Raw genomic sequence first — 72,089 nt, forward strand, 5'->3', positions numbered from 1 at the left:
AGCAAATAATTGGCGCTGGGATGATACAGTCACACTTTGCTTTAACAAAAGACGATGGAGCATGATTTCATCTTGGCCCCATTTCTCCGCGACGTGGATATTAATGTTCTAGACATTTAGGTAAATGGTTTTCGTGAACCGCACATCAAAGGTGCACCAGCCCCAATCCTACTTTATGCAGACCATGCTGTTTCTTTTGTTATAATCCTTCTAGGACTTCAAAGACTACTAGAAACCTTCTACCAAGCATGTTCATCTTGTGAGCTTAACATAAATTATGCTAAGACAATGATCATCTTGTAGAGTGAACGGCACATACATAGGAATACTATAGGAAGGATTATATGCATGTAATTTACATTAAACTGAGCGGGGAAAAAAGAGGGACATGTTGACCCACGGAGATATACGCTGTGCAAATATTTATTATGGAGAATGAAGTGAATATTGCTCGTGGTCATCTCGACGCATGAAACAGACGTGTATTGGTTATCCTGCATATTGTGCGGTATTTAGATCTGTGATCCTATTCCTGTTTTATAGCACACAAATCTCATGTATCAAAACGTCCTAAAATACAAACTGCAGCCAATGAAGCATGAAGGTGATTGAAGAATAAAATGATACCTTGATATCTGCGATTTGATATCTCATTCCAAAAAAATACACGTTTTTCAAAATATGTAAATGATCTGTTCAGATCTATGGGCCGGGCATACAGTGGTGTGAAAAAGTGTTTGCCCCCTTCCTGATTTCCTATGCTTTTGCATGTTTGACACACTTAAAGGTTTCAGATCACCAAACAAATGTAAATATTAGGTAAAGATAACACAAGGAATCACAAAATGCAGGTCTTTATTATTAAGGAAAAAGAAATCCAAACCTACAGGGCCCTGTGTGAAAAAGTGTTTGCCCCCTCCCTGATTTCCTATTCTTTTGCATGTTTGTCATACTTAAATGTTTCAGATCAACAAACAAATGTAAATAATAGAAAAATATAACACACGTAAATACAAAATGCAGTTTTTAAATGAAGGTCTTTATAAGGGAAAAAGAAATCCAAACTGTCAGGGCCCTGTGTGAAAAAGTGTTTGCCCCCTCCCTGATTTCCTATTCTTTTGCATGTTTGTCATACTTAAATGTTTCAGATCAACAAACAAATGTAAATAATAGAAAAATATAACACAAGTAAATACAAAATGCAGTTTTTAAATGAAGGTCTTTATAAGGGAAAAAGAAATCCAAACTGTCAGGGCCCTGTGTGAAAAAGTGATTGCCCCTTAAAACCTAAAAGCTGGTTGGGTCACCCTTAGCAGCAACAACTGCAATCAAGCGTTTGCGATAACTGGTAAAACGCTCTGGAGGAATTTTGGAGAGTTTCCGAGCATGGACCATCATTTTAAGGTCATGCCATACATCTCAATCGGATGAAGTTCAGGATCATCAAGGTGTTTTCTGGCGAAACCAAGATGAGCCTTTATGCTCTTTTTGCTCCAACAGTGTTTTTCGTCTTGGAACTCCAGAATTTTTGAGAAGCTATCCTGAAAAGCAAAATATCAAGCTGGTAACACTGGATTAGTTGTAGCTTTGGAGGACGCCATTCAATTTACCACAAAATGTCCTGAAAAAAGTGAAAAAAATTCCAAGTGTGATGAAAAGGTGAAATAAATTCTGCAATTATATTTTGGATTTTGTTTTGACGGTGTTTTGGAAGTTAAAATGTCAATGCGATTTTTCAGGTCAACATGATTCAAATGATACCTAATTTGATATCAAAATATACAAATAATTAATCTGATTGGTAAGCAGAAGTTCAAAACGTCAAAAATTGTGTTTTGTTTTTATATTTTTCTTCGTTAAATAAAATTTGGATCAGGTGATCACCTAATCAGAAGCACATTAAGTAGAATGAGGTGTACTCTGATTGGAATTCAACTGACACTGGAATGGAATGGCTGTCAGATATGTAGAGAAGCTGGTTTTTATAAAACTGTGCAGTGGTCTTTTAATTTTTGCCAGAGCTGTATATTATGGGAGGAAAAAAAATGTCAACACGTTTCGAACCCACGCCGGCGTTCTTTATTTGAGCCAGAGGCAAAGGAGGTCAGAGTGTTTTCGAAACGCGTTGTCATTTTTTTCTCCCATGATACGGAATCTATTTTATAAGTCATCAAGCTGTCCCCTATTCCCAATCTGCCTTCTGTTCCCAGTATATCGCCATCTCCAATCCAGCACTTTTTTTTAATCCTAAATAAAGTAATTATTTTTCAATTTCACCAACAATTTTGCAGAAATCAAGGATATTTCTAGATTTAATGGAAGAACTTAAGCCAGAGAATAAACACTTCTCACAGCATTATTGCCACTCGTGGAGTAGAAGCGGAAATTAACATGTAGGAAATGTTAGTTGAAATAGTGAAATTAATATTTCACAGCTATGTAAAGGAATGTATTATCAAAGCATTAAGATATGATTAAACTGACATTTCTTAAGGAAAGGGAAGACGCATTAGAAAGCTATTCTAAAAGGACTGAGTGCTACATACTCTAGATTTTATCATCAGTGCTTACTCAGGGATCTTTAAAGAAGCTTATTACCAAGTACCCTAAGACGGGATGTGTACAGATCAGAGGAATGTACGTTAATTCACCTGACAGATTCTCCTATCATACCGAGCATGTCAATCAGTATTCAGACTTTGCAAACTGCTTCTTATATTGTATTTTATTCTGTGATGGCTACATGTTGTAACATTGCTCTACTGAAATATCACAGCCCTGAAGTAATTAGTGCAAATACATACATATATAGGTAAACATAGAAATACAGTATATACAATGAGAACCTTATTTTAGACGACCACCTAAAATTGCACTGAAAAGTGGTCTTCTAGGAGGTGGTCTTTTCAAAGATTGTATGCATAATAAACTATATCAGTGGAGTAGCACAGTTGACAGGCAAGTATTGCACTCCATGACCAAGTAAGAGCTCGTGCAGGCAACAAAACATCAGATGACATTCAGCCCAATGTTATTCTATGGAGCCATGCACATACAGTATATGATTTTCTTCCTTGGGCCGAGTCCGTCCAGGAAAAAAAAATCACAGTAAGCACAATTCACATCCTAAAATTGGATCGCACTCGGCCATGCAAGTCTATGTGTACATAAAATAAAAACAAAAATAACCACGTTTAGATGACATCTGAGTGTGATCCGATTTTCATGGACTGATAGAATGGATAAGATGGAAAAATGTTTTCACACTGTGATCAAACTCTGATCAGAATGTCATTAGCATAATTGGAAGAGAGAAAATATGGTCGTGTTACCTTAGGCTGATAATGCCCCCTTTTAATTAAGGTTGACCCTCTGAGAGTCTCTGCCAAAAATAATAATGCAAAATTTGTGCCACCCTAGTTAAAAAATAAAGTCTATATGTTGTGCCCTGCAAGTCAGGTGTCACAAATGTCTATGAACTCTGATGGTGTGAGTAGCCAGCTCTTCAGCCATTTTAACAAGCACATGTGTAAGGGCTGTTGTGAGGTGTGGCACACGCGTGGTAAAAATTGTTGGTACCCCTCAATTCATTACAGAAAAACACACAATGGCCACAGAAATAACTTGAATCTGACAAAAGTAATAAGAAATAAAAGATCTATGAAAATGAACAAATGAAAGTCAGACATTGCTTTTCAACCATGCTTTCACAGAAAAAATAAAACTCATGAAATAGGCCAATTAAAGTTATTTCTGTGAACATTGTGGGTTTTTCTGCCATTAAACGAGGGGTTCCAACAATTTTGACCACGTGTGTAGGTAGCAGCCTCTATGGGAGAACTACCGATCCCAGGAGAAGCAACCCTGCACCCCTGGGATTGAGTGGTGCTGGAGATCAAGGCGGCCTGCCAGTGCCTTTGCTGTGGCATGGGGTATAGTGTCCCGCACGGTTGAAGAAGTGCCCAACGGCCAGATGACGTCAGTTAGGGATCAGAGGAGAGATGTCTTGATACAATTCTTAGTTGCCAATCGGCGGGAAGAGAGCTGAGGTATTTTTCTGTAAGCCTGAGGTGCCATGAATGCCACGGTCCATGCTGAGGGGAGAAATTTTAGTGTACGTATAGTGCTATATGCAGCGGGCGTAAGGAGAGCCGCTACACATTGCCGGAAAAGAGTTGGGGTCATCACGCCATGAGGGGCCGTTGGCTCAGGTACTGAATAACTATGGAGAGCTGTAACCACCATCATCATCAACTGCTCCATTAAAAGTGAGTTTTTTTCCTGTTGCACCTCAGGGCTGGACATTGCTTATTGAGACAGGCTGATCCTGCATCCCTTTTACAACTTACCCCTTTTTATTCTGATTTAGATGGCCCACCAACTGGTAAGACCATCGTGATTGTTGGCCGCCATTACACTATGATTCAGTGGAGGCCAACCCAGACATATACTCACCTAATCCAAGAAGCAAAGTCATCTCCTCCATTGTAGATACAGCAGGCAGGCAGAGGTGCCACAATGATGTTGGTACCATCAACGTTGGGACACAATCCACAGGACCCAGCAGTGTGGCAGGGAGCATAAAAACTACCTGCTGTAACACAGGATCCTATTGTATCATTGATGCCAGTAGAGTTGAAAATGATCCAGAGATCTGGAGCACCTGACCACAAGTCCAGGGCATGTGCACTGCCTTAGATTTTCAGTACTTCAGATGCCATTGCTACTTTTTTTTTCACCATTGAAATTATACCCCTTTAAGAATTTTGTGCCCATGTGCTCCCCAAGCAAAGCCAATGTATAATAGATATGCATATCTGTCAATTTAATAACAAAATCATCTTTTCACTAACTAATTGCTAACAAATTTCATGGCTCCCTAATACTAGTGGGTTGTTAGAAATGCCTGATGCTCCAGGTGGGCTACATATTGGGCTGTTGGAGAAAAAGAAGCCCCACTGACCATAAGAGCTTACACTCTACATGACAGAGAGAGGGAGGACCACGCTGACCATAAGAGCTTACACTCTACAGGAGAGAGAGGACCCCACTGACCATAAGAGCTTCCATTCTACAGGAGAGAGAGAGGACTCCACTGACCATAAGAGCTTATACTTTACAGGAGAGAGAGGACCCCGCTGACCATAAGAGCTTACACTCTACATGACAGAGAGAGGACTCCACTGACCATAAGAGCTTACACTCTACATGACAGAGAGAGGACTCCACTGACCATAAGAGCTTACACTCTACATGACAGAGAGAGGACTCCACTGACCATAAGAGCTTACACTCTAGGAGAGAGAGAGAGAGGGCTCCTCTGACCATAAGAGCTTACACTCTACAGGGGAAAGAGAGAGAGCACCCCACTGACCATAGAAGCTTACACTCTACCATTGAGACATACAAGAACCCCCCTGCTCATAAGAGCTTACAATCTACAGAGGATTGAGAGGATCCCACTGTCCATAAGAGTTTACAATCTACAGGAGAGAAAAGAACCAGCTGATCATAGGAGCCTACACTATCAGAAGTGAGAAATAGAGGAAACCAGGACCCTGTTTTACACTCTACAGGAGAGACTTACCCAGTGACTATGGGGATGAAAAATGACTGTGCTGTACAAACTGTGCTCCGCTGGGAACCACTGATCTGTGATGGCCCAGGTACCGACCACCACTGTACAAGGTACGATAATACAGTAGATATCATAGCTGCAGGACAATATGGGGAGACCTGTGTAGCAATGGAAAATTACATTAGCCTGTTCTCTGTTGCTTCAGCAGTGTGGGAAATGGACAAGATTTTTGTTTTGAATCTCAAAATGTTTGAATTTTGTGTGAAACCATGAATGTCATGAAATTGTGTCTAAAACTTCATCCTCTGCGGTTCAATCCTCTCATCTCTACAGTGTATACATCTCCGTCTTGTGCAATTTTATCCCCTCTGGCCTCCATTTCTAAACAAAACAGTATTGAAAATTAGTAGACTGTGATTTTCATTACAGAAAAGAGGTATAAAACATACTATCCAAATATCCAACAAGAGGACATTTTTTGGAATACAATACATTCAACCTCTACATTAGGAGAGCTTACACAACTTTGGAATAGAGGAAAAAAGCCGTCATAATTTTCTAATCCTTGCCATTCCCTTTAAAAAAGTAATCATTTGACCGTTAGCATGTAAAAGGACCTTGGCACATAATTTTAACCAATCATTCTCAATTTTTTTGACTATTTTTTGCTGTCATGGGGTTAGTGACCCTCATTCAGTATATATATATATTTTATATACTGTAAAAAGAAGTGTTTTTTAAGCCTAGAGTTGTTTGTGAGCTCGTGTAATTACAAGATTTTTTCATTTGTGTGATCTCATTTGCTTCCATCCTTTTCTATATAAAAAAAAGTATGAAAAAACTGTATCTAATAAAAGGTAGAATATGAAATGATAGGAGAATCCTGCCGAGTTTTATACATTTGTTGTAATTACGTGTCTACATCAGCATATATTATCTTGATTATTTTGCGGCATTTTTTTCTTTCTCCATGGAATTACCCCATAATCACCACTGGTAAAAAGATAATAAAATGGAAGATACAAAACATTGTTTAATAAATTAAAGTTGGTCATTAATTTAAACGCAGGTGGTCATTAACAGAGAAGACTATCTAAAAAGCAATTAAGGTGAAGCTTTCATTAAGGTCAGTATGAATAGGGAAATAAAATGCACCTATCTGAATCACAGGTGTAACAATAATTAATTCCCCAGCAATGTGACAACATCGAAAACACTTTTTTTGTTTCATCTGTAATGTTTGCAAAGAGAGACACATACGCTTTTTAACAAATCGTTTCAACATTAAAAGCACTTACTTGAATTTTGAGAAGGAGCATGTGAGGAGAGCATTTTTCCCCCATTCCTTAATATCTGAGTGTCTAATGATGCTAGGAAAGCCAAAGCAGATAATGAGTCTCTAAGGCACAAGTTATAATGAGGACTGGAAAAAAAGGAGCATTTTATGACAATTTTAAAGAAAAATCATTTTTTTTTAGAAAAGTTTTCCAACCTATTGTCTTCTATTCCACCCTTTTTAACAAGTTAAAATTAAGTGAGCTCTGCTAAAACAGGATCTCTCACCAGCTCAAAAATGGTTAGCCTTACCTTTCCCAAATAATTTATTACCCCTTACTGACATATGTCCTCACCACTACTGGAGCTACCCCCTCACCAACACCGGAGCTCCTGCAACCCTCAACCTACTGTCTCCTTCCCCACCGTCCTGTAGAATGTAAGCCCGCAAGGGCAGGGTCCTCGCCCCTCTGTATCAGTCTGTAATTGTTAGTTTGTTTACTGTAAGTGATATCTGTAATTTGTATGTAATCCCTTTTAATGTACAGCACCATGGAATCAATGGCGCTATATAAATAAATAATAATAATAATATATCATACAGTTCTTATGCTGGCTCCCTAACTTTGATGAGGCTTGCAACCCGCGTATCTTTCCTGGCAGATGATTGCTGTGAAATTCAGCAATCATCTTCCTCTAACAGCTGCAGGTGGATCAGAGATCCGCCTGCAGATGCATAATCTGTCACTTTACAAACAAACAGTGTCCCAGTCTATATGTGTTGTGCTGTGAAGTTTTCTTTGTACTCACTTGTATGCCGGAAGCTTCTGCTGCATTCACGTCCTTGGTTCCAGGATCAGCCGCACACACACCAGGGGACACCCGGTTTGTTTTAACAAGATCAACTTTACTGGACAGTTCAAGTGTCACAGTTTCATAACTGACTGTGGCTTAGTGACGTTGTGAGTGACAGTTCAGCCTCCATATAGAATCTGGAGTGTGCTGGACTGTCAGTTTTTTTGTGTGACAGTGTGACACCCCAGCTTCCTGGTTGTCACAGTGGCTTTGCTTTCCTCATGGGGAGAGTGATGTCACTCTTGGAAGCGAGGAAGGATTCCTTTTATTAGGTATCACAAGCATGGAACATGTTCATACTCCAGGCCAGAAGTGGGAGCTCTGATCCAGCTTGTGAGTGTCTTCCATATATATATTCTGGTCTGGAGGGAAAGAGTGGAGTGAATGCCAGACAGCAGACTGGAGTAGTCTGAGGCAGAGAGTCTGAGTGAGGGGCCGTGCAGCCACGAGGGTGCTGCAGCTCCTGGAAGGAGAAATAACAGAAAGCTGAACAGGCTGTAGAGAGTGTGGAGGGGAAAAGAAGCACAGCAGAGTGAAGAACTAGGGGGGTTAGCTGCGACTGAGCTGCTGCCCTACTAAGCACAGATACTGGTAGCCGGAAGACCGAGGTTGTGAAGCACTCCACGGCTCACAGTAGAAATCGGCAGGACAGCTGGATTACACGTCACCTGTCCGCCATTAAAACCTGAGGACACAGTAGCGCATAGAGCCTGGGTCGCGATAGAGACCCTGTAAGGCTATGTGCATACGTTCAGTTTTCCGTGGCAAAAATGTTTAAAAAACGCATACATTAAGCATCCCATCATTTTTAATGCATTCTTCAATTTTTGTGCACATGTTGAGCTTTTTTCTGTGATAAAAACTCATCGCGGAGAAATATGCAGCATGTTCATTAATTTTGCGGATTTTTTGTGGATTTCCCGCTATTTATTGCAATTTGGTAGCTCGGAAAAAAACGTGAAATATCAGCACAAAAAATGCACAAAAACCACGAGAAAAGTGTGCAAAAAATGCATGCAGATTTCCTGCAGAAAAATTCCGGTTTTGTTCAGAAAATTTCTGCATAAAATCCTGATGTGCGCACATAGCCTAAAAAGGCTCGAGCTACCTGTCATATGGGTAGTGTCCTACCTGCAAGAAGGACAGAGAGAGAATACATGAGGACCTTGTGAGAGGCCTAAGGCAGCAAGGGACTAAACTACAGCACTTGAAGGAAGGCTTCTAACCCCACCTGGTAAGGGGGACTCCCAACTCGCTTCCAAGCCGGCCGGACCACACCTGCATCCGTGATCTGGTACCCTGGAGTGTGGCTGCCTGAATTCATCAGTAAACCAGGTAAAGAGACTGCAAACCTGTGTCCTCCGTTTCTTGCTACACCACCCACCATGTTTATCACTTCATCGGGAGCCCTGTGGGAAGCTATACCATCCCTGCTGCCACAACATCAACCCAGAGGACCCCTTCAAGCATCGACGGTCACCTCTGACCGAATACCACAGGTGGCGTCATGAACAAACTTTATTCACATAACCCCTTTAAAGACGTTTCCCTTTTACATGGGTGCCCAGGGCCACGGACCGGGTCGCCGTGACACATCCCTTTAAGTACCGGACCCGGTACCGAGTATTCCCTGGCCGGTGTTCCAACTGTCCAATCATCCAATCTGATCCTTGGACATGCTGGGCTGTCAGCATTTTGATTGACAGTCTGTCTGCTCAATCTGGTCTAGTCTGCGGACGTTTCCCCAGGTGCCTCCCGTACTTAAACTCTTATGGTCATCAGGGTCCTCTCTCTACTGTAGAGTGTAAGTTCTTATGGTCATCAGGGTCCTCTCTCTACTGTAGAGTATTATTATTATTATTATTATTTATTTATATAGCACCATTGATTCCATGGTGCTGTACATGAGAAGGGGTTACATACAAGTTACAAATATCACATACAGTAAACAAACTAACAATGACGGACTGATACAGAGGGGCGAGGACCCTGCCCTTGCGGGCTTACATTCTACAGGATTATGGGGAAGGAGACAGTAGGTTGAGGGTTGCAGGAGCTCCGGTGTTGGTGAGGCGGTAGCTCCGGTGTTGGTGAGGCGGTAGCTCCGGTGTTGGTGAGGCGGTAGCTTCGTTGGTGATGAGGCAGCAGCGGTGTCAGTGCAGGCTGTAGGCTTTCCTGAAGAGATGAGTTTTCAGGTTCCGTCTGAAGGATCCGACTGTGGTTGATAGTCGGACGTGTTGGGGCAGAGAGTTCCAGAGGATGGGGGATATTCGGGAGAAGTCTTGGAGGCGATTGGATGAGGAGCGAATAAGTGTGGAGGAGAGAAGGAGGTCTTGGGAGGACCGGAGGTCACGTGAGGGAAGATATCGAGAGATTAGTTCAGAGATATATGGAGGAGACAGGTTGTGGATGGCTTTGTAGGTCAGTATTAGCAATTTGAACTGGATACGCTGAGGGAATGGGAGCCAGTGAAGAGATTTGCAGAGGGGGGGAGCGGAGGAGTAACGAGGAGAGAGATGGATTAGTCGGGCAGCAGAGTTAAGGATGGACTGGAGAGGTGCAAGGGTGTTAGCAGGGAGGCCACAGAAAAGGATGTTGCAGTAGTCAAGGCGGGAAATGATGAGGGCGTGCACAAGCATTTTAGTAGATTGGGGGTTGAGGAAAGGACGGATCCTGGAGATATTTTTGAGCTGGAGGCGACAGGAGGTGGAAAGAGCTTGGATGTGTGGTTTGAAGGACAGGGCAGAGTCGAAGGTTACTCCGAGGCAGCGGACTTCGGGTACAGGGGAAAGCATGATGTCATTGACTGCGATAGATAGGTCAAGTAAGGAAGATTTGTGGGATGGAGGAAAGATGATGAGTTCAGATTTGTCCACATTGAGTTTGAGGAAGCGAGAGGAGAAGAAGGAGGATATGGCTGATAGGCACTCTGGGATTCTGGACAGCAGAGCGGTGACGTCTGGGCCAGAGAGGTAGATCTGAGTGTCGTCAGCATAGAGGTGGTACTGGAATCCATGGGACTTTATGAGTTGTCCCAAGCCAAGTGTATAGATTGAGAAGAGTAGGGGTCCTAGAACAGAGCCTTGGGGGACTCCAACAGAGAGAGGGTGGGATGAGGAGGTAGTATGGGAGTGGGAAAAGCTGTGCAGTTGGAAAGGTACGAGGCGATCCAGGATAGGGCGAGGTCTTCGATGCCAAAGGAGGAGAGGATCTGTAGTAGGAGGCAGTGGTCAACTGTGTCGAAAGCAGAGGACAGGTCTAGAAGGAGGAGTACAGAGTATTGTCCAGTAGCTTTGGCGGTAAGTAGGTCGTTAGTGATTTTGGTCAGGGCAGTCTCAGTTGAGTGATGGGGGCGGAAACCAGATTGTAGATTGTCGTACAACAAGTTAGATGAGAGGTGGGAGGAGAGTTCAGCATGGACGTGCTGCTCCAGGAGTTTGGAAGCAAATGGGAGCAGCGATATTGGGCGATAGCTGGACATAGCAGTTGGATCGAGGGTTGGCTTTTTAAGGATAGGCGTGATTGTGGCATGTTTGAACGCAGAGGGGAAGGTGCCAGAAGTTAGTGATAGGTTGAAGAGGTGGGTTAGGGATGGGATAAGTGTGGTGGTGAGGTTGGGGAGGAGGTGGGATGGGATGGGGTCAAGCGCACAGGTGGTGAGGTGGGATTTGGAGAGGATACAATTAAGTCCCCCTTCAGTGATGTTGGATAGGGAGGTTATGGGGTTTGGGCATTGGTCTGGTATACAAAGGGGTTGTGGTGGTTGAACAATAAAGTCTTGCCTTGTCTGGTCGATCTTATTTTTAAAGTGTGTGGCAAAGTCCTCAGCAGAGATGAGGGAGGTTGGAGGGGGCAGTGGGGGGCGGAGGAGGGAGTTAAATGTTTTGAATAACTGTTTGGGGTTGTGGGATAGGGAAGATACGAGGGTTGTGAAGTAGGCCTGTTTAGCAGAGGTGAGTGCAGATTTAAAAGCGAGTGTTGCTTGTTTGAATACAGTGAAGTCGTCTTGCGAGTGTGTTCTCTTCCAACGCCGCTCCGCAACCCTGGACACTTGCCTTAGCTTTTTGGTGGTGTTATTATGCCAAGGTTGTCTATTGATACGTCGCGCTCTGCCATGGACGAGAGGTGCAACCCTGTCAATAGCTGATGCGAGAGTGGCATTGTAGAAAGCAGCAGCACTGTCTGTGTCGTGGAGTGAGGATATGGATGCCAGTGGTAGGATGGAGTCAGAGAGTGTGTGGGTGTCTAGGTGTGCAAGGTTTCTGCGTGGGTGCGCATGTTGCTGGATATGGATGATTGGTGAGGAGGACAGGGATGAGAAGGTGAGCAGATGGTGGTCGGATAGAGGGAGAGGGGAGGTGGTGAAGTTAGATAAAGAGCAGAGACGGGTGAATACCAGGTCTAGTGTATGCCCATCCGTGTGGGTGGCTGCAGAGGACCACTGAGTAAGTCCAAAGGATGAGGTAAGGGACAGAAGTTTGGAGGCTGTTGACTGAAGGGTATCAATGGGGATGTTGAAGTCACCCATGATGATGGTGGGAGTGTCAGCAGAGAGAAAGTGAAGAAGCCAGGTGGAGAATTGGTCAATAAAGGCAGTGGCCGGGCCCGGAGGTCGGTATATGACGGCCACTTGGAGGTTGGAGGGAGAGTAGATGCGGACAGAATGGACTTCAAAAGAGGGGAGGATAAGGGAGGGAAGAGGTGGGATTGGGTTAGAGGTGCAGTTTGAAGAAAGGAGAAGACCCACTCCTCCACCATGTTTGTTGCCGGGTCGAGGGGTGTGGGTGAAGTGGAGGCCTCCGTAACACAGCGCAGCAGGGGAGGCGGTGTCAGAGGGTGTTAGCCATGTTTCTGTGAGGCCAAGGAAGGCAAGATTGCGGGAGAGAAAAAGGTCGTGAATCACATGAAGCTTATTGCAGATTGAGTATAAGCTCTTATGGTCAGCAGTATCCTCTCTCTACTGTAGAATGTAAGCTCTTATGGTCAGCGGTTTTCTCTCTCACCTGTAGAGTATAAGTTCTTATGGTCAGCGGGGTCCTCTCTCCCGCAGAGTGTAAACTTTTATGGTCAGCCGGGTTCTCTTTCTTCTGTAGAGTGTAAGCTCTTACAGTCAACATTGTCATTTATCTCCTGTAGAGTGTAAGCTCTTATGGTCAGTGGGGTCCTCTTACTCTCCGGTAGAGTGTAAGCTCTTATGGCTTTTAGGGTCAGTGGAGTCCTCTCTCTCTCTGTTCTCTTCCCCACATGTAACTTCCGTGCAATTACAAGCTTTCCAGTATTGAGATTTGCAAAATTTATGCTGCATATCAAATTTTGGGCGAAAATTCAACTAAGTTGGCAAATTTGAATTTCAAAAGATCTGATACTCATCACTACCCAGTGAAATCCATCATATAGTAATGGTATTTACCTTTTTTACGATTACACCTCAAAGTCCTCTTAGCCTAAACCCTTATGACAATTTATCAGCTATTAACCTCAAACAAAATACTCAAGCATGGTCTAGAGGAACAAAGAAGAAATAAACATCTGAGGGAATATTCACGATAAAGACAAACGTATTAGAGAACCTCCGCATTACACCTACAGCTGCTTTTATGACCCCCCCATTCTAAATTCATAGGCATAAATATAGAGTTGGTCACCCATTTGCAGCTATCATCGCTTCCACTCTTCTGTAAAGTTTTTCTACAAAATTTTGGGTTTTGTCTAGAGCAATTTTACACGTTCATCGAGAAAAGCTTTTTTGAGGTTAGACACTGATGTTGAAGGACAAGATGGGGCTCACAATCTTCTGTCTTGTTCGTGCCAAAGATGTTGGATGGAGTTGAGGTCCATGTTCAAGTTCTTCCTTGAACCAAGCCTTTATGGACCTTTCCCTACCTTTATGGGCACAATCATAGCGAGTAGAAAAGGACCTTCCACAAACTGTTCCCACAAAGTTGGAATCTACAGTTGTTCAAAATCTCTTGTGCTGAAGCATTAAGATTTTCTCTCACTTGAATTAAGGCTGTAAGCCGACCCCTGAAAAACAAGCCCATAGCTTTATGATTTACATACATACAGAACTGCTCTAGATTAGAAGCCTCATCTTACCAGACTTACTGCAAGTCGACTGATTTCAATATTTTTAAGTGAAGGGCAACATTTTATATAAGTGTAAAATTAGCTGCAAAAAGATATCAGAGGAGAACTTTCAAGGAAATGAAAGTTTTGGTCAAATAGGATTTGACTGAGGTTGGAAATGAGAAGAGGAAGCGACTGCGCGATGAATGCGGAATGGCCAAGGCAAAGATATCATAAAGCAGAGTGTGAAGAAAGTGAGAGTGAAGAGGAAAAGCTGCAATGTGCATAGTTCTCCCATAATAAATATCCTGTGAGTGACTCTTCCCAGCCAAGCGTTTTGATGTATTTAGCTGGGGATATTGCTCGTCAGGTTTACGTTATTAGTATTGCACAAATCTAATTAAAGCTGTTTGTAGTTGTAAATGATGAAATCATCAATTTCAGGTTTATTTGCTACAGGTTACATTACAGGATTTAGTTGGAAAAAATTGGAAGATTGTATATTAATGCGTACTTTTTTCTCTATGGCAACATCAAAGAAAATATATGCACTTTTCTTTATCTTTATGTGTTTTTATGGCCCCGAGACCATAGACTAGTAGTATGGGAAATGTACTAGTATGTATGGGGGGATGATCCGTCACTGCAGGATGGGGTGCAGCTTATAGGATACAGGAGCCAACGGTGTACCCTAGGAACCCTACTTACATGAAATATGATTATCATTACTAGGCATTTTGCAACATATTAGAAGAGGTGTTCAGTACCTGTCATAGAAGTGACATGTAGGGTTCACGCATATACAATTTGCAACAAATTTATATATTTTCAAAAATAAAGAATAAGGCAACTTTGCAAGTACTTCCTTCTGCTTTGTGTATGCAGCTCTTATCCAGAGTTATGTGTTTCCAGCTATAAAGGTCTCTATTGTTGCATTAGGCCCTCAAAGCCTAGAGATCTGCTTCTTCCCTGGACCATGTCTGTCTGTGGTTACAAAGGCCCAAAAATATTCCATCAGGTGAATATTACAGTACCACCATCCTTGCTACCAAATCAGGTCTTGTTTGTTATGACTCTGGACGGGCTTGTCTTGGCTCCGTCCTGGTCAGGTCAGGGTTAAGATAGTTCACCTCTCTTTGGTTCTGGGGCAGCTATTTAATGCTTGTAGTTCCTGGGTCCAGTGTCGATGATACCTCCACTTACTTGGTTAGGGATTGCTGACCCAGGTTACTCGTCTGTAATCGTTGTGCCTCTGTGCGTGTGAGCTTTTCTGTGTATGACCCGAATTTGTCCCTTGACTTCTGCTTCTGTGCTATGCTCTGTACTGCCCTGTCCTTCCTGGTTCTCTGACCCCTTGGCTCCTCTTGGTTCTCTCACTGTCTCATCCCTAGGTATCTCGCTCTTGTTTGGCTTTGACCCTTGGCTCTCCATTTGACTGCGTTACGTTTTGTGCCCCACATTCATTCAATGCTGCATCCCCGTCCTCACACGTGGTAGCTCCGCCCCTTGCGGTCACGTGACTGTTTAGTGTCAGATCCTGTGCAGATGCAGCGCCCCAGGGTCCTGGTCGTTGCAGTAATGTCATTCTCCTCTAGGGGGGAGTGATGTTACATTTGGAGGCAGTGAAGAAGAACTCTTTGTCAGGTAACACAATGCATGCAACATGTTCACACTTCAGACCAGAAAGGGGAGCTCTAAGCCTGGTTAAGGTGAACTCCGCTATAAGAACATCCTGATCTGGAGGGAAAGGGTTCAGTTCCTGTCAGGAAGACAGAGGGAGAGGAGCTCTGTGGCATGAAGTGCTGCAGCTCCCAGGAAAGAGACATAGAAAGCAGAACATGTTGCAGCAAGCGTGAATAAAAGCAGAGCAAAGGAGAAGATATAAGAGGGAGATCAGCCAGGAGCAGGCTGCCTCCTTCTGAGGCGCAGAAATCCGGTAGCCAGAATACCGAGGAAGTAAGGATCTCTATGCTTTACTTCAGAGACTGGCAGGACAGCTAATTGCAAGTTGCCTGTCCGCACCTACACCCAGGAGGTAGAGTGGCACCCTGTTGTGAATTCTGTGGTCAAGCTCCCTCCTGTGGTCATGAGTGGTACTGGTTCTGTCCTTGAGCTTCCTTTGGTGGATGTGAGTGGGGCTGCGGCTTCTGAGTTTCCTTCCTCAGGTGACGAGGTTAAGTCGTTAGGTGCTGCTCTATTTAACTCCACCTAGTTCTTTGTTCCTGGCCTCCAGTCAATGTTCCAGTATTGGTCTTGCTCTCTCCTGGATCGTTCTTGTGGCCTGTCTGCCCTGCATAAGCTAAGTTTCGCTGGTGTTACTTTTGTTTGCTATTTTTCCTGTCCAGCTTGCTATATTGGTTTTTCTTGCTTGCTGGAAGCTCTGAGACGCAGAGGGAGCACCTCCGTACCGTTAGTCGGTGCGGAGGGTCTTTTTGCGCCCTCTGCGTGGTTGTTTGTAGGTTTTTGTGCTGACCGCAAAGCTATCTTTCCTATCCTCGGTCTATTCAGTAAGTCGGGCCTCACTTTGCTAAAATCTATTTCATCTTTGTGTTTGTATTTTCATCTTTACTCACAGTCATTATATGTGGGGGGCTGCCTTTTCCTTTGGGGAATTTCTCTGAGGCAAGGTAGGCTTATTTTTCTATCTTCAGGGCTAGCTAGTTTCTCAGGCTGTGCCCGAGGCGCCTAGGTCTGGTCAGGAGCGCTCCACGGCTACCTCCAGTGTGGTTGATAGGATTAGGGATTGCGGTCAGCAGAGTTCCCACGTCTCAGAGCTCGTCCTATGTTAATAGTAACTATCAGGTCACTTTGAGTGCTCTTAACCACTAGGTCCATTGTGGTTCTGAATCACCAGATCATAACAGTACTGGAGGCCCAAAGTGCTAATGCTTCTCAATAGAAGGAAAAGAGAAGTTCTGAGACCATTTTTTTTTTCTTTGCACTGTGTTTTGTCTTTCTTTTCCCCTTTACATCAGGGTGGTTCAGAACACAGGTGTAGATATGGACATTCAAGGTCTGTCCTCTTTTGTATAAATCATTTTTATTGGTCACAGCAATAAAGAATAAAGGTAAACAGTACAAACTGATAAATCTGTGCAATGATAGGCAGTAATTTTAAATCGAACAGGAAGAGCATAGTTCCATTTATGTCTTACGATATAATTTTCTAATTAATAATGCTCTTGACTATCCCGAAATTATGGGTTAATAACAATAAAGAACTACCGGGATAGTTGGTAACAATTATTAAATTCCTTTGTAGATATTTAAAATACAATATGAAAATCAAAACTGGATATGAGGAGGACATACATAGAAAGTAAAAAAGAGGAAAGAAAAGAGGCTAGAAAGAAGAAGAAGAGAGAGGTGGATGAGGGGGTGGGGAATTCAGGGAAGGAGTGCGGCTGCCCCCGTAGCCCAGCGGACAAGACGCATGCCGAGGAACGGCCCGGAAGCATACGAAAATAAGCTACACAGTGTGTCGGGTTCTGGAAACCCAGAGATCCAGTTCAGGAGTTTCCCTAAAAGCGATCCAAGGGGCCCATGTGTTGTAGGTTTTTTCTACGTTACCTGGTGACTGGTTTATCAACTGCTCCATTCTATAGATGTTATTAAGTTCTGCCACAAATTCTGTACGGGTAGGAAGTTTTTCTTGTTTCCAAAACCTAGGGATTAGATTTCTGACTGCGGTAAGAAAGTGTCTGAGGATACCCCTCTTGAACCTGGATATTGATAGGTCGCATAGAGACAGCAATGCTAGACCTGCTGAAGGTTGGATCTGTGTGATAGACAGCTTATTATGAAGTTCAAAGACAGCCAACAACAAATCCTTTATGGGGGGGCAGTCCCACCAGATATGCATGTAAGAGCCTATTTCCTTTAAACATCTCCAGCAGGTGTCAGGGGTCGTGGGGAACACCGCATGCACCATGGAGGGGCATCTATACCATCTTGCTAGAATTTTATAGCTCCTCTCCTGTGATACCGCGCATAATGACGATCTGGATGAGAAGAGAAGAATTTTTCCCCTGTCTTCAGATGACAAGGGCCTTCCCAGATCGCCCTCCCATTTCGGTAAAAACAATGGCCAACCCTGCAGTGGAGCCCTCCCTTCTTGGAAGATTTTATATAGCAGCGAGACAGTATGATCCGGGGGATTTGCTGATATACAAAGCATCTCAAAGGGAGTTAGCGGCCTGCTGATATTGGTTTGTTTAGAGATTGAGTGGATATAACTTTTTAGTTGTTCATAGAAGAACCAATCAATAGAGTGGGATTCTTCCTCCGGGAATAATTCCCGGAGGGACTTCATCCCAGTTTCTTTTAAGTAATCATGGATGATGGGTTTGGAGTCTTTTCTCTTATTTAGAAATGTCTCTCTATTCAGCCCCACTGGAAAAGCAGAGTTGTCATAAATTGGGATTAAAGGGCCCGGGAGAGTTGTGATCTGAAGGTCTTTGTTTTGGTTTTTAATGAGAAGCAATATGTTTCGCGTGAGGAAAGGTATGTAAGTGCCCGGTCCTAGCCCCCTGCCTCCTGTCCAAAGAACAACTTGAGGGTCGCATCCGTTAAGATCGTTTTCTAGGTTTACCCACTTTTTGTTGTTTTTACTGTGATAAAGATCTAGGATACAGGTTCCCATTGATGCATAACTATAAATCGCGAGATCCGGGAGACCCAATCCACCTGTCAGTTTAGATCTACTTAATGTTGTATATGAAATACGTGCCCGATTATGAGACCAAATAAAACGGGTAATTATTTGTTTGAGGCGGGAAAAGAAGGAAGCTGGCAAGTATAGGGGAATTGTTTGAAAAAAATATAAGAGACGAGGCAGAAGGTCCATCTTAACTGCATTGATCCTACCCAGCCAGGACAATTGGAGCCTGTGCCATTTCTCCAAGTCTGAGTTTGTTTTCTGTAGGATTGGCGCAAGGTTGCTTTCAAACAATTTCGACATTTTGCTTGTAATTTTGATACCTAAATAAGTAAGGGAATCAAAGTTCCATTTAAATGGGAAGGACCTCCTTAATTGATCCACCAAGGGGAGTTGGAGTGAAATGTTTAGGATTTCGGATTTATGGGAATTCATTTTGAAGTTACTTAGGTGGCCAAATGTATGTAGCTCCGAAATGATATTTGGTAGACTCGTAGAGGGGGACGTGATATATAGGAGGATGTCATCTGCAAAAAGTGCTAGCTTATGTTCTTCAGAACGTAATTTTATGCCATTAATTGATGGGTTGTTTCTCAGAGCCACAGCTAAATGCTCCGTTGTTAGGATATATAAGAGGGGAGAGAGAGGGCACCCCTGCCTTGTACCATTCCTGATCGGGAACATTTCCGATAATGTGTCATTTACCTTGACCTGGGCACTAGGACAAGAATATAGGGTGGAGATCCTACGCAGCATGTTTTCTTTTAGGCCAATTTCCTCTAGGGTCTGGGAAATAAATTCCCAATGGACCCGGTCAAAGGCCTTTTCCGCATCTATTGACATGATACACAGGGGGTCCCCCTCCCTGCCCGCTCTGTCAATTAGAGAGATGGTTCGGATTGTGTTGTCCCTCGCCTCTCGCCCTGGGACGAAGCCCACCTGGTCTTGGTTTATTAGTTTTGGTAGAAGGGGGCATAATCTATTGGCTAACATTTTTGCATATATTTTAATATCCAGATTTATTAAAGAGATCGGGCGGTAATTTTCGCATGTAGAAGGGTCCTTGCCCAGCTTAGGGAGAACTGTTATGTGAGCGATGAGTGCCTGTGTAGGGAAAGAGCCCCCAAGAGAGACAAAATTACAAGCCTTCAGAAGTATTGGACTAAGCAGCGAGTTGAACGACTTGTAGAAGCCTGCTGAGTACCCATCAGGGCCCGGGCTCTTGCCCTGTTTCAGGGCGCTAATGGTTTCAGACACCTCCTCCTCCGAGAATTCCCTTTCAAGATCAAGTAGATCACCTTCAGGCAGAGTGGGTAGTTTATGTTCCTGTAAATATGATTTGATTTTGTTACGGAGAGAATGTAGTGGGGCCTCTTTATAGTGACCCGCTATGTTATATAGAGATTTGTAGTATTCGCTAAAGTTGGAGAGAATATCTTTGGTATTAAACATTTTCTTCCCCTCTTTGTTTTTAATAAAAGGAATGTAGGTATTGGGATTACGTTGATTGAGAGCTCTGGCCAAGAGTCTACCACTTTTATTGCCGAGCTGGTAGAAGCGGCTCTTGAGTCTTTCTCTGAGGTATTTAGATTTTTGGTCTATTATAGACAGCAGTTTTTGTCTGGCCGAGGAGAGCCTAGCAAATGTGCTGGCCTCAAGGTCTCATTTGTGTTTGTTTTCTAATTGGTGGATTTGATCTGTTAAGCTAAGTATTTCCGCCGCTCTTTCTTTTTTTAACCTAGCGCCATGAGAGATGAGGACGCCTCTTACTACACTTTTCAAAGCCTCCCATTTTACAGTGGGGGACGTGGTGTCTTCCTCGTGGTCAGTCAGGAAATCTGTGATTGTTTGATCAATCTTGGATTTACATATTGGATCCTGTAACAGATTTTCATTCAGACGCCAGGAGAAACCTGCTCTCGAGGCAGAATGAAGTGAGATTGTTAGGTAAATAGGAGCGTGATCTGACCACAGTATCGACCCCACATCCGCCTTTACCTGCATGTCAAGCAACTTATGTGAAACGAAGAAATAGTCTATTCTACTATAAGTGTTATGTATTTTTGAGAAGAAGCTGTCGTCCTTAGTTGTTGGATTAAGAACCCTCCAGATATCTACCAGTCTCATGCTGTGCAGCTGGGATCTTATTTTTTTAATAGAAGATGCAGGATATGAGGACTTACCCGAAGAGACATCCACCGCAGGGTTCATAGGGATATTGAAGTCGCCCCCAAGTATCACAGGAGAGGAACCAGCAAACTCCTCGAGACGTCTTTTGCAATCGGCTCCAAACTTCTGTTGCCCTTGGTTTGGAAAATATACATTAGCAATTACAAGTTTATGTGCTGCCCATGTGATGAGTAGGAAGATATATCTGCCGTTTTTGTCAATTTGTGAGTCTAAGATCTCAGGTACAAAGGATTTGTGGAAGGCTATTGAGACACCTTTTGACTTTGAAAATGGATTTGGGCTATGATACCATTTGGGATAATTTTTCGTGGTACAGTGTGGTACCACACCAGTTTTGAAATGTGTCTCTTGGAGCAGTAGCACAGAGACCCTCTGTTTGTGACTCTCAAATAGGACCCGACGTCTTTTTTCTGGTATATTTAGCCCCTTAACGTTGAAGGAGCAAAATTTAAAATCATCCATTGTCAAATATCCCTACGCCAACCCGCAACACTATGAGCCCTGTCCGCCAGAACCGGCGACAGCCAAGGGTAGTAGGGAAGGAACAATAGGAGGGAAGGGAAAAAGACAGGGTAGAGAAGAGATAATAGAACATGGAAAGCATGAAAGAAGGTGCGTTAGGGTTGGCGCACCAGGTTAGACTATGCATCTGTGTAGTTAGGGCAAAAGAATGGAGAAGGAGAAGTCTCCTCCCCTCCCTTCGCCCGTGCACCTTAGGTGGATAAGGGAAGCCAAGGGAGATACTGAACCCCCCAACCCCCCCGAACTTGGTATGTCCCATAAATGAGGATTTGCAAACATGTAAACAATAAGTGATCATGGGACCACTCAGCTGCAGCAGAGTATCTGGGCATATTGCAACAATGGGTAGAAACTAATTAAAACTAAGAAGAAAATGAAACAAATGAAGAGAGGAGAACTTCATGGGGGATCTGAGGAGCCTTCGTTGGTATGACGATTCTTGGAACGGGGAACCTTGAGCCACCTCGGAGGAGCATCTGAAAGTGTCGGGGCCAGAGGCCAATCTGGAAGATCTATTAATGGGAGTTCAAATGTTCCTAAGAAGTTAGCCAGGTCGCCTTTGAATGCTGTTAGTTGGAATTGGAACCCCCACCTGTAGGGGATATCTCTTTCCTTGAGAACTTCCAGCAAGGGCTTCAGAGCTTTGCGCAGAAATAGGGTGCGCCTGGATAGGTCTGATAGGAGTAGAATTGGATGGCCTTCAAACTGGAGGGATCCCTTTTTCCTAGAGGCCATCATGATGGCCTCCTAAATTCTGAAATAATGCACCCTGCAGATGACGTCTCTAGGGCGCGCCTCAGACGTGGGTTTAGGACCAAGGGATCTATGGATCCTGTCGAACTCGATGGTGTTGTCTTCGTGGTCGCCGAGAATGTCCAGAAATATTCTCTGAACTGTGTGGTCTAGGTCCCTAGGACTGACAGATTCTGGTAAGCCACGTATACGGATATTGTTACGCCTATTGCGATTCTCTAGATCCTCAAGGCCAGATGACATTTCCTCCAGTTTCATGGTGTGGTCCATTAAAATTTCCCTGTGCGCCTGAAGTTCCTGTGAAATATCCTTTTGTGTCTTTTCCACATCTTCTATACGCGATGTGAATTCTATCTGTAAGTTATGTATCTCCTTTTTGTAAGAGTTCTCAAGCCTACACGCAAAACTTTCCAGGTCCGTTTTAGTTGGAAGAGCTTTAATGTATTTACTCAGTTCAGCTATATTCATGTCCTCCGATATGTCTACATCTCCCCCGCTATTGTCTGTTGTTTTTTTTAGGAGAGATGTGTGAGGTCTGTGGCTCTTTTGAGGAGGAACTATTTTTGTGCGGTGTTTGCGACATTGCTGATCTGGTGTTCCTTGTTTGAAGTGGTTGGTTTAAGAATCGATCCATGTCCAAGGTCTGTCCTCTTTGATGGATAATCTCGCTATAAGTGTACAGAACATTCAAGATTTAGTGGTTCAGAATCCTATGTTAGAACCTAAAATTCCTATTCCTGAGTTATTTTCTGGAGATAGAGCTAAGTTTCTGAATTTTAAAAATAATTGTAAACTATTTCTGGCTTTGAAACCCCGCTCCTCTGGTGACCCAGTTCAACAAGTAAAGATCATTATTTCTTTATTACGTGGCGACCCTCAAGACTGGACGTTTTCCCTTGCGCCAGGAGATCCTGCATTATGTGATATTGATGCGTTTTTTCTGGCGCTCGGGTTGCTTTATGATGAACCTAATTCAGTGGATCAGGCAGAGAAAATCTTGCTGGCTCTGTGTCAGGGTCAGGATGAGGTAGAGATATATTGTCAGAAGTTTAGGAAATGGTCTGTGCTCACTCAATGGAATGAATGTGCTCTGGCAGCAATTTTCAGAAAGGGTCTCTCTGAAGCCCTTAAGGATGTCATGGTGGGATTTCCTATGCCTGCTGGTCTGAATGAGTCTATGTCTTTGGCCATTCAGATCGATCGACGCTTACGTGAGCGTAAAACTGTGCACCATTTGGCGGTATTATCTGAGTATAAACCTGAGCCTATGCAATGTGATAGGACTTTGACCAGAGCTGAACGGCAAGAACACAGACGTCGGAATGGGCTGTGTTTTTACTGTGGTGATTCCTCTCATGCTATCTCCGATTGCAGGAAGCGCACTAAGCGTTTCGCTAGGTCTGCCACCATTGGTACGGTACAGTCGAAATTTCTTTTGTCCGTTACTTTGATCTGCTCGTTGTCATCCTATTCTGTCATGGCATTTGTGGATTCAGGCGCTGCCCTGAATTTGATGAACTTGGAGTTTGCTAGGCGCTGTGGGTTTTTCTTGGAGCCCTTGCAGCAGCCTATTCCATTGAGAGGAATTGATGCTACGCATGGCTCCTGCGCATCAGGAGGATATTCGCTTTTTGGTGTTGCAGAATCTGCATGATGTGGTCGTGTTGGGGTTGCCATGGCTACAAGTCCATAACCCAGTATTGAATTGGAAATCTATGTCTGTGTCCAGCTGGGGTTGTCAGGGGGTACATGGTGATGTTCCATTTCTGTCTATTTCATCATCCACCCCTTCTGAGGTCCCAGAGTTCTTGTCAGATTACCGGGATGTATTTGATGAGCCCAAGTCCAGTGCCCTACCTCCGCATAGGGATTGTGATTGTGCTATCGATTTGATTCCTGGTAGTAAGTTTCCTAAAGGTCGACTGTTTAATTTGTCTGTACCTGAGCATGCCGCTATGCGGAGTTACGTAAAGGAATCCTTGGAGAAGGGTCATATTCGCCCGTCGTCGTCGCCATTGGGAGCAGGGTTCTTTTTTGTGGCCAAGAAGGATGGTTCGCTGAGACTTTGTATTGATTACCGCCTTCTAAATAAAATCACAGTCAAATTTCAGTACCCCTTGCCGCTGCTGTCTGATTTGTTTGCTCGGATTAAGGGGGCTAGCTGGTTCACCAAGATAGATCTTCGTGGTGCGTATAATCTTGTGCGTATTAAAAAGGGCGATGAATGGAAAACAGCATTTAATACACCCGAGGGCCATTTTGAGTACCTGGTTATGCCATTCGGGCTTTCTAATGCTCCATCAGTATTTCAGTCCTTTATGCATGACATCTTCCGAGAGTACCTGGATAAATTCCTGATTGTATACTTGGATGATATTTTGGTCTTCTCGGATGATTGGGAGTCTCACGTGAAGCAGGTTAGAATGGTGTTCCAGGTCCTGCGTGCGAATTCTTTGTTTGTGAAGGGGTCAAAGTGTCTCTTTGGTGTTCACAAGGTTTCATTTTTGGGTTTCATTTTTTCCCCTTCTACTATCGAGATGGACCCTGTTAAAGTTCAGGCCATTTATGATTGGACTCAGCCGACATCTCTGAAGAGTCTGCAAAAGTTCCTGGGCTTTGCTAATTTTCATCGTCGCTTCATCAATAATTTTTCTAGTATTGCTAAACCGTTGACTGATTTAACCAAGAAGGGTGCTGATGTGGTCAATTGGTCTTCTGCTGCTGTGGAAGCTTTTCAGGAGTTGAAGCGTCGTTTTTCTTCAGCCCCTGTGTTGTGCCAGCCAGATGTTTCGCTCCCGTTCCAGGTCGAGGTTGATGCTTCTGAGATTGGAGCAGGGGCTGTTTTGTCGCAAAGAAGTTCTGATGGCTCGGTAATGAAACCATGTGCCTTCTTTTCCAGGAAGTTTTCGCCTGCTGAGCGTAATTATGATGTTGGCAATCGAGAGTTGCTGGCCATGAAGTGGGCATTCGAGGAGTGGCGTCATTGGCTTGAAGGAGCTAAGCATCGCGTGGTGGTCTTGACTGATCACAAGAACTTGACTTATCTCCAGTCTGCCAAACGGTTGAATCCTAGACAGGCTCGTTGGTCGCTGTTTTTCTCCCATTTTGACTTTGTGGTTTCGTACCTTCCGGGCTCTAAAAATGTGAAGGCGGATGCCCTGTCTAGGAGTTTTGTGCCCGACTCTCCGGGTTTGCCTGAGCCGGCGGGTATTCTCAAGGAGGAGGTAATTTTGTCTGCCATCTCCCCTGATTTGCGGCGGGTGCTGCAAAAATTTCAGGCTAATAGACCTGACTGTTGCCCAACGGAGAAACTGTTTGTCCCTGATAAATGGACGAGTAGGGTTATCTCTGAGGTTCATTGTTCGGTGTTGGCTGGTCATCCTGGAATCTTTGGTACCAGAGATTTGGTGGCTAGATCCTTTTGGTGGCCGTCTCTGTCGCGGGATGTGCGTTCGTTTGTGCAGTCCTGTGGGATTTGTGCTCGGGCTAAGCCCTGCTGTTCTCGTGCCAGTGGGTTGCTTTTGCCCTTGCCGGTCCCGAAGAGGCCCTGGACACATATCTCTATGGATTTTATTTCGGATCTCCCCATCTCTCAAAAGATGTCGGTCATTTGGGTGGTTTGTGATCGCTTCTCTAAGATGGTACATTTGGTACCCTTGTCTAAATTGCCCTCCTCCTCTGATTTGGTGCCATTGTTTTTCCAGCATGTGGTTCGTTTACATGGCATTCCGGGGAACATCGTTTCTGACAGAGGTTCCCAGTTTGTTTCGAGGTTTTGGCGAGCCTTTTGTGCTAGGATGGGCATTGATTTGTCTTTTTCCTCGGCTTTCCATCCTCAGACAAATGGCCAAACTGAACGAACCAATCAGACCTTGGAAACATATCTGAGATGTTTTGTTTCTGCTGATCAGGATGATTGGGTGTCCTTTTTGCCTTTGGCTGAGTTCGCCCTTAATAATCGGGCCAGCTCGGCTACTTTGGTTTCGCCGTTTTTCTGCAATTCTGGTTTCCATCCTCGTTTCTCTTCAGGGCAGGTTGAGTCTTCGGACTGTCCTGGTGTGGATACTGTGGTGGATAGGTTGCAGCAGATTTGGACTCATGTAGTGGACAATTTGACATTGTCCCAGGAGAAGGCTCAACGTTTCGCTAACCGCAGGCGCTGTGTGGGTCCCCGACTTCGTGTTGGGGATTTGGTTTGGTTGTCGTCTCGTTATATTCCTATGAAAGTTTCCTCTCCTAAGTTTAAGCCTCGTTTCATTGGTCCGTATAGGATTTCTGAGGTTCTTAATCCTGTGTCTTTTCGTTTTACCCTTCCAGCTTCATTTTCCATCCATAATGTATGCCATAGGTCATCGTTGCGGAGATACGTGGCACCTGTGGTTCCATCCGTTGATCCTCCTGCCCCGGTTTTGGTTGAGGGGGAGTTGGAGTATATAGTGGAGAAGATTTTGGATTCTCGTATTTCGAGACGGAAACTCCAGTACCTGGTTAAGTGGAAGGGTTATGGTCAGGAAGATAATTCCTGGGTCTTTGCCTCTGATGTTCATGCTGCCGATCTGGTTCGTGCCTTTCATTTGGCTCATCCTGGTCGGCCTGGGGGCTCTGGTGAGGGTTCGGTGACCCCTCCTCAAGGGGGGGTACTGTTGTGAATTCTGTGGTTAAGCTCCCTCCTGTGGTCATGAGTGGTACTTCGGCTGGTTCTGTCCTTGAGCTTCCTTTGGTGGATGTGAGTGGGGCTGCGGCTTCTGAGTTTCCTTCCTCAGGTGACGAGGTTAAGTCGTTAGGTGCTGCTCTATTTAACTCCACCTAGTTCTTTGTTCCTGGCCTCCAGTCAATGTTCCAGTATTGGTCTTGCTCTCTCCTGGATCGTTCTTGTGGCCTGTCTGCCCTGCATAAGCTAAGTTTCGCTGGTGTTACTTTTGTTTGCTATTTTTCCTGTCCAGCTTGCTATATTGGTTTTTCTTGCTTGCTGGAAGCTCTGAGACGCAGAGGGAGCACCTCCGTACCGTTAGTCAGTGCGGAGGGTCTTTTTGCGCCCTCTGCGTGGTTGTTTGTAGGTTTTTGTGCTGACCGCAAAGCTATCTTTCCTATCCTCGGTCTATTCAGTAAGTGGGGCCTCACTTTGCTAAAATCTATTTCATCTTTGTGTTTGTATTTTCATCTTTACTCACAGTCATTATATGTGGGGGGCTGCCTTTTCCTTTGGGGAATTTCTCTGAGGCAAGGTAGGCTTATTTTTCTATCTTCAGTAGGGTTGAGCGAAACGGGTCGAACATTTTCAAAAGTCGCCGACTTTTGGCTAAGTCGGGGTTTCATGAAACCCGATCCGACCCCTGTGCGGGGTCGGCCATGCGGTACGCGACTTTCGCGCCAAAGTCGCGTTTCAATGACGCGAAAAGCGCCATTTCTCAGCCAATGAAGGTAAACGCAGAGTGTGGGCAGCGTGATGACATAGGTCCTGGTCCCCACCATCTTAGAGAAGGGCATTGCAGTGATTGGCTTGCTGTCTGCGACGTCACAGGGGCTATAAAGAGGCGTTCCCGCCGACCGCCATCTTACTGCTGCTGATCTGAGCTTAGGGAGAGGTTGCTGCCGCTTTGTCAGAAGCAGGGATAGCGTTAGGCAGGGTCCATTAACCACAAAACCGCTTGTGCTGCAGCGATTTGCACTGTCCAACACCACCCTCGGTGTGCAGGGACAGTGGAAGTTTTTTTTTTTTTTTTTTTCCCCTCAGCGCTGTAGCTCATTGGGCTGCCCTAGAAGGCTCCCTGATAGCTGCATTGCTGTGTGTACGCCGCTGTGCAAACCAACTGCTTTTTTCAAAGCACAAATCCTCTTGTTCCTTCCTTTCTGCACAGCTATCTTTTTTGTTTGTCCACACTTTTTATTTCATTTGTGCATCAGTCCACTCCTTATTGCTGCCTGCCATACCTGGCTGAGATTACTGCAGGCAGGGAGATAGTAGCTGCCTGCCATACCTGGCTGAGATTACTGCAGGCAGGGAGATAGTAATTGTAGGACATTCCCTGTTTTTTTTTTTTTTTTTTTTTTGGTGGGAGATTAAGATTGGCAATTTGGCATTTCTGCTAGAGTGCCATCCCTGTGTGTGCCATCTCTCTCACATAGTGGGCCATAGAAAGCCTTTTCATTTTTCTGTATTTTTTTTTGTGGGGTGTATAAATTCTCCCTGATAAAAATACAGTGGGAGATTAATATTGGCCTTTGGGCTTGTGTGCCAGTCCTGAGTGTGCCATCTCTCTCACAAATAGTGGGCCATAGAAAGCCTATTTTATTTTTTTTGGGGTTTTATAAATTCTCCCTGAAAAAAAGGGAGATTAATATTGGCCTCTGGGCTTGTGTGCCAGTCCTGAGCGTGCCATCTGTGCCAGCCCTGAGCGTGCCATCTCTCTCACAAATAGTGGGCCATAGAAAGCCTATTTATTTTTTTTTTTGGTTTTATAAATTCTCCCTGAAAAAAAGGGAGATTAATATTGGCCTCTGGGCTTGTGTGCCAGTCCTGAGCGTGCCATCTGTGCCAGCCCTGAGCGTGCCATCTCTCTCACAAATAGTGGGCCATAGAAAGCCTATTTAATTTTTTTTTTTGTTTTATAAATTTTCCCTGAAAAAAGGGAGATTAATATTGGCCTCTGGGCTTGTGTGCCAGTTGTGAGCGTGCCATCTGTGCCAGTCCTGAGCGTGCCATCTCTCTCACAAATAGTGGGCCATAGAAAGCCTATTTAAATTTTTTTTTGGTCTTATAAATTCTCCCAGAAAAAAAGGGAGATTAATATTGGCCTCTGGGCTTCTGTGCCAGTCCTGAGCGTGCCATCTGTGCCAGTCCTGAGCGTCCCATCTCTCTCACAAATAGTGGGCCATAGAAAGCCTATTTTATTTTTTTTGGGGGTTTTATAATTTCTCCCTGAAAAAAAGGGAGATTAATATTGGCCTCTGGGCTTGTGTGCCAGTCCTGAGCGTGCCATCTGTGCCAGCCCTGAGCGTGCCATCTCTCTCACAAATAGTGGGCCATAGAAAGCCTATTTATTTTTTTTTTTTGTTTTATAAATTTTCCCTGAAAAAAGGGAGATTAATATTGGCCTCTGGGCTTGTGTGCCAGTTGTGAGCGTGCCATCTGTGCCAGTCCTGAGCGTGCCATCTCTCTCACAAATAGTGGGCCATAGAAAGCCTATTTAAATATTTTTTTGGTTTTATAAATTCTCCCAGAAAAAAAGGGAGATTAATATTGGCCTCTGGGCTTCTGTGCCAGTCCTGAGCGTGCCATCTGTGCCAGTCCTGAGCGTCCCATCTCTCTCACAAATAGTGGGCCATAGAAAGCCTATTTTATTTTTTTTTTGGGTTTTAGAAATTCTCCCTGGAAAAAAAAAGGGAGATTAATATTGCCCTTTGGGCTTGTGTGCCAGTACTAAGCGTTCCATCTCTCTCTCTCTCTCTCTCAGTCAGTGGGCCATAGAACGCCTATTTTTGGTTTTATTTGTTTTATAAATTCTCCCTGAAAAAATCATTTTATTTTATTTGGTTTCTAAATTCTTCCTGATAAAATCTTTTTTTTTTTATTATTTTTTTTTCTAAAGTCTCCCTGAAAAAAAAAAAAAAAAACAGTGGGAGATTAATATTGGCCTTTCTGCTTGTGTGCCAGTCTTGACTCCTGGGTGTGCCATCTCTCTCTCTCTCTCTCTCTCTCTCTCTCTCTCTCTCCAATTGTGGTCCATAGAAAGCCTATATTTTTTTTCCTTGATTTGGGTTCTAAAATCTACCAGAGAAAATAACTACATCAATCATTGGTAGAAAAATATTGGCCTCTGGGTTTGTGTGCCACTCCTGACTCCTGTGTGCGTCATCTCTCAGTCAGTGGGCCATAGAACGCCTATTTTTGTTTTTATTTGTTTTATAAATTCTCCCTGAAAAAATCATTTTATTTTATTTGGTTTCTAAATTCTTCCTGATAAAATCATATTTTTTTTATTATTTTTTTTTCTAAAGTCTCCCTGAAAAAAAAAAAAAAAAACAGTGGGAGATTAATATTGGCCTTTCTGCTTGTGTGCCAGTCTTGACTCCTGGGTGCGTCATCTCTCAGTCAGTGGGCCATAGAACGCCTATTTTTGGTTTTATTTGTTTTCTAAATTCTCCCTGAAAAAATCATTTTATTTTATTTGGTTTCTAAATTCTTCCTGATAAAATCACATTTTTTTTATTATTTTTTTTTCTAAAGTCTCCCTGAAAAAAAAAAAAAAAACAGTGGGAGATTAATATTGGCCTTTCTGCTTGTGTGCCAGTCTTGACTCCTGGGTGCGTCATCTCTCAGTCAGTGGGCCATAGAACGCCTATTTTTGGTTTTATTTGTTTTCTAAATTCTCCCTGAAAAAATCATTTTATTTTATTTGGTTTCTAAATTCTTCCTGATAAAATCACATTTTTTTTATTATTTTTTTTTCTAAAGTCTCCCTGAAAAAAAAAAAAAAAAACAGTGGGAGATTAATATTGGCCTTTCTGCTTGTGTGCCAGTCTTGACTCCTGGGTGCGTCATCTCTCAGTCAGTGGGCCATAGAACGCCTATTTTTGGTTTTATTTGTTTTCTAAATTCTCCCTGAAAAAATCATTTTATTTTATTTGGTTTCTAAATTCTTCCTGATAAAATCACATTTTTTTTATTATTTTTTTTTCTAAAGTCTCCCTGAAAAAAAAAAAAAAAAACAGTGGGAGATTAATATTGGCCTTTCTGCTTGTGTGCCAGTCTTGACTCCTGGGTGCGTCATCTCTCAGTCAGTGGGCCATAGAACGCCTATTTTTGGTTTTATTTGTTTTCTAAATTCTCCCTGAAAAAATCATTTTATTTTATTTGGTTTCTAAATTCTTCCTGATAAAATCACATTTTTTTTATTATTTTTTTTTCTAAAGTCTCCCTGAAAAAAAAAAAAAAAAAACAGTGGGAGATTAATATTGGCCTTTCTGCTTGTGTGCCAGTCTTGACTCCTGGGTGCGTCATCTCTCAGTCAGTGGGCCATAGAACGCCTATTTTTGGTTTTATTTGTTTTATAAATTCTCCCTGAAAAAATCATTTTATTTTATTTGGTTTCTAAATTCTTCCTGATAAAATCATATTTTTTTTATTATTTTTTTTTCTAAAGTCTCCCTGAAAAAAAAAAAAAAAAAAAAACAGTGGGAGATTAATATTGGCCTTTCTGCTTGTGTGCCAGTCTTGACTCCTGGGTGTGCCATCTCTCTCTCTCTCTCTCTCTCTCTCCAATTGTGGTCCATAGAAAGCCTACATTTTTTTTCCTTGATTTGGGTTCCAAAATCTACCAGAGAAAATAACTCCATCAATCATTGGTAGAAAAATATTGGCCTCTGGGCTTGTGTGCCACTCCTGATTCCTGTGTGCGTCATCTCTCACTCAGTGGCCCATAGAAAGCATATAGTTTGTTACATTTGTTTTCTAAATTCTCCCTGCAAAAATCTTTTTTTTTTTTTTGGGGGGGTTTCTAAAGTGTTCCTGAAAAAAATAAAAATAAAAAAAAAATAATAGTGTGACATTAATATTAACATTTGTGCTTCAGTGACAGTCCTGCGTGTGGGGCATCTCTCTAATTTGCAGCCACCAAAAAAAGAGTGTGTAACATTGGGCCTGATTTTCGCTGTGGTCTCACCAACCTGTAAAGGGGTAGCTAAATCATACTGAAGTTATAGCTCACCGTGTAAGTTGTGTGACTACAACAAATAACGTTAGTTTGGTTACGTTTTTAAAACAATGAGGAAGTCTAGTGGAAGAGGTCGTGGCCGGGGGCGTTCATTGTCAGCTGGTAATGAGGGTAGTGGTAGTGGTGGAGCATCAGGTGGTCGTGGGGGAAAAAATATTGCACCTAAGTCTGGAGCTGTGGAGCCAGGTTCGTCGTCCGGCTACACAAGGCCTCGAACGCTCCCTTTTCTGGGATTAGGAAAACCGCTTTTAAAGCCGGAGCAGCAAGAGCAAGTTTTGGCTTATCTTGCTGACTCAGCCTCTAGCTCTTTTGCCTCATCTCGTGAAACTGGTAAAAGTAAAAGCAGCGCGTCGTTAGTGGATGTTCACGGTCAGGGACAAGTCACTTCCTTGTCCTCTTCAGCAAAAACAACAACAGAGAAGAATGCAGCAGGCGACACAACGGGTTACTCCATGGAGCTCTTTACACATACCGTCCCTGGCTTAGAAAGTGAAGCAGTTAACAGTCCATGCCCATTACAAATTGAATCTGACATGGAGTGCACTGACGCACAGCCACAGCCAGACTACTATGCTGGTCCTTTGACTCAGACCACAACATTGCCCTCGCAGGGTGCTGATCAAGAATCAGACCCTGATGAGACTATGTTGCCCCATCACGAACGCTATACCACCGAACGACACGGTGACACAGACGAAGTTGCGCAGGAGGTACAAGAAGAGTTATTAGATGACCCAGTTCTTGACCCCGATTGGCAGCCATTGGGGGAACAGGGTGCAGGCGGCAGCAGTTCTGAAGCAGAGGAGGAGGAGGGGCCGCAGCAGGCATCAACATCGCCACAGGTTCCATCTGCCGGGCCCGTATCTTGCCCAAAACGCGTGGCAAAGCCAAAACCTGGTGGAGGACAGCGTGGCCATCCGGTTAAAGCTCAGTCTGCAATGCCTGAAAAGGTATCCGATGCTAGAAAGAGTGCAGTCTGGCATTTTTTTAAACAACATCCAATTGATCAGCGCAAAGTCATCTGTCAAAAATGTTCTACTTCCTTAAGCAGAGGTCAGAATCTGAAAAGTCTCAATACTAGTTGCATGCATAGACATTTAACCACCATGCATTTGAAAGCTTGGACTAACTACCAAACGTCCCTTAAGGTTGTTGCACCCTCGGCCAATGAAGCTAGTCATCAACGCAACATCCCTTCCGGCAGTGTAGGACCACCATTTAGCGCACCACCTGCTGTATCTGTGCAGGTATCTTTGCCAGGCCAAAGCAGTCAGGGTCAGGGAATCACCAGTTTCGTAGTAGGAAACACTGCATCTAGGGCACCGGCGGCAACAATACCATCTCCCACCGTCTCTCAGTCTGCCATGTCCACCGGCACCCCCGCTAGTTCCACGATCTCCAGCTCTCCAGTCCAGCTCACCCTACATGAGACTATGGTTAGAAAAAGGAAATACTTAGCCTCGCATCCGCGTACACAGGGTTTGAACGCCCACATAGCTAGACTAATCTCGTTAGAGATGATGCCCTACCGGTTAGTTGAAAGCGAAGCTTTCAAAGACCTGATGGACTACGCTGTACCACGCTACGAGCTACCCAGTCGACACTTTTTTTCCAGAAAAGCCATCCCAGCCCTCCACCAGCATGTTAAAGAGCGCATCGTCCATGCACTCAGGCAATCTGTGAGCACAAAGGTGCACCTGACAACAGATGCATGGACCAGTAGGCATGGCCAGGGACGTTACGTGTCCATCACGGCACACTGGGTAAATGTGGTGGATTCAGGGTCCACAGGGGACAGCAAGTTTGGGACAGTTCTGCCTAGCCCACGGTCTAGTAAACAGTTGTCTGTAGCCGTTCGCACCCCCTCCTCCTCCTCCTCCTCCTCGTCCTCCTGCAGAAGCAAGAGCTCGTCCACAGACCGCAGTCGCACAAACACTCCATCCGCACCTGCCACTGTTGCACACCAGGTCTCCCATTATGGGGCAGCTACTGGCATACGTCAGCAGGCTGTATTGGCTATGAAGTGTTTGGGCGACAATAGACACACCGCGGAAGTTCTGTCCGAGTTCTTGCAGCAAGAAACGCAGTCGTGGCTGGGCACTGTAGATCTTGAGGCAGGCAAGGTAGTGAGTGATAACGGAAGGAATTTCATGGCTGCCATCTCCCTTTCCCAACTGAAACACATTCCTTGCCTGGCTCACACCTTAAACCTGGTGGTGCAGTGCTTCCTGAAAAGTTATCCGGGGTTATCCGACCTGCTCCTCAAAGTGCGTGGACTTTGCGCACATATCCGCCGTTCGCCTGTACACTCCAGCCGTATGCAGACCTATCAGCGTTCTTTGAACCTTCCCCAGCATCGCCTAATCATAGACGTTGCAACAAGGTGGAACTCAACACTGCACATGCTTCAGAGACTGTGCGAACAGAGGCGGGCTGTTATGTTTTTGTGGGAGGATACACATACACGGGCAGGCAGTAGGATGGCAGACATGGAGTTGTCAGGTGTGCAGTGGTCGAAGATTCAAGACATGTGTCAAGTCCTTCAGTGTTTTGAGGAATGCACACGGCTGGTTAGTGCAGACAACGCCATAATAAGCATGAGCATCCCCCTAATGCGTCTGCTGATGCAAAGTTTGACGCACATAAAGGATCAGGCGTCTGCACCAGAGGAAGAGGAAAGCCTTGATGACAGTCAGCGATTGTCTGGTCAGGGCAGTGTACATGACGAGGTACCGGGCGAAGAGGAGGTGGAGGATGAGGAGGATGATGGGGATGAGTATATTTTTAATGAGGAAGCTTTCCCGGGGGCACGGGAAATTGGTGGCGTGGCAAGGCCGGGTTCTGGTTTTTTGAGGGACACAAGTGACGTAGATTTGCCTGCAACTGCCCCTCAACCAAGCACAACCGCAGATTTGACAACGGGAACTTTGGCCCACATGGCGGATTATGCCTTGCGTATCCTCAAAAGGGACACACGCATTACAAAAATGATGAACGATGACGATTACTGGTTGGCCTGCCTCCTTGATCCTCGCTATAAAGGCAAATTGCAAAATATTATGCCACATGAGAACTTGGAACTAATATTAGCAACAAAACAATCAACTCTTGTTGACCGTTTGCTTCTGGCATTCCCTGCACACAGCGCCCGTGATCGTTCTCACACGAGCTCCAGGGGCCAGCAGACCAGAGGTGTTAGAGGGGCAGAAATCAGAAGTGGCGTTGGCCAGAGGGGTTTTCTGACCAGGTTGTGGAGTGATTTTTCTATGACCGCAGACAGGACAGGTACTGCAGCATCAATTCAAAGTGACAGGAGACAACATTTGTCCAGTATGGTTACAAACTATTTTTCATCCCTTATCGACGTTCTCCCTCAACCGTCATTCCCATTTGATTACTGGGCATCCAAATTAGACACCTGGCCAGAATTGGCAGAATATGCATTGCAGGAGCTTGCTTGCCCGGCAGCTAGTGTCCTATCAGAAAGAGTATTCAGTGCTGCAGGTTCAATACTAACAGAAAAAAGGACTCGTCTGGCTACCCAAAATGTAGATGATCTAACCTTCATTAAAATGAACCACAACTGGATTTCAAAATCTTTTGCCCCACCCTGCCCGGCTGACACCTAGCTTTCCTATGAAAAGGTCTTGCCTGTGGACTATTCTGAATGACTTTTCCAATCTCGTAATTTTCTTCACCTGATTGTCCAGCATACGACATGTTTCCACCTCACGAAATGGCCAAACTCCCCACACGGGGCCGTGCTATCGCCACTTTGCGCTTGGACCCTTGAGAGTGCTGTTTGTCTGAAGAGGTGGGTGTGGCCGCTTTTGGTCGACGGCACTGCCACTGGGTCCCTCATAGTACAATAAAGTGTCTCTGGCGGTGGTGGTGCGCACCCAACGTCAGACACACCGTTGTAATATGAGTGGCCCTGTGCCTGTAACGCCGGCCACAAGACAGTTCCCCCCCCCAGCTCAAACAGTGCTCTACCACTAGCAAAATTATCTCTCACAGCTTCACCAATGTGTAGTCTAGGCGCTGACATCCTTCAATGCCTGGCACTGACAATACCATTGTTTTGACATTTTTGTTATGTTAGGCCTTCGAAGCCTGTCTGCGGTCCCTTCTTTCTACAACTACTACACTGACCAGGCCACTGCTGGCCGTGTTACCCTGGAACCAATTTAAAAGTGCCTACAGTCAGCCCAATTTTGTTATGTTAGGCCTTCGAAGACTGTCTGCCGTCACTCCTTCCACTAGACTTCCACTGACCATACACTGCTGCCCATGTACCCCTGGAACCAATTTAAAGTGCCTACAGCCAGCCCAATTTTGTTATGTTAGGCCTTCGAAGCCTGTCTGCGGTCACTCCTTCCACTAGACTTCCACTGACCAGACCACTGCTGCCCGTGTACCCCTGGAACCAATTTAAAAGTGCCTACAGCCAGCCCAAGTTTGTTATGTTAGGCCTTGGAAGCCTGTCTGCGGTCACTCCTTCCACTAGACTTCCACTGACCAGACCACTGCTGCCCGTGTACCCCTGGAACCAATTTAAAAGTGCCTACAGCCAGCCCAAGTTTGTTATGTTAGGCCTTGGAAGCCTGTCTGCGGTCACTCCTTCCACTAGACTTCCACTGACCAGACCACTGCTGCCCGTGTACCCCTGGAACCAATTTAAAAGTGCCTACAGCCAGCCCAAGTTTGTTATGTTAGGCCTTCGAAGCCTGTCTGCGGTCCATTCTTTCAACTACTACTACACTGACCAGGTCACTGCTGCCCGTGTACCCCTGGAACCAATTTAAAAGTGCCTACAGCCAGCCCAAGTTTGTTATGTTAGGCCTTGGAAGCCTGTCTGCGGTCACTCCTTCCACTAGACTTCCACTGACCAGACCACTGCTGCCCGTGTACCCCTGGAACCAATTTAAAAGTGCCTACAGCCAGCCCAAGTTTGTTATGTTAGGCCTTGGAAGCCTGTCTGCGGTCACTCCTTCCACTAGGCCTCCACTGACCACACCACTGCTGTCCGTGTACCCCTGGAACCAATTTAAAATTGCCTACAGCCATGTGTTATTATTTTAGGCCTTCGATGCCTGTCTGCGGTCACTCCTTCCACTAGGCCTCCACTGACCACACCACTGCTGTCCGTGTACCCCTGGAACCAATTTAAAATTGCCTACAGCCAGCCCAATTTTTTTATTTTAGGCCTTCGATGCCTGTCTGCGGTCCATTCTTTCAACTACTACTACACTGACCAGGTCACTGCTGCCCGTGTACCCCTGGAACCAATTTAAAATTGCCTACAGCCATGTGTTATTATTTTAGGCCTTCGATGCCTGTCTGCGGTCACTCCTTCCACTAGGCCTCCACTGACCACACCACTGCTGTCCGTGTACCCCTGGAACCAATTTAAAATTGCCTACAGCCATGTGTTTTTATTTTAGGCCTTCGATGCCTGTCTGCGGTCCATTCTTTCAACTACTACTACACTGACCAGGTCACTGCTGCCCGTGTACCCCTGGAACCAATTTAAAAGTGCCTACAGCCAGCCCAAGTTTGTTATGTTAGGCCTTGGAAGCCTGTCTGCGGTCACTCCTTCCACTAGACTTCCACTGACCAGGTCACTGCTGCCCGTGTACCCCTGGAACCAATTTAAAATTGCCTACAGCCATGTGTTATTATTTTAGGCCTTCGATGCCTGTCTGCGGTCACTCCTTCCACTAGGCCTCCACTGACCACACCACTGCTGCCCGTGTACCCCTGGAACCAATTTAAAATTGCCTACAGCCAGCCCAATTTTTTTATTTTAGGCCTTCGATGCCTGTCTGCGGTCCATTCTTTCAACTACTACTACACTGACCAGGTCACTGCTGCCCGTGTACCCCTGGAACCAATTTAAAATTGCCTACAGCCAGCCCAATTTTTTTATTTTAGGCCTTCGATGCCTGTCTGCGGTCCATTCTTTCAACTACTACTACACTGACCAGGTCACTGCTGCCCGTCTACCCCTGGAACCAATTTAAAATTGCCTACAGCCATGTGTTATTATTTTAGGCCTTCGATGCCTGTCTGCGGTCACTCCTTCCACTAGGCCTCCACTGACCACACCACTGCTGTCCGTGTACCCCTGGAACCAATTTAAAATTGCCTACAGCCATGTGTTATTATTTTAGGCCTTCGATGCCTGTCTGCGGTCACTCCTTCCACTAGGCCTCCACTGACCACACCACTGCTGTCCGTGTACCCCTGGAACCAATTTAAAATTGCCTACAGCCATGTGTTTTTATTTTAGGCCTTCGATGCCTGTCTGCGGTCCATTCTTTCAACTACTACTACACTGACCAGGGCACTGCTGGCCGTGTACCCCTGGAACCAACATCAGAAAATATAAAAATAAGTATTTTGCTTATAAAAAAGAAAATACTGGTGAGATATCAAATGCAGACATTTTAACATTAAAAACAAACACACAACTAAAATCTGGTACAGTACTAAAAATGGCCACCAGCTACAATTACTTTCTCCTGCAAGTAGTTAACTGAAAGTTTTTTTAAATTGAAAACACACATATGGCATCCACCGAGTGTTGTCCTGTCGCGTCTTCTTTATATTATTGCCGAGAAGATGCAAAATAATGAAAATAATAAAATCATTAATTACCAAATTAATAGAGAAAGTCAACACCACATTGCAAATAAACATTCATTCCAAATAAAGAAGCAGGGCGCGTCCGAGGGTGAGTATATACCTAATAAGAATCTAATCACCCTCGGACGCGCAATGCTTATTTCCAACAGCCTTCCTTCCTAAGAATCATCCCTTCCGTGGTGTAGAGAGACGTTGTGTTACACTCCAAGGTGTTCCCCAGGTTGCCTTTCCTGAGCTTCGATCTACCGGCTCTCGTTTAGTAGTTGTTGGAAACTACGCTGCATTAGGCCTTCAAATTGGGTATGGGGTGTAGAGAGATGGTGTGTTCCACTCCAAGGTGTTCCCCAGGTTGCCTTTCCTGAGCTTCGATCTTCCGGCTCTCGTTTAGTAGTTCTTGGAAACTACACTGCATTAGGCCTTCAAATTGGGTATGGGGTGTAGAGAGAGGGTGTGTTACACTCCAAGGTGTTCCCCAGGTTGCCTTTCCTGAGCTTCGATATTCCGGCTCTCGTTTAGTAGTTGTCGGAAACTACGCTGCATTAGGCCTACAAATTGGGTATGGGGTGTAGAGAGAGGGTGTGTTACACTCCAAGGTGTTCCCCAGGTTGCCTTTCCTGAGCTTCGATCTTCATGCTCTCGTTTAGTAGTTCTTGGAAACTCCACTGCATTAGGCCTTCAAATTGGGTATGGGGTGTAGAGAGAGGGTGTGTTACACTCCAAGGTGTTCCCCAGGTTGCCTTTCCTGAGCTTCGATATTCCGGCTCTCGTTTAGTAGTTGTCGGAAACTACGCTGCATTAGGCCTACAAATTGGGTATGGGGTGTAGAGAGAGGGTGTGTTACACTCCAAGGTGTTCCCCAGGTTGCCTTTCCTGAGCTTCGATCTTCATGCTCTCGTTTAGTAGTTGTCGGAAACTACGCTGCATTAGGCCTACAAATTGGGTATGGGGTGTAGAGAGAGGGTTTGTTACACTCCAAGGTGTTCCCCAGGTTGCCTTTCCTGAGCTTCGATCTTCCGGCTCTCGTTTAGTAGTTGTTGGAAACTACGCTGCATTAGGCCTTCAAATTGGGTATGGGGTGTAGCGAGAGGGTGTGTTACACTCCAAGGTGTTCCCCAGGTTGCCTTTCCTGAGCTTCGATCTTCCGGCTCTCGTTTAGTAGTTCTTGGAAACTACACTGCATTAGACCTTCAAATTGGGTATGGGGTGTAGAGAGAGGGTGTGTTACACTCTAAGGTGTTCCCCAGGTTTCCTTGCCATTGCTTCGGTCTTCCGACTCTCGTTTAGTAGTTGTAGAAAAGTACACTGCATTAGGCCATACAAAATGGGTATGGGGTGGAGAGAGATGGTGTGTTACACTCCAAGGTGTTCCCCAGGTTGCCTTTCCTGAGCTTCTATCTTCAGGCTCTCATTAAATTGTGGTTAAATGGAACAACTGCATTTGGCGTACTAGTTGGTTTGGGGCCTACTATCGGTGTCTGCCACTCCTTGCTGTTCTCCTCCACTGAACAAAGCTGTGCCGCCTGTTTACTACGGTTGCCAATTTTGAACTGCATTTCGACTACTTACTGATTTGGCCCTACTCTCTGTGTCAGCCTCTCATTCCAGTTGTCCTCCACTGCAATGCCCCCTGGTTATTCCTGTGTTACCAATTTTGAACTGCATTTAGCCCACTTTCTTCTTTGGGCCTATATCTGTGTTTCCACTTCATCGTGCCCATTGCCCAGCCAGTGATAGATGAGTCTGCTGGTACATTGACCCATAACGCAACATTCCCCGTGCACGCTACACAACAACATTGTGACCCTGCTGAAAGTCAGGTTGCTCTTCCCGCATACCATACCACCTTACACGGGGACAAAGAGGAAGGTGCAGATGAAAGTGCAGGTTCCTTCATCAGGTGGGGGGAGGAATACTAGTTGGCGACGTCACTGGCACAGGGCCTCTCATAGTACGCAAAAGTGTTGCTGCCGGTGGGAGGCGCCCCCGCCGTGCAAACACACCGCTGTACTTTGAGGGGCCCTGTGCCAGTGCCAATGCCAACGAGTGGGCCCCCCCTGCTTGCTCAGGTTCACAGCACTTGCAAAGTTGAAATACTTACCTCTCCCTGCTCCACTGCCGTGACGTGGTCCAGATTTCCTGGGCCCACTAATTACTTGAACCAGCCCTACCCCCCACAACTTTAGCCAAATGACCCCCAATTTCAAATGCCTTCCAATTATTATAAGGTAAATTACGCTTGACAAGCTTCATTAAGAAGAATGGATGGTTTTGACATTAAAATGGGCACTCTAGGTGTTTTCCTGGCCCCCACTCACTGCCGACTATGCTGCCCCATTGACTTGCATTGGGTTTCGTGTTTCGGTCGATCCCGACTTTACGTCATAATCGGCCGATTTCACTCGACCCGACTTTGGACATAGTCGGGTTTCGCAAAACCCGGCTCGACTCTAAAAAGGTCAAGGTCGCTCAACTCTAATCTTCAGGGCTAGCTAGTTTCTCAGGCTGTGCCCGAGGCGCCTAGGTCTGGTCAGGAGCGCTCCACAGCTACCTCTAGTGTGGTTGATAGGATTAGGGATTGCGGTCAGCAGAGTTCCCACGTCTCAGAGCTCGTCCTATGTTAATAGTAACTATCAGGTCACTTTGTGTGCTCTTAACCACTAGGTCCATTGTGGTTCTGAATCACCAGATCATAACAGCACCCCTCAGAGGCCGGGGCATGCTAGAGTCCCTACAAACAGCCTCAAGCCACCAGTCATACGAGTTTTTCCTATCCATCTGGGGGACAGAGAGAGACATAACATCTAGAACATCTACAACAGTTGTGAGGACCTTATGAGAAGCTTAGCAGTAAGGTACTACAACACCCAGGCACTAGAGGAAGGCTACTGATTTCCACCTGGATAAGGGGGCTCTGGATTTGCCTCCAAACCGGCTGGACTCTGCCTGCCCTGTGATCTTGTGCTCTGGACTGTGGATGCTGAACCCTCAGTAAAAAGGTAAAGAGACCACAACTTTGTGTCCTCATTCTTCACTGCGCCTCACACCACCCACCATCTACCATCTACCACCTACACTCTGGGAAGCCCTGGGGACACACTTCACCTGTGGGAAGGTATACCATCTAGCTGCCATAACATCACCCCAGCGGACCCCTAAGCAGCGTTGGTCACCCTGACCGAATACCACAGGTGGTGTCACGAACATTTCACCTTTAAAGACCTTTCCCCTTTCCTCCCGAGGGCCACGGACCGGGTCAGCCACCGCGACATCCCCCTTGAGAACCGAAGGGCCCAGTACCGAGTTCTCCTAGCCCTACGAGGGCGCTCCACACACTGTGTGGTTTAGCTCTCAAACTCCCTGTGCTCGGTTTCGGGCTCCCAGCAAGTGCCCCCCCTAGGCTCCTCTGGTGACACACACCGTGTGTCATTACATTGTTTAGCTCCCTTGTCCCACTAGATCCTGACCCCCTTCAGTATCTCGGTATGTGAAATCTTTAAAGTTTAAATTTTTCACTCTATAGAGACTGATGTTTATTTTTTTTACTTGAGGGTGCTCCCATGCTACTCCCATATGGCACATGGAAACCATAGAAGCAAGTCCTGTGCTCAGAATCCAACTTTCCTAATCAGAGTGGAAAATGAATGAAAATATCTGCTAGGTGACAGCATGACCTATCTATCATCTACAGTGTGGGAAATACGTAATTGATCCCTTGCTGATTTTGTAAGTTTGCCCACTGACAAATACATGAAAAGTCTATAATTTTAAGGGTAGGTTAATTTTAACATTGAAAGATAGAATATCAAAAATAAAATTCAGAAAATCACATTGTATAAATTATATAAATTTATTTGCATTTTGCAGTGAGAAATATGTATTTGATCCACTATCAACCATTAATAGTTCTGGCTCCTACAGACCAGTTAGTTCCTAATCAACTTATTACCTGCATTAAAGACAGCTGTCTTCCATAGTCACCTGTCCACAGACTCAATTAATTATGCAGACTCTAACCTCCACAACATGGGCAAGACCAAAGAGCTTTATAAGGATGTCATGGACAAGATCATAGACCTGCACAAAGCTAGAATGGGCTAAAAAAACATAAGTAAGATGCTGGGTGAGAAGGAGACAACTGTTGGTGCAATAGTAGCAAAATGGAAGAAATACAAAATGACTGTCAATTGACATCGATCTGGGGCACTGTCACGGTGTGACCCGACCCAACGGATAGTCGGTCAGCTAACGGCACAATACACATACATTAGGGATGGTATAGGTGAGAGGAACACCTTACCCGTAGGGAATGGGGAATGGTCACCACCTGAGCTTAAATCTGAGCCTGACCCTGCACTCCCATAATGCCATATGCGGGTCCTTCCCCCTGTTGCCATCAGGATACCTCATCCCTAGTAGTGATCCATTACTGCCCTGGCTAGTTCAATGGCTGGCAAGGAGCACTAGCTTCACCTCTGCAGATCATACACACAGGGGAAAGTGACAAACACCAAAGGGACAAGGTAACAAAAACACCACACTTAGGTTATGTACACCACTTCTAAGCTTCACACTGCAGATAACAACAGCAACTGGACTTCAAACACCAGACATGGCTTACACCAGAGCGCTGCTCCTGCTTGGCTGGTCTCCAGAAAGGAACCGTATCACCAACAGTCAGCTGATGCATCAGGTGACCTTTTAAAGGATGGTGGGAGTGGTCACTACCTGCATCAGCTGACCCAGCAGCACTGCAGTAACACCAGATTGTCAGGGGGGGAAAAACTGACATTAACCCCCGATGGTCCAAAAGGAAAAAGTTTTAACTGAGTGGAACCAGAGCTGATACAAATCCAACAATGGATCGTGACAGGCACCATTCAAAATCTCACCTCGTGAGGTATCCTTGATCATGAGGAAGGTGAGAGATCAGCCTAAAACTACACGGGGGGAACTTGTTAATGATCTCAAGGCAGCTGAGACCACAGTCACCAATAAAACCATTAGTAACACATTACGTCGTAAAGGTTTGAAATCCTGCAGTGCCCACAAGGTCCCCCTGCTCAAAAGGCACATGTGCAGACCCATGTGAAGTTTGCCAATGAACACCTCGATGATTCTGTGAGTGATTGGGAGAAGATGCTGTGGTCAGATGAGACAAAAATTTAGGTCTTTGGCATTATCTCAACTCACCATGTTTGGAAGAGGAGAAATGCTGCCTATGACCCAAAAAACACCATCCCCACTGTTAAGCATGGAGGTGGAAACATTATGTTTTGTGGGTGTTTCTCTGCTAAGGGCACAGGACTACTTCACCGAATCAGTGGGAGAATGGATGGAGCCATGTACCATAAAATCCTGAGTGACAACCTCCATCCCTCAGCCAGGACATTAAAAATGGGTCGTGGCTGGGTCTTCCAGCAAGACAATGACCCAAAACATACAGCTAAGGCAACAAAGGAGTGGCTCAAAAAGAAGCACATTAAGGTCATGGAGTGGCCTAGCCAGTCTCCAGACCTTAATCCCATAGAAAACTTAAGGAGGGCGTTGAAGCTCCGAGCTGCCAATTGACAGCATCAAAATCTTAATGATTTAGAGATGATCTGCAAAGAGGAGTGAACAAAAATTCCTCCTGACATGTGCACAAACCTCATCATCAACTACAAAAAGCGTCTGACTGCTGCGCTTGCCAACAAGGGTTTTGCCACCAAGTTTTAAGTCTTGTTTGCTAGAGGGATCAAATACTTATTTCTCACTGCAAAATGCAAATACATTTATATAATGTATACAATGTGATTTTCTGGTTTTTTTTTTAGATTCTATCTCTTAGTGTTAAAATTAACCTACCCTTAAAATTATAGACTGTTCAAGTCTTTGTCAATGGGCAAAATCAGCAAGGGATAAAATACTTATTTCCCCCACTGTATCTGTCTACTAGTATCATTAATGACTCCACCTTGCCATGTTACAAATTCAATTTGGTATCAAAACATGCCTTGATAGGCTTCAATTCATGTCAGAATCACTGACGGGCCACATATAGACACATAGAGCAAAAACAACTCCATTCAGAATATCATAACATTATCTCATCACCAGTCATTACACTGGCTGCCCATTCATTATAGAATCCAATTCAAAGTACTTGTTCTCACCCACAAAGCTCTCCACAGTGCCGCACCCCTTTACATCTCATCCCTCATTTCGGTCTATCGGCTAACCGACCGCTGCGCTCTGCAAACGACTTTCAACTAACCTCTGCACTAATCCATACCTTCCAATCCCGACTCCAAGACTTCTCCCGTGCTGCTCCAATCCTCTGGAATGCTCTACCCCAAGATATTAGGACCATCCATAATTTGCATAGTTTTAGGCGCTCCCTCAAAACACATTTGTTCAGAGCAGCCTATCACGTTCACTAATTACTTAGGTCACTTCAGTTTATAGGTGCCGGTTGTCATGAGTTCAGTGCCTGTCAGTGAGGCTACCGCAGTTCATCGGCCATAAACTGCGATAACCTTAGTGACATCATCACTCGTTGGCTGCTCATGCTCAACAGTCACATTACTAATGTCACTGCTCAGCATTACATCAGAATGTAGCAAAGTCAGGGATCGTCTTAGGACCTAATCATTCTGGAGTAACAGTGAACAGGTTAGGATTACTTAGATTTTTTTATTTTTAATTTTATCTAAATGAATGGGTGAACGAGGAACTTTGTCGGGGAGTGTTTTGGTCAATTAAAGGACTTTGTGTGTGTCTTTCTTACGTTTGACTATGGGGTTAGTGTTAGGGGAGTCTGATAGACACATCTCCATTACTAACCCCTGGGCTTGAGGTCTGTGGACATGATACAGCTGATATCAACTCCAAAACCATTAACCCGATTGCCAATGCACCACGGCAAGCGGGAAGAGCTAAGGCTATGCGCCAGAAAAGGCATATCTAATGGATGTGGCATTTCTGGGGTGGCTGAGGGCTGGTGTTATTAGTCTAGGAGGGTACCAATATCAATGGCCCCTTCCCATCCTATTAATAACAGCCCGCAACTGTCTGCATAACCTTTTCTGGTCATTAAATATAGGGGCAGCCCACAAAAATTTTTTGGGGTCCCCCTATTTTAATAACCTGTAAAAGCTACGCAGACAGCTGTGAGCTGATATTAATAGGCTGAAAACCTTTATGGGTATTGGCCTCTTCCCAGAATAATAATACCAGCTCACAGCTGTCTGTTTTCCCTCAGCAGTTGGTTTTAAAAAAAGAAAAACCAAAAAAGAAACACAAGGATCCCTAAAATATTACTTGTAATATATAAAGTTTAAAAGAGTATTCCAAAATTAGAGACAAGTAACAATAATTTAAATATATAGATACCATAGGGAATAATATAAATATCAATAATGTGTCCTGTTAGACCCTATAGATATACTAGAATGACCCCTACCTAACAGTGGAGGTTGGCACCCTAAGTTCAGCGGTAGGCGCCTGCACTCCGCGGCAGCTCGCCCTCCTGTCCCTATAAATCCCTATGATCAAAAAAAAAAAAAATGTCCCAATACACCCATTGCCCATGTGAAAAAAACACAAAAAACTTAAAAAGAAAAATAGAAAAAATGTAAAAAAAGGAATAATAAATAGAGGAGGGATTTACCCTAATAATAAACATTCTGATTTACCCCCAAATGGGAACAAAATGGAAAATAATATCCCCTTTATAGAAAAATGTCCATATTAATCTATAGACAAGTACAGTGTGAGATTATATACTTGTCTCATTTGGTAAATACGGCGATATTCAGAAGTGACTAAGGACAAGCCGCGAATGACAAAAATACATGACGTGGACCGCTACTGTTCTCCAATCATCAGTCAAATACCGTAAATACGTTGATATGCAGCAAAAAACGATCATCAGTGACCAGAGATGCTAGTATGCAGATATTATGTCCAAAATATCATGTATTTTATAATATGGGCATAAACACGCCCCATTTAGAAAGGCGAGTGAATAGATACAGCCCTAAATGGGCCAGTAAAACTAAAAATATACGAACAAAAACACAAAAGAGGAGCAAAGATACAAAAAATCAAAATGAAAATTGTCAATCAATATGACAAAAATAAGAATCTATAAAAATATCTGTAATGATGCCTCCAAGGACATTAAGTGGCTCTAGATAAAGCTTGTGAAGGACATCTGCCCATTGAGACCCACTGGCTCACTGACTTTAGCAAATAAATCCACCTGGTTTCTCTCTGGATAATTCTATTATCCCAGTCCCCTAGTCTCACTGATGGAAGAATGACCTCAATAACAGCAAAGGATATCGAATCCAAGTCCCCCCGGTGTACCCTATCTACATGCCTTGCCAAAGGTGTATCTCTGCCATGCCTAATGTCCCCCAAGTGTTCCCCAATTCGTACGCGTAACTCCCGTTTCGTTTTACCAACATAGTCCTTAGGACACGTGCAGGTGCAGAGATAAACCCCTCCTGCCGTCTTGCAGTTAGCAGCGAACTGTCTCATAAAGAAGGACCTGTTGGTAACCGAACTTTTAAACATCTTAGAGGGCCGTATGTGTTTACAAAAAGAACAGTGCCCGCATTTAAACGTTCCCTTTGATCTATTTGTTAACCAAGTACTTGGTTTCTTTGGAGGAGAAAAGTGACTATGAACAACCATATCTTTAATTGATTTTCCTCTTCTATAAGTGCAATCGCAAATGTCTGGGTCTGATCTCAGAATCTGCCAATATTTCCTGAGTATGTCATAGACCTTCTTGGACATCTTGTATCATAAGGCAATTGTCTATGCTGTGAAGATACGAGATGTGCAGCATCTGAAACAACGGATACTGGAAGCCTGTGCTAGCATTTCTTCTGCAGTGTTGATATCAGTGTTTCAAGAGTGGGAGAAGAGGGTTACATTGACAATCTAACACAATGGGCAGCACTTTGAACACATTTTATAAGTGGTCATAAACCTGTAAATAACTCATGAAACAATAAAGTTACATTAAAACCAAGCACACCATTGTTTTTCATGTGAAATTCTCAATGAGTTTGATGTGTCACATGACCCTCTTCCCACTGGAAAAAATAAAGTTGGATCCAAAATGGCCGACTTCAAAATGGCCGCTATGGTCACCACCCATCTTGAAAAGTTTCCCCCCTCCTATATACTAATGTGCCACAAACAGGAAGTTGATATCACCAACCATTCCCATTTTATTTAGGTGTATCCATATAAATAGCCCACCCTGTATTATCTATTATCTATCTGTTATCTATCTATTGTGAAGTAGTGACAGGTATTATATTCATCCCCCAGGATGTGCATAGAAGCATTTTGAGGCTGCAGGAGTGCATTGCAGTCACAGATATAGCTGTGGTTGGATTGCAGAATAAAAGTAAGTGTGGTCTTGGACAAGCTATTTGCCCAAGGCAGATTTAAGAAAACCCATGGCCACACATTCCATTTAAAAACCCTGCAGTAAAGGGTTTGGGTGTGTCGGTCTTGGTTTGCAAACTGCAGAGCAGGTGGCTCTACAAGGTTCAGCCTGTATGAAGTAACATGGAGCCAAGCAAAATCAAAAGGCCTTACAACCCTCAGCATGACACGGTAGTACAGTCGCCCACAGTAACTGGTCTCGGATATAGACTGTCTTGACTCCCAGGTGCGATCTGGAGGATATCATTTGTTTTCCATTTGTGAGTAACGTTGGACATTAAAGACACTTTGTTTTGAACCCTCCTGTGGTCACTGCCTATCTGTCGCACTGCACCAACCCGCTGCACAACACTATATATTATCTATCTAATATATAAAGCTGAATATGTGTGTGTATGTGTGTGTGTGTGTGTATGTATGTATGTATGTCCGGGATTGGCATCTGCACCGTCGCAGCTACAGCCACAAAAAATTTTGCACAGTCACACGTCTGGACCCCGAGAGCGTCATAGGCTATGTTGTGAGGCGAAATTTTAACCCCGCGCATTCCAATTCACCAAACAATTTTGCCCGTATCTACATAATGGGGAAAAAAGTGAAAGGAAAAGTGTTGGAGGCGTCGCAGCTACAGCCACAAAATTTTGCACAGTCACATGTCTGGACCCAGAGAGCGTCATAGGCTATGTTGTGAGGTGAAATTTTAACCCCGCGCTTTTCAATTCACCAAACAATTTTACCCCTATCTACATAATGGGGAAAAGTGAAAGGAAAAGTATTGGAGGCAAATTGACAGCTGCTAGATGTGAACAAGGGGGACTTAAAGAATGAGAGCGATGGCGCCAAAGAGTATATACCATACAATTGCTAAGGTGGGGCCACGACATGGGATACTCACCACACACGGGGATATGAACACACACACAAAATGCGCCACACACTACCACATGCTTGAACACATATACCACCCTCAGCACACATTTCACCACACATACACCAACCTCGCCACATAAAAGTCGAAACACAAAAGTCGCTGCTCAAAACTCGCCACGCGCAAAACTCGCCACATGCAAAAACTAGGCTCACGCAAAACTCGCCACAAGTGCAAAACTCACCTCATGGAAAACTCGGCACACGCAAGACTTGCACATGCGGAAAAATTGCCACATGCACAAAAGTTGCAACACATACAAAAGTTGCCTCACACAAAACTTGCACATACTCAAAAGGCACCACACATAAAACTCGCCACGCGCAAAACTCGCCATGCGCAAAACTTGCTGCACACAACTTGCTACACTAACCTGTCACATGCAACTCGACACACGCATGTTGCCGCACAAAACTCATCTCACAAAAGTCGCTACATGCATGTCGCCACACGCAACTCAACACACACAACTTGACAAACGAAACTCGCCCTAAAACACACACAAGTCTGCTATCCTTCAAAAATAAAAATCTGATTAATAAGCAGACAAACTACAAGAGCAACAAATGTACCATATAGGAAATACGGCAGCTGTCAGTCACAAGACCTGTCTATTATGTGTATGTGTGAGCTAATATATACTGCCTGGGGGAGGGCTTCCTGTTGGCTGGGGATTTATCAGGCTGCCAATTTAGCTTACAAATACTAAGGTAAAAATACTGAGCAAATAACGTGTGAAAGAGGTCTAATACAGGAGGAGATGATACACAGGTATATACTATATACAGGGGAGATGACACACAGATATATACTATATACAGGAGAGATGACACACAGGTATATACTATATAGAGGAGGAGATGACATACAGGTACATACTATATACAGGAGGAGATGACACACAGGTATATACTATATACAGGAGCAGATGACCTACAGGTATATACTATATACAGGAGGACATGACATACAGGTATATGCTATATATAGATGACATACAGGTATATACTATATACAGGAGGAGATGACACACAGATATATACTATATACAGGAGAGATGACACACAGGTATATACTATATAGAGGAGGAGATGACATACAGGTATATACTATATACAGGAGGAGATGACACACAGGTATATACTATATACAGGAGCAGATGACCTACAGGTATATACTATATACAGGAGGACATGACATACAGGTATATGCTATATATAGATGACATACAGGTATATACTATATACAGGAGGAGATGACACACAGATATATACTATATACAGGGGAGATGACACACAGGTATATATGTTGTGAATTCTGTTGTCGAGCTCCCTCCTGTGGTCGTGAATGGTACTTCGGTGAGTTCTGTCCGTGGGCTCCCTCTGGTGGCTGTGAGTGGAGCTGCTGCTTCTGAGGTTCCTTACACAGGTGACGGGGTTTATCCTTTGGTTTGCTGCTCTATTTAACTCCACTTAGATCGTTACTCCATGCCAGCTGTCAATGTTTCTGCATTGCTTCAGTTCGCTCTTGGATCTTTCTGAGACCTGTCTCTTCCTGCAAGAAGCTAAGTCCCCGTTTGTTATTTTCTGTTTATGGTTTTCTAGTCCAGGTTGCTTTCATTATTTTGTCTTGCTAGCTGGAAGCTCTGGGATGCAGGGTGGCGCCTCCGCACAGTGAGTCGGTGCGGGGGTCTTTTTGCACACTCTGCGTGGTCTTTTGTAGTTTTTGTGCTGACCGCAAAGATACCTTTCCTATCCTCTGTCTATTTAGTTAGTCTGGCCTCCCTGTGCTAAAACCTGTTTCATTTCTGTGTTTGTGACTTTCATCTTAACTCACAGTTAATATATGTGGGGGGCTGCCTTTTTCCTTTGGGGAATTTCTCTGAGGCAAGGTAGGCTTTACTTTCTATCTCTAGGGCTAGCTAGTTCTTAGGCTGTGACGAGGCGCCTAGGGAGCGTCAGGAGCGCTCCACGGCTATTTCTAGTGTGTGTGATAGGATTAGGGATTGCGGTCAGCAGAGCTCCCACATCCCAGAGCTTGTCCTGTTTGAGGTTTAACTATCAGGTCATTCCTGGTGCTCCTAACCACCAGGTCATAACAGTACAGCTGGCCCAAAGTATTAATGCATCTCAATAGAGGGATAAGAGAAGCTCTGAGACCATTTTTTTTTCTTTGCACTGTGTTTTGTCTTTCTTTTCCCCTAGACCTTTGGGTGGTTCAGGACACAGGTGTAGAGATGGACATTCAAGGTCTGTCCTCTTGTGTGGATCATCTCACTGCAAGGGTACAAAACATTCAAGATTTTGTGGTTCAGAATCCTATGTTAGAGCCTAGAATTCCTATTCCTGATTTATTTTCTGGGAATAGAGCTAAGTTTCTGAATTTCAAAAATAATTGTAAACTGTTTCTAGCTTTGAAACCCCGCTCCTCTGGTGACCCCGCTCAACAAGTAAAAATCATTATTTCTTTGTTGCGTGGTGACCCTCAAGACTGGGCATTTTCCCTTGCGCCAGGAGATCCTGCATTGCGTGATGTTGATGCGTTTTTTCTGGCACTTGGTTTGCTTTATGATGAACCAAATTCCGTGGATCAGGCAGAGAAAATCTTGCTGGCATTGTGTCAGAGTCAGGATGAAGCGGAGGTGTACTGTCAGAAGTTTAGAAAGTGGTCTGTGCTTACTCAGTGGAATGAATGTGCCCTGGCGGCAATTTTCAGAAAGGGTCTTTCTGAAGCCCTTAAGGATGTCATGGTGGGATTTCCCACGCCTGCTGGTCTGAATGAGTCTATGTCCTTGGCCATTCAGATCGATCGGCGCTTGCGTGAGCGCAAAGCTGTGCACCATTTGGCGGTGTTCTCTGAGAATAGGCCTGAGCCTATGCAGTGTGATAGGACTTTGACCAGAGCTGAACGGCAAGAACACAGACGTCGGAATAGACTGTGTTTTTACTGTGGTGAATCCACTCATGCTATCTCCGATTGTCCTAAGCGCACTAAGCGGTTTGCTAGGTCTGCCACCATTGGTACAGTACAGTCTAAATTTCTTTTGTCCGTTACTCTGATTTGCTCTCTGTCGTCCTATTCTGTTATGGCATTTGTGGATTCAGGCGCTGCCCTGAATTTGATGGACTTAGAGTTTGCCAGGCGCTGTGGATTTTCCTTGGAGTCCTTGCAGTATCCTATTCCATTGAGAGGAATTGATGCTACACCTTTGGCCAAGAATAAACCTCAATACTGGACGCAATTGACCATGTGCATGGCTCCTGCACATCAGGAGGATATTCGCTTTTTGGTGTTGCATAATCTGCATGATGTGGTCGTTTTGGGGTTGCCATGGCTACAGGTCCATAATCCAGTATTGGATTGGAAATCTATGTCTGTGTCCGGCTGGGGTTGTCAAGGGGTACATGGTGATGTTCCATTGTTGTCAATTTCGCCTTCCACTCCTTCTGAAGTCCCTGAGTTTTTATCAGATTACCGGGATGTATTTGAGGAGCCCAAGTCCGGTGCCCTACCTCCTCATAGGGATTGCGATTGTGTTATTAATTTGATTCCTGGTAGTAAGTTTCCTAAGGGCCGACTGTTTAATTTATCTGTGCCAGAGCACGCTGCTATGCGGAGCTATATAAAGGAATCCTTGGAGAAGGGTCATATTCGCCCGTCGTCACCATTGGGAGCAGGGTTCTTTTTTGTGGCCAAGAAGGATGGCTCTTTAAGACCTTGTATTGATTACGGCCTTCTTAATAAGATCACAGTCAAATTTCAGTATCCTTTGCCGCTGATGTCTGATCTGTTTGCTCGGATTAAGGGGGCTAGTTGGCTCACCAAGATAGATCTTCAAGGGGCGTATAATCTTGTGTGAATTAATCAGGGCGATGAATGGAAAACAGCATTTAATACGCCCGAGGGCCATTTTGAGTACCTGGTTATGCCATTCGGGCTTTCTAATGCTCCATCTGTGTTTCAGTCCTTTATGCATGACATCTTCCGAGAGTACCTGGATAGATTCATGATTGTATATTTGGATGACATTTTGGTCTTTTCGGATGATTGGGAGTCTCATGTGAAGCAGGTCAGAATGGGGTTCCAGGTCCTTCGTGCTAATTCCTTGTTTGTGAAGGGGTCTAAGTGTCTCTTTGGAGTTCAGAAGGTTTCATTTTTGGGTTTCATTTTTTCCCCTTCTACTATCGAGATGGGCCCTGTTAAGGTCCAGGCCATTTATGATTGGACTCAGCCGACATCGGTGAAGAGCCTACAGAAGTTCCTGGGCTTTGCTAATTTTTACCGTCGCTTCATCGCTAATTTTTCTAGTGTTGCTAAACCGTTGACTGATTTGACCAAGAAAGGCGCTGATGTGGTCAATTGGTCCTCTGCGGCTGTAGAGGCTTTTCAGGAGTTGAAGCGTCGTTTTTCTTCTGCCCCTGTGCTGTGCCAGCCAGATGTTTCGCTCCCGTTTCAGGTCGAGGTTGATGCTTCTGAGATTGGAGCAGGGGCTGTTTTGTCGTAAAGAAGTTCTGATGGCTCGGTGATGAAACCTTGTGCCTTCTTTTCTAGAAAATTCTCGCCTGCTGAGCGCAATTATGATGTTGGCAATCGAGAGTTGTTGGCCATGAAGTGGGCATTCGAGGAGTGGCGACATTGGCTTGAAGGAGCTAAACATCGCGTGGTGGTCTTGACGGATCACAAGAATTTGACTTATCTCGAGTCTGCTAAACGGTTGAATCCTAGACAGGCTCGATGGTCGCTCTTTTTCTCCCGTTTTGATTTTGTGGTTTCATACCTTCCGGGATCTAAGAACGTGAAGGCTGATGCCCTGTCAAGGAGTTTTGTGCCTGACTCTCCGGGTGTTCCGGAGCTGGCGGGTATTCTTAAAGAGGGGGTAATTTTGTCTGCCATCTCCCCTGATTTGCGGCGCGTGCTGCAGAAGTTTCAGGCTGATAGATGTTAGGGGTCGAGTTCCTGCCTCTGCACAGGGGGAATCTCGGGCCATCTCCGCTGCGGTCTCCCATTCTTCTCCTGCCGCAGTGGAGCTTGCTCAGCAGAGACGTCGATCCCAGCGTCTCGCTCAGTCTGACTCTGTGCTTAGAGTTACTGCTGCGTTTCCTGCTTCTCCCATTGAAGTCAGTGCTGGGCAGCGGAGAGCGGACGTTTCTGGGGCTAAGTCCTGCTTTTTACATTCTGAGCATGCCCAGAGTAAGATCTCTCAGTGGAGATCGAGGGTCACATGATCAGATACTGCAGCTAAGGTCCTTGTAGCTGCTAGGACTAAATCCTGCTTTGCACTCTGAGCATGCCCAGGGCGAGATCTCTCAGTGGAGATCCAGGGTCACATGCTCAGGTGCTGCAGCACTCCATTGGTCCTTCTTTGGAAGGTCCTAAACATGCTGCAGCTATTTAAGCCTCACATGGCCGCACGGCCATGCGCTAGTATTGTCTTTTGTAAATGTGTGTGTGTTGTGAGTGAAAGTCGTTCTTTAAAATCCCCTCCCTATTGTATGACTGCTCGCGGAAGGTGGGTGATTGCTACCTAGCGGCCGACTTAGCCATCAGCACGGTACACACATTACAGCGTCTTATTGCTGTGACCGCCAGTGCGGCGCCGTGCGCTTTCTCTGCGCTTTCCTAACCCAAGCCTGGGTGGTTAGTGGTGTCCGCCAGTGCGGCACCGCACGCACTCTCGTGCCTCTAAATATATTCTCTTGGTGCGGTACCGCGGCCCTGTGACTCAACAGGGTTCGCTTCCTTCACACTGGGTGAAGTTAACCCAAGTGTGTATTCATATTGTACCGCCATCTCGTCCGTCTCTACTAGCAGCAGGGTTTTCACCTGCACAGTGGACCTCGGACGGCGAACGCACCTAATACCATTACACCTTATACTTGGTGCGTTCCGCCAGTCCTAACAGATAGACCTGACCGTTGTCCAACGGAGAAACTGTTTGTCCCTGATAGATGGACTAGTAGAGTTATCTCTGAGGTTCATTGTTCGGTGTTGGCTGGGCATCCTGGAATCTTTGGTACCAGAGATTTGGTGGCTAGATCCTTTTGGTGGCCTTCTTTGTCACGGGATGTGCGTTCTTTTGTGCAGTCCTGTGGGACTTGTGCTCGGGCTAAGCCCTGCTGTTCTCGTGCCAGTGGGTTGCTTTTGCCCTTGCCGGTCCCAAAGAGGCCCTGGACGCATATTTCCATGGATTTTATTTCTGATCTCCCTGTTTCTCAAAGGATGTCGGTCATTTGGGTGGTTTGTGATCGCTTCTCTAAGATGGTCCATTTGGTACCCTTGTCTAAATTACCTTCCTCCTCTGATTTGGTGCCATTGTTTTTCCAGCATGTGGTTCGTTTGCATGGCATTCCGGAGAACATTGTCTCGGACAGAGGTTCCCAGTTTGTTTCAAGGTTTTGGCGGTCCTTTTGTGCTAAGATGGGCATTGATTTGTCTTTTTCTTCGGCTTTCCATCCTCAGACTAATGGCCAAACCGAACGAACTAATCAGACTTTGGAAACATATCTGAGATGCTTTGTTTCTGCTGATCAGGATGATTGGGTGTCCTTCTTGCCTTTGGGTGAGTTCGCCCTTAATAATCGGGCCAGCTCGGCTACTTTGGTTTCTCCTTTTTTCTGCAATTCTGGTTTCCATCCTCGTTTCTCTTCAGGGCAAGTTGAGCCTTCGGACTGTCCTGGTGTGGATACTGTGGTGGACAGGTTGCAGCAGATTTGGACTCATGTGGTGGACAATTTGACATTGTCCCAGGAGAAGGCTCAACGTTTCGCTAACCACCGGCGCTGTGTTGGTCCCCGACTTCGGGTTGGGGATTTGGTTTGGTGTTCATCTCGTCATGTTCCTATGAAGGTTTCCTCTCCTAAGTTTAAGCCTCGTTTCTTTGGGCCATATAAGATTTCTGAAATTCTTAATCCTGTGTCATTTCGTTTGGACCTTCCAGCTTCTTTTGCCATCCATAATGTGTTCCATAGGTCGTTGTTGCGGAGATACGTGGCGCCTATGGTTCCCTCCGTTGATCCTCCTGCCCCGGTGTTGGTCGAGGGGGAGTTGGAGTATGTGGTGGAGAAGATTTTGGATTCTCGTGTTTCAAGACGGAAACTCCAGTACCTGGTCAAGTGGAAGGGTTATGGTCAGGAGGATAATTCCTGGGTTTTTGCCTCTGATGTTCATGCTGCCGATCTAGTTCGTGCCTTTCATTTGGCTCATCCTGATCGGCCTGGGGGCTCTGGTGAGGGTTCGGTGACCCCTCCTCAAGGGGGGGTACTGTTGTGAATTCTTTGTCGAGCTCCCTCCTGTGGTCGTGAATGGTACTTCGGTGAGTTCTGTCCGTGGGCTCCCTCTGGTGGCTGTGAGTGGAGCTGCTGCTTCTGAGGTTCCTTACACAGGTGACGAGGTTTATCCTTTGGTTTGCTGCTCTATTTAACTCCACTTAGATCGTTACTCCATGCCAGCTGTCAATGTTTCTGCATTGCTTCAGTTCGCTCTTGGATCTTTCTGAGACCTGTCTCTTCCTGCAAGAAGCTAAGTCCCCGTTTGTTATTTTCTGTTCATGGTTTTCTAGTCCAGCTTGCTTTCATTATTTTGTCTTGCTAGCTGGAAGCTCTGGGATGCAGGGTGGCGCCTCCGCACCGTGAGTCGGTGCGGGGGTCTTTTTGCACACTCTGCGTGGTCTTTTGTAGTTTTTGTGCTGACCGCAAAGATACCTTTCCTATCCTCTGTCTATTTAGTTAGTCTGGCCTCCCTGTGCTAAAACCTGTTTCATTTCTGTGTTTGTGACTTTCATCTTAACTCACAGTTAATATATGTGGGGGGCTGCCTTTTTCCTTTGGGGAATTTCTCTGAGGAAAGGTAGGCTTTACTTTCCATCTCTAGGGCTAGCTAGTTCTTAGGCTGTGACGAGGCGCCTAGGGAGCGTCAGGAGCGCTCCACGGCTATTTCTAGTGTGTGTGATAGGATTAGGGATTGCGGTCAGCAGAGCTCCCACATCCCAGAGCTTGTCCTGTTTGAGGTTTAACTATCAGGTCATTCCTGGTGCTCCTAACCACCAGATCATAACATATATACTATGTACAGGAGGAGATGACATATAGGTATATACTATATATAGAAGGAGATGACATACAGGTATATACTATATATAGGAGGAGATGACATACAGGTATATACTATATACAGGGGAGATGACACACAGCAGGTATATACTATATACAGGGGAGATGACATACAAGTATATACTATATACAGGAGATGACATACAGGTGTATACTATATATAAGGGAGATGACAAACATGTATATACTGAGGTGAAAATGAGAGGTGTGAGGTGAAAATGAAAATGTGTGAGTGCAAAATGAGAGGAGTGAGGGAAAATAGTGGAGTGATCAGAAAATGACAGATGTGAGGTCGAAATGACAAGTGTTAGGGGGCAATGAGAGGAGTGAGGGAGAAAATGAGAGATGTGAGGGGGAAAATGAAAGATGTGATTGGGAAAATGAGAGGCGTGATGGGAAAATAAGAGAAGTGAGGTGATATAACTAACCACAGATATTTACTAGTTATCTATATATATATGTTATCTATCTATATATCTATCTATCTATTATCTATCTGTTATCTATCGATCTATCTATTATCTATCTACCGTATATACTCGTGTATAAGTCGAGTTTTTCAGCACATTTTTTTGTGCTGAAAACCCCCCCTCAGCTTATACAGGAGTCAATAGTCCCAGAAGCCGGCGGAGGAGGGGGAGCGGCAAAGGTCGGGTGACAGAGGCAGGAGCCAGCGTCTGTGGCTAAAGCCTGTGCCTCTGATATAATAGCACACAATGCCAGCCACCGGCTTCCAGCACACATCCTACTCACCTACCGGCGTGCCTTCGCTGGCACTGCATCTCCTTCGTTCCGGCACCAGCAGCTCTTCCTGTGCCGAGCAATCATGTGGCCTCACTCATTAAGGTAATGCATATGCACATCTCTCCACTCCCATAGGCGTGGTGTGCATATTCATTACCTTAATTAGAGGGGCCACGTGATCGCTCGGGTGGTAGACAGAGCTGCTGGCGCCAGAACGAGATGCATCAGGTTGCGCAGGAAGGATGTTCTTTTTTTAACATGAAACATGCATACAAGGAGAGGGATCGGGGAGCCATGCATACAATGACAGGGACCTGGGAGCCATGCATACAACGACTGGGATGAGGGAGCTAAACATAGAATGACAGGGATAGAGAGCCATGCATACAAGTACAGGGACGGGATGCCATGCATTCCAGGATGGGGATGAGGGGACAATGCATACTTGGCTTATACTCGAGTCAATAAGCTTACCCAGTATTTCATGGCAAAATTAGGTGCCTCGCCTTATACTCGGGTCAGCTTATACACGAGAATATATGGTATATATCTATTATCTATCTATCTATCTATCTATCTATCTATCTATCATCTATTTATTATCTATTTATCTATCTATCTGTTCAAAAAATGAAGGCAGCACTCCAAGGTCCAATTTTAATGTTGGTTTATTGACCCATGGTTATAATGGCGACATTTCATTCCAAGTATGGAACTTTCTGTCTTTGAGAAAGTTCCACACTTGGAACGAAAAGTGGGTCAATAAACTACTCTTAAAATTGTAAACCTTGGAGTGCTGCCTTCATTTTCTGAATATATACTGAGGTTTGGTTTTGCCTGAGAGACTTTGCATCCGCTGTTTTTCAGCTTACACCAGTGTTGTCCCTATATATTTGTAGTTATAATTCTTCTAACTACTCCCAGAGATTGGAGGCGGTACACCATTCAGAGCGAAAAAAAAACTTCTGTTTAATGGACCATCATGACAACGTTTCTCAAAGCTTGAGAAAGGTTCTTCTCACTAAGGAACCGAAACGTCACCTTGAATGGGGTGCTGTCTCCAATCTCTGGAAGTATATTGAAGGTTTGGTGGATCCCTGGGGGGCTTGGAACCCAAATAGTATATACTAGTGCTGCTCTTGCTCTATCTATCTATCTATCTATCTATCTATCTATCTATCTATCTATCTATCTATCTATCTATCTATCTATCTATCTATCTATCTATCTATCTATCTATCTATCCAGCCTCTACACATAAACACATAAATGTAACAATTTCCTTTTAAAAAGAAGATAATCTGTATTACAATTCCATTACTGCCACGTCTATAAGGTAATGTTAAAAAAAAATCATTTTTTTTTACAATTACATGGTCATTATTTATTTACATAAGCGGAGTAATTACTCGCAACCCAAAAGCTGCATCTTTTCAATATTCATCAAATCTCTCTCCAGACAGGCACGGCGAGAGGGAGAAAGAATAGACGCGTGTTCTGCAGTTTACAAGATACAGATATTATCTCCAATAAAGAAAAGGAAACAGGAGAGATGTAAATACGATTCTCTGAATAGGAAAAACATAGAAATAACACAAGCGGTCTAATCAATGTTTTCCAGAACTGGCTAGTGACACTGCTTTGTTTTTCTGGAAAATAACAGGAGAACATCACAATATAAAGCGCTATCTCCGCAGGCAAGGTAGATTTGGAAACGTAGTAATGTGTACACTTCCTGCCGGCACATAGATCAGTAGGTGGAGATCTAAAGTCATGCAAATCGTATAGTAAATGCAGACAAACCAATTTCTAATTACAGCGTATCAGCAGATTGGGGTGGAATATAATTTATTTAAAAGAGCGCAGTTTATGATCACCGGACCCCGTCTATGACTGTTTAGGATTTCAATACAGCTTGATCTAATCACAAAATCAAAATATTCATGAAATACAATGATATCTCTCTTAAGCAGCCAGCAACCATTAATTTCAAAATTCGGGTTATTAACATTTATCTGTAGACGCTACTACGACTGAGCGTAAGCAATAAGGTGAGAAGCAAAAAAAAAGAAAAAAAAAAGCTATTTTTTTTAACACTGATTCGGAATGATTTATAAGAGGTTTCTTTAATTTAGGTCAGAAATTCAATTAAAATGTAGGTGTAGTTTTGTTTCAAGATCTGTAGTTAAAAATTCTATTAAAATTCTTATTTCCTATTTCCATTAAAAGAATCTGATATCTGAGAATTCCAACACTTATCCCCAAGGCACCATCAATTCATTCAAGATTCATTTGTGTTCAATAATTCAATGCCGGGGCTTGTAATCAGAAAATATTTCACAGATATAAAGGTACATCTAATTGCAATATACACTGCTTCGTTTGGCTAAGACATGTCCAATTTAAAAGAAGCAGAGATAATTTGAAAAGTGCAGGGTAGTCACTTGGTCAGAATTGATTGACCAAAACGGAAAGTCCACCTTTTATCATAGGTTTGTTATGCCGGCACATCTACTTGCTCGTATTTTTGTAGGTGGAGGGGCACTTAGAGGGGCATCTTTTAACACCATTTGTTTTTATCTTCAAAGATCCAAAATTATGTATTGATCAATTTCACAATATATCTTTGGAGCTCCAAATCATTGGCGACCCTCCATCCTACATGATAAAATTTGACTATTAGAGATGAACAAATCTGTTGCGATTTTTCCAAAAGATTTGTGAATCTGGAGAATCCAACATTTTTGGCATTCGATTTGCACAAATGCAGCTTGACACCATTTTTCTGTCTTCTTTTCTGGGCTAGGGAGGGGTTAAAATAACAAAGTCTTCATTTGAGTGGCGCTTCCTCTGAGGCTCAGAGGAAGCATGACTCACACGCGAAACGTCAGTCACATTGTCTCCACAAACTGTTTGGAATCACAAAATAAAGCTTATTTAACACGCAATGGTGAGAGCCCTATTTTTCTCCTTACTATGTGAAATGGACTTTTTGCTGCACCATCAAGACGGTTTATTAGCTGCCGTACTTACACAAATTTTTCATTGCTGTTTAATGCATATAATGTGTATGGAAGCTGTACCGAGTCATTATGCTCACCTGTCCTAGCTACTCACCTGTCATTATGCTGCCACTTCAGCTCCAAAATCATCAGTTTGGCCTCTGAGGTCAATGACATGGGGGAGGCAAATAACCTGACTGTGTATGGTGAAATGAGTACTTTAGCAACCGAAGATCGTATAGAGGGCCATGAGAGTTGAGGGCCAAACAAGTACCCCTTCCTTCCCCTCCATTTTTTATGCTTTGGGATCTGACAAGACCTCATAGCATATTAAACATCTGTTCATTGTAATCGAGGCATTTTCAATTCGGGCCAAGTTTATTTGGACCAAATTGAATCTGTTGGCCAAATAGAGCAAATTTGACCAAAGCGAATTGTGGAAGTCTCATTCATCACTCTTGATTATGCATTTCTTTCTGTAAGTGAGGTGTGGCTCAGACTTACCACAATGCTCCCCATACTTCTGAAGCAGTCATTTTGGACACGAAGTGAATGGCAATCCAAAAGAAAGAGAAGCAACAAAGTATAGGCTATATTAGCTATAGTGACTGTACATTAGAATGTCAAATCACATGTATTATGGGAGAAGAAGGATATTTTTATTTGTCCATTTGGAAGACCCATTTCCGCCCAAGCTTTAACTTCCTGGCTTATGTCTTGAGATGTTGCTTCAGTATTGCCACATAATCTTATTTTCTCATGATGCCATCTGTTTTGTGAAGCATACCAGTCCCTTCTGCAGCAAAACAACCCCACAACATGATGCTGCCACCCCCGTGTTTCACAGTTGGGATGGTGTTCTTAGGCTTCCATGCTTCTACCTTTTTCCTCCAAATGTAACGATTGTCTTTATGCCCAAAAAGTTCAATTTAGGTTCATCAGCCCGCATGACATATCTCCAAAATATAAGGTTTTTGCTCCTCTGTGCATTTGCAAACATTAATCAGGCTTTTTTTGGAGTGTATGATTCTTTTGGAGTAATGCCTTCATCCTGGCAGAGTGGCCTTTCAGCCCATGTTGATAAAGTACTTGTTTCACTGTGGATATTGACACAATCTTACCAGCTTCCACCATCATCTTCACAAGGTCTTTTGCTTTTGTCCTTGGGTTAATATGCACATGTAGGACCAAAACATGTTCATCTCTAGGACACAAAACTCATCTCCTTCCTGAGCGGTATGATGGCTGGACATTCCCATCTTGTTTGTACTTGCGTATAATTGTTTGTGCAGATGAATGATGCACCTTCAGGTATTTTTAAATTGTACCCAAGGATGAGCCAGACTTGTGCAAGTCCACATATTCTCTTCCTGATATCTTGGCTGATTTCTTTAGACTTTCCCATGATGCTACACAAAGAAGCAGTGTGTTTCTGGTGTGCATTAAAATACATCCACAGGTGTGTCTCTAATTAACTCAGATGTTGCGAAAAAAACAGAAGCTTCCAAACACATGACATCATCATATGGGCAGTCCAGAATTGTTTCAAGGCATAGTAATCTTAGTGTATGTAAACTTTTGACTTTGCAGTAATAAATATGCCTTAAAACATTCTCTTTCTCTCATTATTCTGGCATTTGGCAAATAGTAATAATTATGGTAATCCTAATTGATTTCATGTCAGATATTCAGAAAAACATGCATATGTGTCTTTTTATAAAGTGTATGTAAACTTCTGGTTTCAACTATATATATATATATAAGACTACAAAAGCAAATCCAGCTTTTCGGGTCAACTACCCTCTTCTAAGTAAAAGAATACATGATAATACAACTACCCTTTTTATGTGATTTTTGTAAACATGTTTATTTATATATATATTGGTATATTGTATGTATGTCTTTTTAAAGAGCTATAGGAGTAGTAGAAATATAAAAGTAAGGAAGAACAGCTCTTTCCATCATGTCACTTACTTAATTTTTCTCCTCCAAAAATTGCACACCAAAGCCATCTCATTAATAACAGGTCAGATGAATAGTGTGTTCTGCGCAGAGATTAACGGTGGATGACAAAATATCAACTTCCTAGTGCTCAATTGCATGCGGTATCTACACAGCTGGTAATTACTTTTAATTTAATTAGGTCCCCTGGTATTGTTTCTATCTCATAGATTGCATTATAACATGTGATATGTTAAAGCTACAAGCTACAAACAGGAGCAAAGAATAGAAGAGGTTTTTTCCATCTCCAATTAATTAAATGGAACACTGATTTGGTTCTGTGAAACTTTTTCATGTGAATTTTCTTCTATAGCCATGTGATTACTCTGTCACAGTAGTTCAATCTTCCTATCTTCCTGTTCTAGTTTCTGCAAAAAACGAAATAGTTTGACACCCTATTTTTAGATGCCTTATTATTTCATATAGATGCAATAATGAGGGGGTCCCCTACTCTGGACCCTCTTCTATAAGCCAGACCAGAGAGCTGCTAAAAGCATTTGATTTCTCAGTGACAGAAGTGACCATGTATTACATTTTAAAGCGAACCTGTCACCAGGTTTGACCGACATGAGCTAAAACCACCACCTTTCAGGCCAGATATACCGCATTCTGTAATGCTTCTCCCAACCCGACCTGCAAGACAAGAAAAAGACCTGTTACTAAATTCACGTTTGGGGCGGTCTGGTCTGATGGGTCTTGGTCTGGTGCCTTCCATCTTCTTGAGAAGCCATCCTCCTCCTGTGCGACATATGGATGATGCGTCCCTATGTCAGCCACACAGTCTCCCCAGCATCGTGCGCCTGAGCAGGCACACTTCTCTGTCCTAATGAAGGCAGAGCAAAGTACTGCAGTGCACAGGCACCGGGAAAGGTCAAAAAGCAACAGCACAGGTGCACTGCAGTACTTTACTCTGCCCTGTTCAGGACAATGAAGTACACCTGTGCAGAGCGTGATGCCGGAGAGACTGTCTGGATGACGTAGGGACGCGCTACCAGCTAACCTACGTGCATGCCCCGGTTCTCTCCTATTTCTGGGTCCGTAGGTCCACTGCGCATGTGCAGATTCCGCAAGCCTCCTCAGACTTCCGCAGGCACCGACTCACATGACCGCAGTGCGTTCCACTGCGTGTCATGGCGCGCCGGTCCGGAAGTCCCTTTGGCCACAGGGGGAGCGGCACTGCTGACGTGCGCAATCAGAGACGGCTACGGACCTCCCCCTCCTTTAACTATAGGACAAAAACACCGCTATCATCCACCTACTTATCCATGCCCCATTTTAAAGAAGCTACATTGCGAAACGGCGCTTGTTGGGTGCGGGAGGCCTCCACATCACCTCCATCTTCACCTATACCCGAGTGCACAGACTCTGGACATTGATATACTACAGGTAACTACTTTGCCTATTGAAATTGGATTAGGTGCAATAGGATATACCCTATTGGTGCATATAGTGAAATTGTCACTCCCCAGAATTATTGCTACAGCAGATTGCATGCTAACACTCTGGGTATTTTTGCATTCTTTGCTCGGTTATCATATGCCCTTCCTCTATTCAATACACTATTACCTGACACATATTTCTGTGCGCTGTGCACTATTCTCTTGATACCTGAAATCCTTTAAGCATCTTCTAACCTTTGACACACATGTGATAGATTGATTTAGCTGCTTCTTTTGGATTCCTGGTTATACCTTAGTGCTGTGTTGTGCCTCCCTGGCATTTGGAGGTTTCCGTTCCCCCCTTCTATGTCTGATTTTACTTTATGTGTTATCCACTTTTAGAATAAGTTCTGAATAAATTTATTTATTTTAATAGTATCTTCTCCTTCACTTCATTTTTTTCTCTTGGTACCCACCATTTGGAAATGTGCTTATACAGAACAATGAGCCCGATATATTGCTCTATACAGTATAAAATAGCCCCATGTTTTGATCCAAACAGAATCATGAGCCCCATATATTGCTCCATACAGTATATAATATGCCCCATATATTGCTCCATACAGAATAATGAGCCCCATATATTAATTCATACATTTTATAATAGGCTCCGTGTATTGCTCCATACAGTATAATGATGTATTGCTCCATACGGTATAATGGGCCCCATATATTGCTCTATACAGTATAATGGGTCCCATATAATGATCCATAAAGAATAATGAGCCCCATATATTAATCCACACATTTTATAATAGGCTCCGTGTATTGCTCCATACAGTATAATGATATATTGCTCCATACGGTATAATGGGCCCCATATATTGCTCTATACAGTATAATGGGTCCCATATAATGATCCATAAAGAATAATGAGCCCCATATATTAATCCATACATTTTATAATAGGCTCCGTGTATTGCTCCATACAGTATAATGATATATTGCTCCATACGGTATAATGGGCCCCATATATTGCTCTAGACAGTATAATGGGTCCCATATAATGATCCATAAAGAATAATGAGCCCCATATATTGCTCCAAACAGTATAATGAGCCCTAGATAATGCTCCATGCAGTACAGTGAACCCCATATATTGCTCCATAAATTATGGGCCCCATATAATGGTCCATAGAGTGTATGATGGGCCCATGTAATTCTACATACAGAATGAGCTGAATATAATGCTACAATATATGATGGTCCCCATATATTGCTCCATATATAATGAGCCACATAAAATGCTTCATACAGTATAGGATGGGCCCTGTATAATGAGCCCCATATATTGCTCCAAACAGTATAGCAAGTCCCATATAACGCTCCATACAGTATATAATGGGCCCCATATATTGCTGCATACAGAATGAGACCCATATAATGCTCCAAACAGAATATGCCCCATATAATGCCCCATACAGTATATGATGGGCCCCATATATTGCTCCAAACAGAATGGGCCCCACATAATGCTCCATATATAATGAGCCCCATATATTGCTCCATACGGAATAATGGACCCCATATACAGTGGGAATAAAGTTCTCCCATTTAAAAAGATGAGAGAGGCCTGTAATTGACATCGTAGGTAGACCACAACTATGAGAGTCAAAATGAGAAAACAAATCCAGAAAATCACCTTGTCTGATTTGGCAAGATTTATTTTGCTAAATATGGTGGGAAAATAAGTATTTGGTCATTAACAAAAGTTCATCTCAATACTTTGTTATATATCCTTTGTTGGCAATGAGAGTGGTCAAACGTTTTCTGTAAGTCTTCACAAGGTTGGCACACACTGCTGGTGGTATGTTGGCCCATTCCTCCATGCAGATCTCCTCAAGTGCAGTAATGTTTTGGGCCTGTCACTGGGCAACACGGACTTTCAACTCCCTCCAAAGGTTTTCTATGGAGTTGAGATCTGGAGCCTGGCTGTCACGGCATCTCTTCGCGCCGCCGTGTCTGCTGCCGCTCCGCCTGCTACTCACCTTTCTGTTCGCTGACATACTTACCTGACCCGGCGTGCTCCTGCAGTGTGCATGCGCCCTCCGGTCTCTACTCCTCCAGTCTCGCCGCCGGTCCCTGGCTCCCGTCGGGTGCGCGTTCGCACTCCTCTCTCCAACTCCTTCTGCGCACGCGCACTTCCTTCTTCTGCTCTGCAGATGCTCCGTTCCTCCTCTCTATGACTCTGAAGGATCTCGACCCGGAAGTTCTGCAGCACTCGGTCTATTTAAGGTATCTCCTTCCTCTACTCCTTGCCTGATTGTCATTTGTCCTCACTTGACCCAGGTCCCTCTGTGCTTTATTGCTTTCCTGTGCAATTCTCTGTCCGTCTTGTGTTTGCACTATACCCTGCCAGTCCTGGGCGTCCGCCATATCCAGCCCGTCCTGTGTCTCCGCCATACCCTGCCTGTCCTGGGCGTCCACTCTGGGTTTCTGTCATTGTCACTCTGTCCTGTGTCTCCACTTTAGCCGCTTCCGCGTCTTTACTCTCCTGCTTCCTGTTCCCCGGTATAAGCTTCTGCGGCAATAGTCTCCCTTGGGCCTGCCCCTAACGCTCCCTGTATTGGGGGTGGTCCACCAGGCCAGCTCACCTTTGGGTTTTCATTGTCGTGGTTCTGCGAGTTCACTCTTTGAGATCCATAAGATCTGACACTGGCTAGGCCACTCCAGGACCTTCATATACTTCTTACACAGCCACTCGTTCATTGCCCTGGCGGTGTGCTTGGGTTCATTATCATTCTGAAAGACTTATCTACATTTCATCTTCAATGCCCTTGCTGATGGAAGGAGATTTGCACTCAAAATCTCACGATACATGGCCCCATTCATTCTTTCATGTACACGGATCAGTCATCCTGGTCCCTTTGAAGAGAAGCAGCCCCAAATCATGATGTTGCCACCCCCATGGTTCACAGTAAGTATGTTGTCCTTTGGATGCAACTCAGCATTCTGTCTCCTCCAAACACAATGAGTTTTGTTTCTACCAAACAGTTGTACTTTGTTTTAATCAGACAATATGACATTCTCCCAATACTCTTCTGTATAATCCAAATGCTCTCTACCAAACTTCAGATGGGCCCAGACATGTACTGGCTTAAGCAGGGGGACACGTCTAGCACTGCAGGATCTGAGTCCCAGGCGGCATAGTGTGTTACTGATGGTAGCCGTTGTTACGGTAGTCCCAGCTCTATGCAGGTTATTCACTAGGTCCCCCTATGTGGCTCTCGGATTTTTGCTCACCGTTCTTGTCATCATTTTGAGATCTTGCGTGGAGCCCCAGATAAAGTGAGATGGTCTTGTATGTCTTCCATTTTCTTATTATTGCTCCCACTGTTGATTTCATCACAACAAGCTGCTTGCCTATTGCAGATTCAGTCTTCCCAGTCTGGTGCAGGGAACAATTTTGTTTCTGGTGTCTTTTGACAGCTCATTGGTCTTCATCATAGTGGAGTTTGAAGTGTGACTGCTTGAGGTTGTGGACAGGCGTCTTTACTACATTACTACAGGCAATGAGTGGAGGACAGAGAAGCCTCTTAAAGAAGAAGATACAGGTCTGTAAGAGCCAGAAATCTTGCATGTTTTTAGGTGACCAAATACTCATTCTCCACAACATTTTTCAAAATAAATCTTGCCAAATCACACAAGGTGATTTTCTGATTTGTTTTCTCATTTTGACTTCCATTGTTGTGGTCTACATATGATGTCAATTATAGGTCTCTATCATCTTTTTAAGTGGGAGAATTTGCACAGTTGGGGGCTGACTAAATACTTTTTATCCCCACTGTAATGCTCCATACAGTATAATGAGCCCCATGTATTGCTCCATACAGTATATAATAGGCCCCATATATTGCTCCATACATAATAATGAGCCCCGTAAAATGCTCCAAACAGTATAATGAGCCCCATATAATGCTCCATATAGTATAGCTAGATGGTAGCCCGATTCTAACGCATCGGGTATTCTAGAATATGTATGTAGTTTATTTATGAAGATTTTAGAATAATACATTGAATACACAGGATTCGGCCGTCCGCGACCAATTAGCAAAGTGTGGTTCAAATCCCGCGCCAATTCGCGGCCGGACTGCGCCTGTCGCTGATTGTTCGCGGCCGGCCACGTAGTATATAACACAGCCACGTAGTATATAACAGCCCACATAGTAAATACCACAGCCACATAGTATATAGCACAGCCACGTAGTATATAGCACAGCCACGTAGTATATAGCACAGCCACATAGTATATAGCACAACCCACAGAGTATATAGCACAGCCCATAGAGTATATAGCACAGCCCACAGAGTATATAGCACAGCCCATGTAGTATATTGCACAGCCCACGTAGTATATTACACAGCCCGCGTAGTATATTGCACAGCCTGTGCAGTACCACGCATGCAGTATATAACACAGGCCATGTAGTGTATAACACAGGCCACGTAGTGTATAACACAGGCCACGTAGTGTATAGCACAGGCCACGTAGTGTATAGCACAGCCCGCGCAGTACATTGCACAGCCCGCGCAGTACATTGCACAGCTCACGCAGTACATTGCACAGCCCACGTAGTATATAGCACAGCCCACGTAGTGTAAAGCACAGCCCACGCAGTGTATTGCACAGCCCACGTAGTACATTGCCCAGCCCACGCAGTATATAGCAATGTGGGCACCATATCCCTGTTAAAAAAAAAGAATTAAAATAAAAAATAGTTATATACTCACCCTCCGTTTGCCCCTGGATCGAATCGGTTACCAACGCTCTTCGCGCGCTCCTGTCTGAAGAGTGCATTGCGGTCTCATGAGATGATGACGGAGCGGTTTCGCGAGACCGCACGTCATCATCTCGTGAGACCGCAATGCATGGAGCGGTCACCGGGGCGTCGCGAGGCCTGTTCCTGATCCGAGGGGCTGACGGGCGGGAATTATATAACTATTTTTCATTTTTTAATTATTTTTAACATTAGATCTTTTTACTATTGATACTGCATAAGCAGCATGAGTAGTAAAAGGTTGGTCACACAGGGTTAATAGCAGCATTAACCGAGTGCATTACACCGCGGTCAACGCTGCCATTAACCCTGTGTGAGCGCTGACTGGAGGGGATTATGGAGCAGGCACTGAGTGCGGGGAGGAAGGAGCGGCCATTTTTCCGCCGGACTGTGCCCGTCGCTGATTGGTCGTGGCTGTTTTGCGACTTGGATTTCCATGACAGACAGAGGCCGCGACCAATGAATATCTGTGACAGACAGACAGAAAGACAGACAGAAAGACAGACAGACAGACAGAAGTGACCCTTAGACAATTATATAGTAGATGAGCCCCATATATTGCTCTACTGTATACAATATATAATAGGCCCCATATATTGCTCCATACAGAATAATGAGCCCGATATATTGCTCCATACAGTATAGACTAGGCCTCATATATTGCTCCATGCATAATAATAAGCTCCATATTTTGCTCAATACAGAATCATGAGCCACATACATTGCTCCATACAGTATATAATATGCCTCATATATTGCTCCATACAGATTAATGAGCCCCGTATATTGATCCATGCAGTATATAATAGGTCCCATATATTGCTCCGTAGAGTATAATAAGCCCCATCTATTGCTCCAAACAGTATAATGAGCCCCATATAATGCTCTATACAGTATAATGAGCCCCATATATTGCTCCATACATAATGAGCCCCAAATAATGTTCTATATAGTATATGATGGTCCCCATATCTTACACCATATATAATGGGCCCCATATAATTTTCTATACAGTATAGGATGGGCCCCATACAGTGTAATAAGCCCCATATATTGCTTCATACAGTATAAGTCCTATATAATGCTCCATACAGTTTAGTGAGCCCTATATATTGCTCCATACATTATGGGCCCCATATAATGCTGCATACAGAATAGGCCTCATGTAATGCCCCGTACAGTATATGATATATAATGATCTATATATAATTAGACCCCACAAGATGCTCCATATATAATGGGCCTCATAAGATGCTCCGTATATAATGGGTCCCATATAATGCTCCATATATAATTGGCTCCATAAGATGCTCCATATATTATTGGCTCCATAAGATGCTCCATATATAATAGGCCCCATACCATGCACCATATATAATGGGCCCCATTTAATTCTCCATATATAATGGGCCACATAAGATGCTCCATATATAATGGACCCTATATAATGCTCCACATATAATGGGCCCCATCTGATGCTCAATATATGATGAACCCCATATAATGCTCCAAATATAATGGGCCTTATATAATGCTCCATATATAATGGGCCCCATCAGATGCTCCATATATAATGGGCCCCATATGATGCACCATATTAATGGGCCCCATTTAATACTCCATATATAATGGGACCCATAAAATGCTACATATATAATGGGCCCTATGAGATGCTCCATATATAATGAGCCCCATATGATGCTCCATATATAATGGGCACCATATGATGTTCCATATATAATGGACTCCATATGATACTACATGTATAATGGCCCATATAATGCTCCATATATAATGGGCCCCATATAATGCTCCATATATAATAGGACCCATAAGATGTTCCATATGCAATGGGCCACACAAATAATGCTCCATATATAATGGGCCCCTAAGATGCTCCGTATATAATGGGCCCCATAAGATGCTCCATATATAATGGGCCCCGTAAGATGCTCCATAGATAATGGGCCCTATGTAATACTCCATATATAATGGGCCCCATATGATGATCCATACATAATGCTCCATACATTTAATGATGGGCACCATATATGATGCTTTATTGTATGATGGACCAAATATAATGCTTCATATAAAATGGGCCCGTATATGATGCTCCAGTGTATGATGGACCCCATATGATTCCCAATATATAATGGGTCCCATAAGATGCATACTCCATACAGAATGGTCCCTATATAATGCTACATATATAATGGGCCCTATGTGATGCTCCATATATAATGAGCCCTGTATGATGCTCCATATATAATGGGCACCATATGATGTTCCATATATAATGGACTCCATATGATACTACATGTATAATGGCCCATATAATGCTCCATATATAATGGACCCCATATAATGCTCCATTTATAGTAGGACCCATAAGATGTTCCATATGTAATGGGCCACAAATAATGCTCCATATATAATGGGCCCCATAAGATGCTCCATATATAATAGGCCCCATAAGATGCTCCATATATAATGGGCCCCATATGATGATCCATACATAATGGGCCCATAATGCTCCATACATTTAATGATGGGCACCATATATGATGCTTCATTGTATGATGGACCAAATATAATGCTTCATAGAAAATGGGCCCCATATATGATGCTCCAGTGTATGATGGGCCCCATATAATGCTCCATATATAATGGGCCCCATAAGATGCTCCACATATAATGGTCCCCATATAATGCTCCATATACAATTGCCCTCATGTAATGCTCCATATAATGCTCCATATAATGTGCCCATATAATGCTCCATACAGAATGGTCCTCATATAATGCTCCATATATAATTGCCCTCATGTAATGCTCCATATAATGTGCCCACATAATGCTCCATACAGAATGGTCCCTATATAATGCTTCATATATAATAGGCCCCATATAATGCTCCGTACAGTATATGAAGAACGGGGAGAGGTAAGTATTGCAAGTGCCGGGGCCCTGAGCAAGCGGCGGGGGGGCCCACTCGCTAGTGCTGGCACTGGCACAGGCACCGGGTCTCCATAGTGCATCGGTGTCCCCGACAGCAGGTGGGCCCCCCGCCTGCTCAGGGTCCCCCGGGCTTGCTCAGGGCCTCGGCACTTACCCAAGTGCTCTGGGTTCTGATGCCAATACTTGTCAGGCGGATCCTCTAACCCTAAGGTTCATGTGGGCACACGAACCACATGCACATGGGAAGTGAAAATTTTGCACATTGAGGAATCTTGGGAATAGCAGAATTAATAAAATGGAATTCAGCAGGGTTTGAACAAGTTAAAGCATGGTGTGCACAGAAGGTGACATACAGCAAACAAAATTCTTGCGTCCCAATCATAAGACACAGTTGTGTATCCTAATGGTACTTAAGTAGGATTAG

Source organism: Ranitomeya imitator, chromosome 6, assembly GCF_032444005.1.
Source record: "Ranitomeya imitator isolate aRanImi1 chromosome 6, aRanImi1.pri, whole genome shotgun sequence".
Lineage (NCBI taxonomy): Eukaryota > Metazoa > Chordata > Amphibia > Anura > Dendrobatidae > Ranitomeya > Ranitomeya imitator.